This window comes from Cynocephalus volans, chromosome 10 (genome assembly GCF_027409185.1).
Source record: "Cynocephalus volans isolate mCynVol1 chromosome 10, mCynVol1.pri, whole genome shotgun sequence".
Lineage (NCBI taxonomy): Eukaryota > Metazoa > Chordata > Mammalia > Dermoptera > Cynocephalidae > Cynocephalus > Cynocephalus volans.
In genome coordinates this window covers 111,588,665-111,656,934 of record NC_084469.1, presented here as the reverse complement: position 1 = coordinate 111,656,934, position 68,270 = coordinate 111,588,665, and the positions used below count along the sequence as shown (strand labels likewise).

General features: G+C 56.4%; 3 protein-coding genes across 7 annotated transcripts; all 3 read left to right on the top strand.

The window, feature by feature from the left end:
- The first annotated feature begins 4,998 nt into the window (after window positions 1–4,998).
- Window positions 4,999–13,175, top strand: CCDC124 (coiled-coil domain containing 124). Of its 2 annotated transcripts, none has more exons than XM_063112343.1 (5): window positions 4,999–5,044; window positions 7,601–7,770; window positions 11,810–11,999; window positions 12,503–12,617; window positions 12,720–13,175. In XM_063112343.1, exons 2-5 carry the CDS (start codon window positions 7,612–7,614, stop codon window positions 12,922–12,924), a joined length of 669 nt encoding a protein of 222 aa, XP_062968413.1. In that variant the 5' UTR covers window positions 4,999–5,044; window positions 7,601–7,611; the 3' UTR covers window positions 12,925–13,175. The 2 variants fall into 2 exon arrangements, with proteins under 2 accessions (XP_062968413.1, XP_062968411.1); XM_063112341.1 differs by lacking the exon at window positions 4,999–5,044 and adding an exon at window positions 5,232–5,319.
- Window positions 13,176–32,018: 18,843 nt separating this feature from the next.
- Window positions 32,019–52,415, top strand: KCNN1 (potassium calcium-activated channel subfamily N member 1). Of its 3 annotated transcripts, XM_063112412.1 has the most exons (10): window positions 32,061–32,459; window positions 33,208–33,303; window positions 37,506–37,924; window positions 38,369–38,377; window positions 40,817–40,958; window positions 44,113–44,223; window positions 44,639–44,766; window positions 49,223–49,231; window positions 49,530–49,599; window positions 52,161–52,415. In XM_063112412.1, exons 1-10 carry the CDS (start codon window positions 32,061–32,063, stop codon window positions 52,413–52,415), a joined length of 1,638 nt encoding a protein of 545 aa, XP_062968482.1. The 3 variants fall into 3 exon arrangements, with proteins under 3 accessions (XP_062968485.1, XP_062968482.1, XP_062968483.1); XM_063112415.1 differs by lacking the exon at window positions 38,369–38,377 and having other exon boundaries at window positions 32,019–32,459; XM_063112413.1 differs by lacking the exons at window positions 38,369–38,377; window positions 49,223–49,231.
- Window positions 52,416–54,736: 2,321 nt separating this feature from the next.
- ARRDC2 (arrestin domain containing 2) lies at window positions 54,737–61,746 on the top strand. 2 transcript variants are annotated; one of them, XM_063111030.1, is made up of 8 exons: window positions 54,737–54,995; window positions 58,045–58,111; window positions 58,318–58,465; window positions 58,933–59,035; window positions 59,123–59,379; window positions 59,584–59,746; window positions 59,999–60,156; window positions 60,561–61,746. In XM_063111030.1, exons 1-8 carry the CDS (start codon window positions 54,737–54,739, stop codon window positions 60,612–60,614), a joined length of 1,209 nt encoding a protein of 402 aa, XP_062967100.1. In that variant the 3' UTR covers window positions 60,615–61,746. The 2 variants fall into 2 exon arrangements, with proteins under 2 accessions (XP_062967100.1, XP_062967099.1); XM_063111029.1 differs by lacking the exon at window positions 54,737–54,995 and adding an exon at window positions 57,529–57,923.
- The last annotated feature ends 6,524 nt before the right edge of the window (window positions 61,747–68,270 follow it).

Here is a 68,270-nt window from a genome sequence, read left to right as displayed (position 1 = left end):
TTTTTTTTTTTTTTTTTTGATAATAAGGACATTGTTGGGGAGCGGCTGGCTGGTCAGTGCAGGAATCCAAACCCTTGACCTTGGAGTTACAACACTGCGCTCTAAACAACTGCCCTAACTGGCCAGCCCCTCATTCCTATTTTACAGCTAAATATTATTCCCCTGTATGGATGGAAGCAGTTTGTTTACCCAGTGGATGAACACTGGTTGTTTTCACTTTGGGGCCATTGCAACAATGTTGCTATAAACGTGTATAAGCTTTTGTGTCATTTAGTCGTTTTTGGCTGGTTAGATGGAGTAGCTACTCCTAGAACATGCACCAAATGACAATAATTTTCCCTTTAACTCATCTTTAAAGTTTCCCAAGTGAGGAGAAAAGAGAGGGAAAGGGACAGAAAAAAAGAAGTGAGGGCTGGCCAGTTAGCTCAGTTGGTTAGAGCACAATGTTGATAACACCAAGGTCAAGAGTTCGAATCCCCATACCAGCTAGCCACGGAAAAAGAAAAAAAAGAAAGAAGTGAGAGGGAGTGGGCCGCAGACAAAGATGATCTGTGCACTGTCGAACAATCACTATATTCCTTCTACAAGGAGAAGAGACAAAGTGTAGGTGCAGGAAAACCCTCTGGCACACCTGTAAACACACACAAAAGAGAGACCATCATTACACCTGCTTCAAACATTAACTTGGACCCTCAACCAACTCATCAAGCCATAAGTTTGCAAAGTCAGCACTTACCCCAAAATCTGAAACAAAGGAGGGGGTGTCTCCAGCACTAGGCAAAATGGTCTCTCTAGGAGGACACGACAAAAATAAAAATAATAGTAACAAACAAAAAAAAGGACATGACAGATAATCACCTCATGAAGGCCCCTCTCCATGAAATGCCCCACAGTGGCCACTCCAGTTCCAAATTGTCTCCAGTGGAAGGAGCCAGTGGAGACAGACCTGCTTCAGTTAAACCCATGGAGAAGAAACATGAAGGATGCAGGTGAGAGGCCCACAGGAGGTGTAGTATTGGATCGAGAAGACTCTGAGGATAGTAGTGGTCCTTTAGTAGGGTGCCTGTGCCACTTCAGGTCTACAGGACACACCAAAGGCCAGTCGATTCCAACAGAAGTCAGACACACCCCTGGTTCCAAGGAGACGGAGCTAAACAAAGTACTTCTGACAAGTACGAAGTTACAGTTAGATAGAAATAGGTTCTGGTGCTCTATTGCAAAGGAGGGTAGCTATGGCTAACAATACTATATTGCATATTTCATTTATGCAAATTTTTTAAAAAATTTTTTGCAGCTGGCCTGTACAGGGATCCAAACCTCTGACCTCAGCGTTATAATGCCACACTCTAACCAACCAAGCTAACCAGCCAGCTCTACTGTACATTTCAAAGCAGCTAGAAGAGAGGATTTTGAATGCTGCCACCACAAAGAAAGGATAAATATAGGTGGTGATGGTTATGCTAAATACCCTGATTTGATTTTTACACAATGTGTACATGTATCAAAACATCATGCTATACCCCATAGATATGTACAACTATTATGTGTCAAGTAAAAACAAAACAAAACAAAAAAACAGTTCTCAGAGACACAAAGATAGGGCCAGAGAAAATACTTGTGGGGTTTTATCTTTTTTCTTTTCCAAACATTTGGAAATGGTGAAAAGTTTATCCAAAGGGCATGGGTCTGAGGAGACCTTCAGAACACCTCAGTCACCAGCACCAACTCAAGGGTGATTTACTGGGTCTAGGGCTGTCCTCTCTATGGATGTTCCCTTTTATGGACACACAATGCTCAAGGCATTTGTAGTGGGGTGAATGATGTTCCCAAAAAGGGGTGTCCACATCCTCATCCCCAAGGCTGTGAATGTGAGCTTATTTGGAAATAGCATCTTTGCTGATATAATTAAGGTAAGGATCTCAAGATGAGAACATCCTGGATTTAGGAGGGGCCCTAAATCAAATGACAAATGTCCTAAGAGATAGAAAAGGGGATGACACAAAAGAGAAGGCCATTTGAAGACAGAGGCAGAGACTGGAGTGATGCGGCCACAAGCCAAGGAACACCTGGAGCCTCCAGAAGCTGAAGGAGGCCAGGAAGGATCCTCCCTGAGCTTTCAGGGGGAGCACAGCCCTGCCAACACCTTGATTCTGGACTTTTGGCCCCCAGAGCTATGTAAGAATCCATTTCTGTTGTTCTGAGCCACAAAGTTTGCAGTCATTGTTACTGCAGCCACAGGAAACTGAAATAGCTCTGTACAAGAGATAGACTGTGGAGGAAGGTGTTACAACAAAAAGCAACTTCACCAAGGAACAGCATGGCTGTTCAGGACACCAAAAAGCCCCTTATTCTAGAAAAGTAAACAAAATAAACCCAACGTTGAAGGGCCTCTGGGAAATAATCACTGGAGCTTCATTCAGTCCAGACTTACCTCATAGTCACAGCAGGGTGACCTTAACCTGATAGAGACACAGAGTCTCAAATGTGCACACTTTCACTGAGTCAAGGGTCCCAGTTGATGGCAGAGAGGGTCTCAGGCAAATCTCAGAGGGACATCCATTACTGTTGATGTCCTCCTGCCAAATTCCACGAGGAACATATCTGTCGTCCAACAAAGGTGGGTCTATGGGCTCATCACAACGAGAAAGAAATGGGTCACACAGAAGAGCATCACAGGAAGAGGGTGTTAGAGACTTGGGACTCTTGTTTCTGTCTGTGGTAAGACATGATTACAGAGGGGTCGTGTTTCCATCTGGCTCCATCCCGGTTCGGGCAGCCTTGTCTGATGCTGATGTTCCGTGAAACTGTTGATGTTCGACCAGAGAACTCCACGGCTTGGCTGTGACTACCAGGCCAACTCCGAGCTGACCACAGTCAGAGGCTGCTTTTTTCTTTCCCCCTTTGCACTCACCACCAGCCTTGGCCCGTGCTGTTCCCTCTGCCCAGAACACACCCCTTTTCATCACCCAGCACTCTCCTCCTCAAGCTTCAGAACTCAGTTTAAATGCCACCTCCTCTGAGAAGCCCTCTTTGATCACCCAGGCTGCCGGTCTCCATAACCCACTCTGAACCTGGGGCATATCCTCTGGTCACGGTTAGGATCATAATTATTATTATATACATATTTTTTGGTGGCTGGCCAATAGGGGAAACTGGACCCTTTGATCTTGGTGTTACAACACTGTGCTCTAACCAATGAGAAAACCAGCCAGCCTAGGATCGTAATCTTTTGTGTGACTTTCTGATTTTGAGCCCTGTGAGAGCAGGGACCATGTCTGTCTCACACCTCTGTATGACCAACTGCGGTGCACAGGAGATGCTCAATATTTATTTGAGAAGGCGAGCATGTAAGAGCTACAGAATGGTAGAAGGAGAGTAGCCAATAGTCCTCAAGACCGGGAGCAGCTCTCTAGCGGGGGTGCCTGGAAGGACACTTAAGTGTTCTTGCAGGACACTTAGCTTGTTCTGTATGATTCACCTGACCTAAGTTATGTCAATACGAAGTTAAGAGGCTCGCTGCCCCTGGGAAGATGACGAGGCTGGCTTTTTTTTTTTGTGAGGGGGGCCGGGAGTTGGGGGGGGGAGCTGGTCATTAAGGGGATCCAAACCCTTGACCTTGGTGTTAGAACACCGTGCTCTAACCAACTAAGCTAACCGGCCAGCCCAAGAATGGCTCTTTACCAGTTGATGGTTAACAAGGTGGTGTCTTCCAAACACCATTCCAGGCGCACGGGCCCCACCTTCTGGACATCACAGCCACGGGGGGAGACCAATAATGAATAGGAAAAAGAGCATGCTAGGAAGGAAATAAAAAGGGCTGGAGATGAAGGCATCAACTTTGCCTGGGGAGGTCCGGGAGGGTCCCTCTGAGAAATCTGGGCTGAGGCCTGAAGGAAGGGAAGAGCTGGTCACAGGAAAAGCTGGAGGCAGAACACTGCTGGACGAACTACGTGAGGCAGGACCGTGTCTGGCAATTTGGAGAAAGGTGTGTGTGTGTGTGTGTGTGTGTGTGTGTGTGTGTGTGTGTGTGTGTGTGTGTGTGTGTGTGTGTGTGTGTGTGTGTGTGTGTGTGTGTGTGTGTGTGTGTGTGTGTGTGTGTGTGTGTGTGTGTGTGTGGTGTGTGTGTGTGTGTGTGTGTGTGTGTGTGTGTGTGTGTGTGTGTGTCTGGGCGAATGGGGAAGATGAGGGAGATAAGGTGGGTAGGTAGGACACTTGCAGGGCAATAGGGAGTCACGGGAGGCATTAGAGCAGGGGAAGTACACGGTCTCACGTAGGTCCCAACAGTGTCTCTGGAGTGCCTTTGGAGAATGGATTCGGTGTTCCTGCCTGAAATGTCCCAAATCCATACGCTGCTTCTCTTCCCACAGCCAGGCCCAGTGTTATCATCCTCAGACCCTTAATACTACCATTTTACAGATGAGGACGCTGAGGCTTAGTAAATGCAGAAAATCTAAACTACAGCTGCCTAAGACAAATTGGCACCCCAAACCCAATTGATGAGTAAAATAATAATGTAAAAATAATATCGCAAAGCAGCGGAGGAGTTGCCAGCAATCCAGGAGGTACTGGCAGGAGCAAGGGGTGAGGAATTTGAGCCTCTCGCGGTTTCATCTTGGCCAAATTCATTTCCCCACACGGATACCAGGTTCTCTTCCTCCCCTGGCCCACCGGCGCACCCTAGCGGCCGGGCAACTCCTTGTTGACGCCGCTGGACCACGTGTATGAAGTCCCGGCCGCCATCTTTCACCCGGGCAGCGCGGCCATCTTAGTAAAGGCGCTGTTCTAGATTTTAGCCGTACCCGCTCCTCCTGGTTCGTCGATATATGAAGCGAGAGCAGAAGATGAGGATTTATGAAATATTCGCTTTTTGAAGGAAAAAGAAACGGCCTTTGGTCTTGGCTTGGGTACGAGATGAAGCCAGCATTTCCTTTACCAAGATGGCGACGGCGCGGAGACGTAATGAGCGCGCGCCGCCGGGAACTCAGCGCGCAAGCCCCGCGGTGACGTCATGAAGACGGGACCGGGTCAGCTCTGGGGGAAGGAGGTAGGAGATGCTGCGGCGCAGGCGGAGCCCGGGTGCTGGGGGCGGGCGGGCCCGGCGGGGGCTGCTCGGCCTGGGACCACCCCCCGGGAAGGCCGAGGGTGGGGTGCTCGGAGACAGAAGCACTTCCGGCGCCTAGTCTCCGCGGCTCCGCTGGGGGGGCTGTGCCCGTTTCCCGGACAAGGCGACTGAACCCCATGGGGACAGCGTCGGGGTTGAGGCCGCGCAGCCGGGCACGGCCTCCGAGCAGCTGCCGATCTGCAGGGCGACAGAGCTGGGTGCGTCCGCAAGAAGCAGGGGAATCAAGGCCGGGGGAGCCCAGCAGGGACAGCCCAGCAGGGACAGCCCAGAGGGTCCCTTCCCGCACATCCTGTCCATCACTTGGGTCTGGGCTCCCCCTGCGCAGCCTGAGCCGCTCCCTGGACTCCAGCTGGGCTCCCAGCTTCCCACTCCCCCTCCTCAGCAAGCCATTACCCAAATCCCCTTTTTTCCCAGCCTGCCTCCCGCACAGCCCTGCAGGCTCGGGTCTCCCCACACCTTTAGGCCTTTTCTTAGATGTCTCCTCCAAGAAGCCCTTTGACTCCCCCCAGCACACACACCACTGAGTCAGAAGCCCCCTCCGACCTTCCCCTCCACCCTGCATGTCCCCATCGCAGCTCTGGTTTTGTGTTGTAACTCCTATTACTGGTCTCTCTCCCAATCTGTCTGGGAGTGCCATGCAGGCAGGAAGCTCGTTTGTGCCACCTCTTCCCATCGCGTTCCACACGCACTAGGTGATCAGTACGTGTTTGTTGAATGACAATGGGTGTGTGACTGAGTGTTTACCACGCAGAGAAGAAAGGACGTCTGTGTTAGTCAGCTGTGCCTGCCATGACAAAATACCACAGACCAAGAGGCTTAAGCAACAAAAATGTATTTTCTCACAGTTCTGGAAATTGGGAAGTCCAAAATCAAGGTGCCAGATGATTTGTTTCCTTGTGAGGGCTCTCTTCCTGCCTTGCAGACAGCCACCTTCTCTCTCCCAGCCTAGTGGGGAAGATGGCCAAGTAATTACATAAATAAACCTAAAATAACAACCCAGACAGGTGTCTCAGAGAGAAGTTTGTGATCTGAGATAGTGTCAGGGAAGGCTTCCTGGAGGCAGTGACACTTGAGCTGGGCCCTGAAGTTTAAGTAGGAGTTGATGAGGTAAAAAGAGGAGTAAAGAGTGTCCAGGTGGTGAGCACAGTAAGTGCAAAGGCCTTGAGGTGGGAACCTGCTTGGTTGCTGCTGGGTGAGTGAGGGGAGGATGGAAGGAAAGGAGGACAGGAAAGACGGCAAACAGGAGTTTTGTCAGGGAGAACCTCATCTGCAACCTGGACAGTGACCCCGCTTTTTAGTGCTCTCTTGGGGAATCCAGTAGGGGTTTTCTGTTGGGTAGATGTGGGCAGTCAGTAATGAGCACTTGATTCAGAGGAGCTGGGAGAAGTGTGGGATCAAACTGGTGTATCCATCGCCCCATAGTGGCTCTTGCACCCTGCAGGTAAGAGGGCAGAGGGACTGGAATCAACTCCATGTCTCAGATGAGGAAACTGAGGCTCAAGAGATCACCTCAGCCACAATCACAGAGCCAGGACTTGAACCCGAGTCTCCTAGGTCCGAACTGATCTCCCCCACGTTGCCCTGCTCTGTCCCAGTCTCAGCCTGGACTGCTGGGCCAAAGGACCACCCCTTGTGTCAGCTGAGGGGCCCCAATAGGTTTAAGGTTAGGGGGGCATTTGGTTGGCTTGGTGCATGTAAAGCACTTTGCAAAGGGCCAGACAGGGGAGGGCGGCACCTCCCATTTATATGTATTGTCATTCCCTGGCATCCAGCTGTGCAGGCCTGGGCTGTTGGGAACAGATCACTGCAGTTTCTTACCCAGGGTGAAGGGGACTTGGCTTCAGGTCTGTGCAACCTGGGGACAGAGGCCTCTCAGATGGCAGAATGGGAGGGGCCACACAGGGGTCCACAGCACCATGACTTGTAAGAGCCCACAAGTAGAGACAACACAGATGTCCAGCAAGGGATGAGTGGATAAATACAATGTGGTATATCCACACAGTGGAATATTACTCAGCCGTAAACAGAAATGAAGTCCTGTTCCATGCTCCAATGAGGATGAGCCTCAAAACCATCATGCTGAGTGAGAGAAGCCAGACACCAAAGGCTACACAGTGTGTGATCACATTTACATGAAATGTCCAGAACAGGCACATCCATAGAGACGGACAGCAGATTGGTGGTTGTGAGGGGCTGGGGGAGGGGGATGGGGAGTGACTGCTAATGGAGACAGCATTTCCCTTTGGGGTGATGAGAATGTTCTGGAACTATATAGAGGTGATGGCTGCACAGCATTGTGAATATACTAAAAAACACTGAATTGTATACTTTAAAAAAGAGAGAGAGAGAACACTGAGTCCTCGTTTTACAGACAGAGCCACTGAGGCCCCAGGAGGATCTTGGCAGCACAGGTGTGAGTCTGGGATTGCTGAGGGTCCCAGCGGCCCCCACTCACTAGTCCCTGTCCTCTTCCCACAGCCTGCTGAGGGATGCCCAAGAAGTTCCAGGGTGAGAACACCAAGTCGGCAGCAGCCCGGGCACGGAGGGCTGAGGCCAAGGCGGCAGCTGATGCCAGGAAGCAGAAGGAGCTGGAGGATGCCTACTGGAAGGACGAGGACAAACATGTCATGAGGAAGGAGCAGCGCAAGGTGGGTGGACCCGGCCTAAGGATTGACACATAAATGTGGCAGATCGTGGGAGGCCCCTGGAGCTTTGACCTGAAAGGCCAGGAGGCACTGGACATGCAGAAGGCAGGCAGAGGAGACGGCATGTGCAAAGGCCCTGGGGTGGCAAGGGCTTGGCTTGTCTGGAAAACAGTGAGGCAGCCGCTGCCGTCTGTGGGTTCCTTCCTCTCCTTCCAGTAATGCCAGGGTTGGGCTAGAGTGGTAGTTCTTGTCCTGGAGCAGTCCTGCCCCGGGTGACACTTGGCAACATCTGGAGACATGTTTGGTTGTCACAGGTGGGTAGAGGCCAGTGATGCTATTTGACACCCTACAATGCACAAGATGCCCACACAACAAGAATGAGCCAGCCTCAGATGTCACACTGCTGAGACTGAATGCTAAGTCCCTCGTTTCCGACCTGCTGACCTGGAGCGCACAGGCTCTTCCAGGTGTTCATAAAAACACGGAAGCCCCAATGAGCCCCAGGACAAGCATACAGTGGGTGCTTAATTGGTGTCTGGGGAGTGGTTCAGGGCTGATGCTGACTTGCTTCAGCCTGTAGGTGGCGCCAGTGACCCATCGCAGCCACAGCTTCTGGTTCCCCTGTCCCAGCCCACAGGCGGCTATCCTGACGCATGCCCAGTTTGTGGGGCGCTTGGGTGCTTCTGCCTGTTTTTCCGTCATCTTTCTGTGCAGGGCTGGATCCTGCCTTGTTTTCAGTGAACATTGAATGTCACTGGTTTCCACACCCATGCCCCCATGCTGCATCAGGTCCATTGAGATCTTTAAAATTTTTTGATCATCACAATGTTGACAATACAGGAAAGTTGAAAATCCCAAAGAGGGCTAGCTGGTTAGCTTAGTTGGTTAGAGCAGGGCGTTATGACACCACGGTCAAGGGTGCGGATCCCCATACTGGCCAGCCGCCAAAAAAAAAACACCCAAAAGGAGAAATGATGTCTGCCAAAAAGCCAGTATCCAGACAGAAGAACCAGACACCTTCCTCTCAATAGTCTTGGGAGCATCGGCCCAGTCCACAGTCCTCAGGAGCTCTCCCCGTGGCCTGCGTTCTGGGCATTGGGGTTGTCCCCATCCTCCGGGTGAGGAGACTGAGGCACAGAGAAGGCAGCAAGCTCAGATCACAAGGCTGGGAGGAGGGGCTGGAGCCGAGCTGGAGCCAGGCTGGAGCCTTCGTATTTGTTGAGAGGTTTGACTAACAGACAGCAAAGTGTACCTGTCCTAGGTGTATAGATTACCTGTCTGCACACCTGTGTAGCACACACTTGGAAGAACATACACAGCAGGGGTCAGATAGGCAATAGGGGCCAGATGGTGAGTAGCTCAGGCTTTATTTAGGGACCAGGAGGCTCTTGAAGCCACACAAAGGCGGCCAACAATAGGGTTGTAAATGGGTGTGATTGTCCCCATAACACTCTACCAAAACAGGCCAGGGCCTGTAGTTTGCCAGTCCCTGCTCTCTAGAACATTCTCAGCCCCCAGGGGCTCCCTCATGCCCCTCTCAGGCAGTTCTCTGCAGCTGCACCTCTCATGACTTCAAACACCACGGCCTGACATTGCTCTTGAACTTGAAGTGAATGGACTCCTCCGCCTGTGGGCTCTTTCTGTCTGGCATCTCTCAGCCGGACTCGCCGTGTTGTGTGTGGAGCTGCTGCTAGACCTTCTTCACTAATGTGTCATCTTCTGGAGTCTGTCTCTCCCTCCTCCTGCTGACCAGTGTGTACCAGGCCTCCCTGAAGCTCACCTGGTCCCACTTTATTTTCTTATATGAGATCTGCTTTTAAAATACATTGTTTCTGTGAAAAAATGAAAAAAAGAAACCCATGCTTGCTCCAAACCACTAAAAACTATATCCCCCCCATGTGACATCAAAGGCTTTTGTCACCCCACGTTATACCTGGAAGCCCGTGCCCTTGGTAAGATGTGGTCCCACAGCCACAGTGCTTCTGGTTGTGCCTTGGCCACCACAGGCTGGGCCACCATTCATCACCTGTCCCGAGTTTTCGGCATTTTGTCTCCACTTGTTCCATATTAAGCAACTCAGCCAGGAGCACCTGATCTGTGACTCTGTGGATTCCATCTCAGTTATTTATAAGGCTCATTTTTGCTGGCTCTGGAATGTTCTACCAAGTGGACTCATCCTTTACCCATCACCAGATGCTCCCAGTTGCTAATTGCCATTTTTAAAAACTGCGAGTGACTTTTTAAAAAAAATTGGGGGCTCACTAGTTAGCTTAGGTCAAGGGTTCAGATCCCCAAACTGGCCACCTGCCAAAAAAAAAAGTTTTGATGAGTATCAAAATAGAAATGCTCACGCTCTCTCCTCTGTTCCCTTGTACCAGTGGTGCATGCTGTGTATCCTTCCTGAGTTACTGGAGCCTTCTGGTGTCCATTCATTCATTCTGCACACTCTTACCAAGCACCTTCTGGACACCAGGCACTGGCAGGGCTGGGGGGACGTAGGGCAGTGCAGTGCAACAGGTCCCTTCCCTCTCTGGGCTCCCTGTCTTGGGGGGAGGACAGCCAGCACAGGAGGAAACCAGTGGAGGAGGAGGGCCACCATGGAGGGGTTTGGTCCTCACCTGCATGCATTCATCTCACTGTGTGCTGGGTGTGCCCCAGAAAGCAGCCATTCATACCTCAGGCCAGCACCTCTGCCCAGAGATGACGGGAAGACTGGAAAACAGGTTTCAGAGCACAGGAAAGATCTGTGTGGTGGAGGGGCAGATCAGCAGTGGGGAGCTCAGGATGAGCTGGAGTTAACCAGGGAAAGAGGCCAGTGAGGGCACTCTAGGTGGAAGAAACAGCCAGTGCAAAGGCCTTGAGGCAGGGCAGTGTTGGGGCCATAATGAGTATGGAATGTGTATGTGCCACACGTGGGATAGGAGCCTCGGGGGCCATTGCCTCTTCACGAGGGGGAAACTGGGGCCCAGAGTACGATGGCCCTGCTGGAGGTTCCCGAGCATAGAAGTGGAAGCCCAGTGGCTGCACTTGACCACCCTTGACTTCAGCATATGCTCCGTTTCCTGCTGTGCAGGTGGTGGTGGGGGTTAGAGGCCCAGTGGGTGTCCTCGGGCATCTCCTGGGACACTTAGTTCCTCCAAGTCTGTCTGGAGACCCACAGGTAGTCCCGGGGGGCACTGCAGGTGTGGGGACCATCCCTGGGGAGCCCTCAGGAGTAGGCAGCAGATGGCAGAGTCGCAGGCAGCAAGGGGCAGGGCCCTGTGGGGGTGCTGGGCAGGAGGCAGGGGAATATTGTCAGCCTACAGCTGCACTATCAATAACCCAGAACCTCTCCCTGCCCCTGGGTGGGGTGGGGGCAGTGGCCAAGGATGAGTCCCATACGCCAGATGTCCCCTCATCTAGCCAGCATCAGGGCCTGCCTGGGCGCTGAGGTGGGATAAACCCCAGCTTCAGTGACACGCAGCAGGGGACACTTGGACAGTGCCTCCCCCTTGGCTTCCTGACCCATTAGGGCAGAGCCCCTGCCCTCACCAGCAAATAGGTCCAGTCCTCCTGAAGCTCCCATCGCTCTTGTAATCCAGTGAGAGCCCCTCCTGAAGTCCTCCAGGCTCCACAGCCCAGCCCTCTGCTGTCTTCTTCCTCCACATTCCCCTTCACTCCATACTCCAGCCTCCAATCTGTTCCTCTGTGATGCCAAGTGGTTGCTATGTCGGGGCTTTTGCACCTGTTACAGCCACCACTAAGGACTCCTGTCCCCCAGCTTTCCCCCTGGCCGGCCCTCCTCTGGCCCAGGCTTTACTCCTCCTTCAAAAGCCACTTGCCTGCCCTGACCAAGGTTCCTCTGTTGTTCCTGTACTCATGTAGGATGGGAGTCCCAGGTAGGACAGGACCTGGGTCCATCTTGCTTCGGGCTGTGTCCCCTGCACCCAGCACAAGGTCTAGCATACAGCAGAGCCTCAGTTTCTGTCAGCTGAGATGAAATCCCTGGTGGACCCTGTGCGAGGGGGATGGGGCCCTCCGCCTGACCAGCCTGTCCCCGCAGGAGGAGAAGGAGAAGCGGCGCCTGGAGCAGCTGGAGCGCAAGAAGGAGACGCAGCGCCTGCTGGAGGAGGAGGACTCTAAGCTCAAGGGTGGCAAGGCCCCCCGGGTAGTGGCCCCCGGCAAGGTTACCCGCGCCCAGATTGAAGACACGCTGCGCCGTGACCAGCAGCACAGGGAGGCCCCGGACCCAGGTGGGGCCGCGTCCTACTCCGGAACCGCCCTTTCAGCCACTACAGGATGGGCAGCAGGACTCATCCCTGGGGCAGAGTCGGCAAACCCTTCCTGGCCCCCAGAGAGGCCCCTAGGGTCCTGCATGGTGACGTGTGGGTGGCGTCCTGAAGGGCCTGGCTCTGAGCACAGACAACGCCCAGGGCAGTGCTCCCAGGGTTCCCCAGGGCGTTAATGGGGTGCCCCAGCAGGCGGCAGGGAGGTTCAGCAAGGGGCTGGGCGCTGGGAGGGCAGGACCCGCCGGAAGCGCCAACCCCACAGGTAGGCAGGTCCTGGGAGGACTTTCTGTCGTCCCCCCCCCCCCCCCCCCCCCCCCCGTCCCATCATTCTCTCCCACCTCCCTCCCGCACTTGTTTGCTTTGTCCACCACTCTGTCTCTGTCATATCCCTGGAACTCTGCATCCCTGCTTATCTGTCTCTGTGTGTATGTCTGTCACCCACCCATCCGGCCATCCCCTTGCCCCAGCCGAAAAACCCAGGAGCCATCTGGAGGTGCCACTGGAGGAGAACGTGAACCGCCGCGTGCTGGAGGAGGGCAGCGTGGAGGCGCGCACCGTCGAGGACGCCATCGCAGTGCTCAGGTACCGGGGCGGGGCAGGTGCATTCAGGGTGGGGCTCAGGGGTGGGGCTCAGGGGCGGGGCCGAGCCTTGATGGGCCCTGAGGGTGTGTTCAACACCCCCAGTGTGGCTGAGGAGGCCGACCGGCACCCGGAGCGACGCATGCGGGCAGCCTTCACCGCCTTTGAGGAGGCCCAGCTGCCACGGCTCAAGCAGGAGAACCCCAACATGCGGCTGTCGCAGCTGAAGCAGCTGCTCAAGAAGGAGTGGCTGCGCTCTCCTGACAACCCCATGAACCAGCGAGCGGTGCCCTTCAACACACCCAAGTGAGCCTGGAACTGGGAGGGCTTCCCCGCAACGGTCCAGGTCGCGACCCCACGTGCTCTCCTGCTGGATCAGCTCTGAGGGGGGATCACAGAGAGGCCCAGGGGCCCAAGCGCCTCTTCTAGGGGCTACGTGCCATCAACGGCCACCCCTCCTCCTGCCACCGGGTCCCTGCTCTGAGTGACACCCCCACCCCCACGCGCGTGCGTGTAGAGCCCCAGGCTGCGCGCCCAATAAAAGCGATTGGCAAGGCTGCAGTGCGGCCCCGTGTACACTTGACACCAGAGTGGGTGGGTGGAGAGAGTGGGGCCAGATGCTGGGAAGGACGTATTGCCACAACCCTCGCTGGGTACCTGCTGTGAACTGCACTGAGACCACAGCTGGAAAAGACGGGAGCCCCCAACAGCAGTGTTGCTGCAAACTGAGAGCTGTGTCTGAATCCCCGACCGGCTACTGGGGCGCCTGCTTCTTGGCCGTGCCAGTTGTCCAGTGAGAGACCTACACGACTGTCCCCTGCAGATAACACTTCAGATTCCAGTTCATGTCACACACCGTGCTTGGGGTCAGGAAATGCTGGCCACTCTGCTGTTTTTCCTCCAGGGCGGTGTCTGGGCTGGATTCCGGGCAGCCTTCCCGACCTTCGTGGGGGATGAGTCAGATTCCAACTCAGAGGGAGGAGGAAGGGGGCGTTGGGTAGGCAGAGGCCTGGAGACTACAGCGGGCAGGTGGATCGGGGATGGGAAAGAGCGTTCCATGGGAGACTGTGTGCCTGGGAAGGGCGAGTGGGATTTGAACCCAGTTTTGGCTTCTTAGAGCTTAGCCCTGCCCTGGTGTGCCTGGGAAGGGCAGGTGGGATTTGAACCCAGTTTTGGCTTCTTAGAGCTTAGCCCTGAAGAATAGAGAGGGTGGGCAGCTGGGAGTTGGGCCCTGAAGCTGCGCGGCTGGAGCAATTGCTTGGGCTGCAATGCTTGGAAAGCTGCTTCCATCCAGGCCACGCTCCTGGCCCCCGAGGGCTGGCAAGGGAAGGAGATACCCAGGAGGTGCAGTGGTCAGATCTTCTGCATCACTTGCCCAGTGGGCTGAGGGCAGAGTAGCAGCTCACACCAGTAATGGCCATCCAGGCAAGGGAACAGTGTGTGTTGAACGCCTACTGTGTGCCAGGCTTTAGAAAGCCCTGCAAGGAACCGAGATCATCCATGACAGAAGGGGCAACTGAGGCACAGGGGTGGAGTTGGAGGATTTACCGGGTCACAGCTATGCCTCCCACATAGGTGACACCCTCCCTGTTCCCACAGAGCTGTCCCAGCAGTCTCTTGCCCCCATCCCCCATCCCCCTCTCACTCCAGCCCCACCTGGCCTGTCTCCCTGCTGTCCGCTTCTCCAACACAGCAGGCCTGTCCACCTCAGGTCCACCACCCTGTTGGCTGCTCCCGCCAAGAATGCCACTCTTCTAGATCTCAAGTCTCAGATGCAGGTCCCCACAGATGTCCCCAGCTCCACAGGTTTGGGGCTGGGTGAGAGGAGCTAGGCTCTGCCTAGAGGTGGAGAGTAGAAGGCCTCGTGGAGGAGGGGCCTTGAAGGATACATAGGAGTTCTCCACACAGGCAAGGGACAGAAAAGACAAAAGGAAACACGTGCAAAGGCCTGGAAGTCGCAATTCTTCCTGTTCAAGGGAGAGGTGCCATTAATAATTGGGTACAGCCGAAACGTAGTATGGAGCATGCCTGAAACAATGCTAGCTGGCATAAAAACTAGCCAACGTATACTGAGCACTGGCTTAGTCTGGAGGTTTCCCAGGAGCCAACCCTGAGACAAGCACTAGAGGGTATGAGGGTATCCAAGAGAGACCCCAGGGAGCCTTGGTGAGGGTTAGAGATGAGATCAAGGTAAGGAGCCCTACAGGGGGCGCCAACGAGCAGGAGGCCGGGACTGGACCAGCTGTGAGAAGCACTCACTAGGTGCCAGGCCCTGGCCAAGCACGTGGCAGCAGCATCTCACTGAACCCTGGGGACAGTCCCCGTGAGATACTTATCTTCTGTCCAAATGGGAACACCTACCTGCGTCACAGAGCCGAGAAGCACCCAGAGCTGCTGTGAAGGCAGCAGCGGTGGTGTAGGACCCCTGGCCAGCAAATGGGCGGAGGAGCCCACGTAGCTCCCAGTAATCGAGGTCTATGTTGAAATCCCGCCTCTGCCTCTTCTGCGATCTTAGCCCAAGGCCTTCACGGTGTGTCAGTTTCCTTCTCTATAAAATGGGATTAAAAAGTGCCCAACTCTAGGCTATCTGGAGAATCAACAAGTGGTGCCTGGGAAGGGTATGTCCTGAAGAAGGGTTTAGCAAGGAGCCTCCCACGTGACCACGTTGGGGGTCTTTGTGCCGGGGACGAGAGAAGGTCGGGGACAAACGGTGATTAGCCGGAGGGAAGCAGCCAGGCAAGAGGGCCAGCCACGGCCGGGCGTGCAGGGCCCTGGATGCCCGGCTGGGGAGGTGAGGGGGCTCACGTCAGGACAACAGGGAGCCGTGGGGGTGGGCATGGCAAGCTGCGCCGGGAACCTGTACGGGGACGACCTGTGGGCCCCAGTGGCGACAGCACTCAGGGCAAGGGCCGAGCCGACTGCCTTCAGCTCTCAGACGCATACTGCGCTGACCACGTCTGCTCCCTTTTGCAGAAAAGCCCCTCCCCACTTCGGCCCCTCCCCGCGGGATCCTGGGCCCGCGCATGCGCGCTTGGGCAGGGAATCCCCGGCTCCGCCGCAGCCAGCGGGCGGGGGCGTGAGAGGGAGTTCCGAGCGCTCCCGGCCCGCCCCGCGCGTGTCGCCAGGACGACCGGGCGGGGCCGCGGGGGACGCCGAGTGCGCACTGCGCCTGCGCGGGGGAGCCCGCCTCACGCGCCGGGGCTTTCCCCTCGCGCGCCGGCCGGCCGGGGAGGGGAGCCTCTCCCAGCGCGCATGCGCCGACCCCACCCGGCAGGCGCCCTGGGGGCCGGGGAATCCTCACCCGCCGCAGTGCGCACGGGGGCGGGGCGGGGGGGCGGGTGTGAGCCGGAGCGGGGCTTGCCGAGGAGGTGGCGGGGGAGGGAGCGACAGCAGGGTCTCCCCGAGGTTCCCGCCCCCGCCGTCGCCCTGGCAACCAGGCTCGCGGGCCGCAGTGCGGGGGCGGCGGCAGCCTCGGGGAAGCCGCGGGGCTGTGCGCCTGCGCGGGGCTCCGCGCCTGCGGCGGCCGGGGTTCCCGCTCTCGCGCCCGGGGGACCGGGGAGGAGGGGAGAGGTTGGACGCTGGGGGAGGGGGTGCTGGGGGAAGGGTTGACGCCCGGGGCTCGGATGGAGTGGTTGGTGAGGAGGGAAGGGTGCCGGAGAAGCGCGGGGGGAGGACGGCGGTGGTGGGGAGTCTGGGGGTGGGCGCGCCGGGGGAGGGGGGAGGAGGGAGCGCCTAGAGGGAGGGGACACAAAGGAGGAGGGGGAGGGGCCCTTGGGGGGGAGGGAAGGAATACGGGTGACGGGAGGAGGACAAAGAGATGCTGGGGCTGTCGGGGTGATGCGAGCAGAGACGGGGGCAGGTTGGCACCTTCAGCCCCCCGCCCCACTCCCAGTAGCTCGGCCAGCAGGGGTGGGGGTTGCTGTGACCGGAAAGTCAAGAGCCTTGGGCACGGCCTTAAGGTTTCCAGATTTGGAAAAGAAAAATACAGGACGCCCAGTTACAGTTGAGTTTTAGATAAAGGAGCAATATTTTATTTATTATGAGTATGTTCCATGGCATATCCTGTACTTTATCTGGTACCCCCACCCCAAGTTGCCGACCGCCTGTCCCTGGACGCTTTCCCAAAGCCGTGGGGACCCTCGCTGAAGATGCCTTTGTCTCCCGTCCCCTTGGGGTCCCACCCCTCGTCCCCCAAGCTATCTCCCATCCTCTTGGCCTGGAACACCAGCCTGAGGTCGAGTCCCGGCCGGGCGGGGCAGTGCGCAAAGGCGCGGCACGCACCCACGCACCCGCGGCACCCACACGCACCCTCGGGGACCCTCTAATCTGTCTCGCACCCCGCACCGACCCCCAAACCCTCCCCTGTATCCCTGCTTCTGCTGAGGCGACATGTCCTTGCCTGTCTCAGACGCCAGCACCTCCTTCTCCCGGACCTCCAGGGCTCTCTGCTCTCGGCCGGGTCCTCTCATTCTCTGGGCACGTGAGCACTTAGACACATAGTAGTTGCTCGAAAAAACATTTGAGGGCTATTTTATGGAGGCAAGTACAGGGGAGAGGGTGTTTCACTTCTCATCGAGGACGGCTGCGTCCTCGGTCCCATGGAGGCACGTACTCTCTCTGGGCCTTTGTCTCTCCCAACGAAGCAATTTTCTTTTTATCCTTCTCTTTAGTTTGTAAAAGTGGAAGATAATAAAACATTATAAAAAGCTAATAAAAGGGGAAAAGTCAGTCCCCAGGACTCCTGGCCCTGGGCTGTCCCCACCGCCTCTCCTCCTCCTTATCAACTTTCCTCTTCATATTTATTTGCCGTCGCAACAGTGGAACAGTTACGCCTCCCGCCTGGCTTTATTTTTCCCAGTGGCATGTTATTCTTGAAACGGGCTAAGAGGTCCCAGTGGGGAACGTGTGGGCACCTGTGTTTAGTTTGGTTTTCCTACGCGGATGCCCTTGCAAAAGCCAGCCGTGGAGGTTCTGTGTCAAGTCTTAGACGCACTGTCCAGGGTGATGGCTGGTCACAGGGTGCTGCCATCCCTTCATCTGAAGCTGCGTGGACCTGGGATGGTACCGGGCCCCTCCTCCCATCAGCCAGAGCCAAGTTGCACCTGGCCCTTCATTCACCTAGGGAGGAGTGAACAGGATGAGTAAGCCAGGGCGACGTGCCCAGAGAAGGGTTTAGGTGACCTTGGACTGAGCTCTGAAAGATGATAGGTGTGGGGAGAGCCTCGCCAAAGGAATAGTAGAAGTAAAGGCTCCGAGGCTGGACTGTTTCGGGGAGACGCTGGGCGTGGCCAGAGTGTGGTGGGTGGTCCAGGGAGAAAGCAGAGAGATTGGGGACAAAGGGCGGTGGGGACCGGGCCAAGGGGACCTGCCGGGAGGCAGGGGAAGTCAGGGTCTTCCTCTTGGTTCAAGGAGGGGGTGGGGTTGATTATGCGGGACCGAGACGTGACCTGTCACATGAGTGAGGATGGAAATCTGTAGAAGAGACAAGGGACTGCGGGGAGACACCGGGGACTGCAAGAGATGGGGGAGGGGGTGTCGGTGGCTCCACAGGGTGATTATGGGACTCCCCTCCCATGATGCACGCCCTTGTCACCTCTCCCCCATACTCCCTCCTGCGTCCGACCAAAGTACCGGCCGCAACCACCTGCCATGGGGCGAGGAGTCACCCCCACGGAGGTGCTGGCGTCCCTCGTGCTCAGCTTCCGCAGCCCTCCCGCTCTCTGCCTCCACCGTGCAGACCCCGGAGGCCCCCCCGCCCCTTTGTTCTTTCCCTCCACACACGGTCACGGTCACACTGGCAGCTCCCTCTGAGCGTGTCTCTCACACACAACGGGAGGGAGGGGAGTGCTCCCCCAGCCTCCCTCCTCCATCCCCGCGGTCCGGGTCCCCCAGCCCCGCCCGTGCGCGGAATCCTGGGCACCGGGCCCCTCCCGGAGAGCGCTTTACCTTTCAAGAGATGCTCGGGGACGGGGGGGGGGGGGGGGGGGGGGGGAGGGAGGTTGGGGAGGGGGGAGGGATGTTGGGGAGGGGAGAGGACTATTTTTAGAAGGAACGGAAGAAAAGAGGAGAAAAAATAACAAAACAGAAAAAGGATGGAGGCTCGTAGAAGCCTCCCGGCTCCCAAAAGGAAACCCCCCAGCCCCAGGCCAAGGCGGAAGGTGGGTGGGGGTTCAGAGGCCGGGCGGCGGGCCAGGGCACTGCGAGGAAGAGCACGGTGGTCTAGCTTTGGGGGAAGGGGGCTGGAACAGCAAGACGCGGCCAGCGGCCCCACGCACTCGGCGGGCTGGCGGGACCCCGGAGATGTGCGCTGTCCCTTGGCTGGAGGGAGACAGAATGCAGATCAGAAGGGGCCTGGGCAAGGCCGAGGTCACTGAGGAGGCTTCCCCCTGGGATATGGGATTCCCGCACTGTGACCCAGACCCTGGCACCGCGTTGTTCTAATTTAGCAGAGTGACCTTCACAATTCCGCTGCCCGGGCCTCTGCCATTCAGCCTGAGCAGAGTCTCCAATCGCTCGGGTTTGGGGGCGGGGAGGGGTGCGTCACCAGGCCAAGGCTGAGATAGAGAAGTTTTCTGTGATTTGTGTTCTGGCCATCCAAGGTCCCCCTTTCTTGCTGGGAACTTCCAGCGGGGACAATGTCACCAGCTGCCTGAAACCTCTAGTGTCCCCCCAACCCCCAGCCCTCCCCAGTCTCCAGAGCCAGAGTCCGGTGGGAAGACTATTAAGCCTGCCTCCCTCACTCTCCGAGGCTGGGCTCTTTGCCCGGGACCGGACAGCGGCCCCCAGAGAGAGGGGACAGCTGTGTTCTGTGCTGCGGGGACGCTGGGCCCCGGTCAGGGGCTTCCCCTCTCTGGGCCTCAGTTTCCACCTCTGAAAAATGGGCGCCTTGGGACAGCGGCGGCAGAAGGTCCTCCATCTCTTTGAACGTCCTCTGAGATTTGCTGTCACACCCCCGGGGGTCGCGCCAGACCCGGCGGGGGATTCCCTTCCCCCTCCCCTTTCTGGAGGAGCGTTGCGGGGGAGGGGACCGGGCTGGGGCGGCCGCGGCGGCCTCCCTCCCTCTGCCGGGTGGGCGCCCCCTCCGCGGGCGGCGGGGCGGGGCCCGGGCGGCGGGGCGGGGGTCGGCTCTGCGGCGGCGCGCGCACACCCTCCCGGCTCGCACGCCCTTGCCCGGCCGTGCACTTGTCTCGGTGCCGGGCGCAGGGACTCCGGCTGCTGCGGCCGTCTCTGGCCGGTGAGTGGGCAGGAGGGGGGATTCCAGGGACGGGGTCCCAGCGGTATTTCCCTTCTCCTTGTTGGGAGGATCGGTCGGGGCTTGCCCGACTCTGGCAATTCAAAGGGGAGCTGCGGGAGGAAGGGAGCATCTCTCCCCTAACACCGAGCTCCGGAGTCGGCTCAAGACCCCACCCCCCAGGCCCCTGTGAGCAGCGGGCTCCTGCTCCCGGGTCTCGGGTGCCGAGACATCCCCCCAGGGGGCGAGGGTGGGGAGATGGGGACCCACCGGGCCGGCGCCATCCTTGGTGGAGGGGGGAAGGAGGGCTGGCCCTCATTGCTCTCTTCTCCCTGACTGTCCCCCCAGGCTTCTACCTTTCCCGGTGTATGGCGGGGATTCCCAGGGCTGGCCCCGCTGCAGAGTGGGAGGACGCCCCCCGCCTGCCAGCCTACTGTGCGTTGAGCTCCCGGCTCCAATTCTTTCCCCTAAGCGTTTTCCCTTCTTCCCTGTCCCCACATTGACGGGAGAAGGGGCCCAGGCCCAGAGAGGGTTACAGCTGGCCCAAGGTCACCCAGCTGGGCAGGGGCAGAGCAGGTTTCCGGTCAGATCCACTAACCCCAGAACCCAGCTGGTGTTTCTCTTTCAGCTCCATTCTGGGGTCTCACCTTGGCCCCACCATGGGGCTGCCCACCTAGATCTACCAGTGATGAAGGAATGGGGGGACATGGAGGGACAGGAACAGCATGGGGAAGGGCAGACAGAGCATTCACTGTCCGGTGTCCAGTGCCTGGTGGAAGAAGGAGGGGCCTCCGGGAAGAGGGCCTGGGATGGGAGGGGGCGGACATCAGCAGGGGCTCACCCAGAGGCCCCATTGGACAGACAAGGTCACTGATCTTAAGTTTCCTTAAAATTTACAAGGTGACCCAGCTTGTCAGTGCCTACTCAGACCACAGATCTGCTCTAATAAAGACTACTGTGGTCTGGCTGTCCGCACTGCACCCTCCTGGGGCCCTGCCTCCACCCCACACCCCATATCTGGTCCTTACAGGTCTCAAGGGGGAAAGAGAGGCAGGTGCAGCCCCCACCGGCAGAGGAATTGAAGGAGACAAGCCCTTCAGCAGTGGCTCGGTGAGGAGACCCCTGCACCCCAGGGTGAGTGAATCCCAGGCTTGGGTCACCTTTGGGGATGGGGGTAGTCCAGAGGTTGGATAGAAAAACTGGTGACTTAAGGAAAAAGTGCCAGCCTTTGAAATAATAATAATAATGACAACGGTGATGCTGATGGCAATAACTATGCTTTTTAGAGTTACTACCCACTTTTTCCAATCATGGATAGTGGGGAACCTTCTGGAATAGCCAGAAGAGTGGAATTAAACCGGGTTGGAAGGGCTCTGACCCCCACAGCATCTTCCTCCTGGCTCCATGGCCTCACTCCCTGGAGACAGCAGCCCAGGTTGGGGCAGCTTGGTTAAAGGCAGCTCCTTTGATCCTTCTTTCCCTTGTAAACATTGACACCTGGGATTGGCAGGGAGCTGCCCATGGGGGTGTGCAAAGGAGAGAGATGGTGGTCACTTAGTCAATCAACAAACACTGCACAGTTACTACTGTGTGCTAGGCCCTAGCCTGGACTCTGGGGACACAGCAGGCCCGTGGAATTTCACGTTCATGGAACATCAATTAAGAAAAGGATATGTACCAAGAGAAAGATAGAAATGGTGATGTATTAGGGAATGACCAGAGTGGGGTGAGTCTCTTATAGGTGAGCAGAGGGGCCTCTCCAGAAGGAGCAGGAAGTCTCCAGGTAGGTGACTATGAGCTGAGACCTGAAAGGAGTGGAGGAACTGGCCATGTCAAAGCTGGAGGGACAGCATATCCAACAGAGGAAACAGCATGTGCAAAGGTCCTGAGGTGGGAATGAGTGTTGCACATTTGAGCACAGTGAGGAAGCTGGTGTGGCTGGAGCAGAAGGAACTAGAGGAAGAGAGGAGGAAGACAAAGGCGGGGAGGTCAGCAGGCAGGGTACTCAAGCAGCCAAGGAACTCAGGGGCAAGGCGAGAGGGTGGACTGCAGAGCAATGGGGAGTCATGGAAGGTGTGTAAGCAGGGAGAAGAATGCTCTGATTTGTGATTTTCAGAAGTCCCTGTGTCTGCCGTGGAGAGAGGGACCATCGGGACAGAAGTGGAGTGAAAGAGGCCAGAGTGGAGGCCGGGGAGGCATCCAGTGGAGTCAGCTGGACTGGAACCAGGGTGGGGTCTCAGGGATGGAGAGAAGCAGGAAGATTCTGGGACTGGGCAGGGAATGGAGAATGAACTATGGCCAGGTTTCTGCCTAATGCCAAGGAACCACAGGAACAAAGGAGGGAACAGTTGTGCCTGGGGAAAGCTGGGAAGACATCGTAAAGGAGGTGCTCTTTGAGCTGAGTCTGGAAGGGCATGTAGGAGGTTGCAGGCAGTCAAGGCTAGAGCCATGCTAGGGTCTTGTTCAAATGCCACAGGGGCCACGGGGAGTCACTGGGCACTCCGAATGAGGGGCAACCTGATCAAATTTGTAACCAAGAAAGATCCCTCTGGGGGCCTCGTGGAGGCTAGAACTGAGACAGAGAGGCCAAGAGATGCTTTTGAAATGGCCGATTCAGGTCATGATTAGGCCAGTAGCAGCTGTAAGCATCCATTGAGCACTTGTTGCCTGCCTGAGACATTTGATGGGGACAGCTCATTAACCCCTTGCCACTGTCCTCCAAGGGGCCTCATTGCTTTGCAGAGGAAACTGAGGCTCAGAGGTATTGACACCTTGTTCATAACCACTGTATTCATTTCTTGTGGTTGCCATGAGCTGGGTGGCCTCAATTACCGTAGGCTGGGTGGCTTAAAACAACAGAAAATTACTCTCTCACAGTTCTGGAGGCTAGAAATCCAAAATCAAGGTGTTGGTGGGGTCACATTCCCTCTGGAGGCTCTTGGGGAGGATTCTGCCATGACTTCCAGCCTCTGGTGGCTCCAGGTGTTTTTTGGCATGTGGCTGCATCACTCCAGTCTTTGCCTCTGTCTTCACCTGACTTTCTCCCTATGTGTCTGTCTGTGTCTTCACATGGCATCCTTATAAGGACCCCAGGCATTAGATTAGGACCCACCCTAATCCAGTATGACCTCATTTTAATTTAACTTCATCTGCAAAGACCCTATTTCTAAATAAGGTCACATTCTGAGGTTCCGGGGGAACTCAAATCTGGGGGGATATTATTCAAACCAGTATAACCATGCAGCAGGACACTGGGCTTCAGAATCAAACCTTTGCCCCCAGGGCCTGCACCAAGGCAGGGATAGGGAGGAAGGAAGAGGTGGCCTGGAACAAATTTAAGGAAGTGGGTGGACAGCCCTGGGGACCCACTGATGTGGGGGTTGCCAGGGAGAAAAAGTTGGCCTGGAGCCTTCCAGCTTGAGCATGAGGAAGGAGGGCAGTAATTCCACTGTCATCTGATGGACAGGACATGACAGTCCCCTGGTGGACATGATAGAGGTTACCTGATGGCCTGGGAGTTCCCTGAAGGCCTTGGATGCTTTGCGGGGTGTATTAGTCCATTTTCTATCACTTATAACAGAGTGCCTGAAGATAGGTAACTTAAAAGAAAACAAAATTTACTTCTTGGAGGCTAGGAAGTCCAAGGTCCAGGGAACACATCTGGTGAGGGCCTTCTTCTCAGAGAAGAGAACTACAGAGCCTTGTGGTGATGCAGGGTGTCACATAACGAGGGCTGGGTGAGAGTACTTTTTATGTGCTCACTCGCTCTCCTTATAACGTCCCAAGTAGGGCCAGCCCGTGGCTCACTTGGGAGAGTTTGGTGCTGATAACACCAAGGCCACTGGTTCGGATCCCATATAGGGATGGCTGGTTGGCTCACTGGGTGAGCATGGTGCTGACAACACCAAGTCAAGGGTTAAGATCCCCTCGCTGGTCATTTTTTTAAAAAATTATTTTTTAAAAAAAAAGTCCCCACTATAACCCATTAAATCATTAACCCATTAATACATGAATGGATTAATCTATTCATGAGAGCACAGTCCTCATGATCCAGTCACCTCTTAAAGGTGCCATCTTTGAGTTAACAAATTCAGGATTAAACTCCAACATGAGCTTGAGGGGACATTCAGACCACAGCACAGGGACTCCTTGCTTCTGATGAACTCACCTCCCTGCCTGCCTGTCACCCCAGGCTCCCACCTCCTCCTCCAGGGCAGCTGTAGGCACAGCAGGCAATCCATGGGGAGGACCAGGCACAGCCCCTCCCCACCCCTCCCTGGCCTCCATAGACCATCTGCAGGGGCTTCGTGTATTTATTTCTCAGCTCAAGGTCTTGCTCGCCTGCTGGCCTGAAACCATGAGATTGGGGGATTTTATATATCTTCATCACTACAGTGTTCCTTGCTCAGGGTAAAACCCTGTTTACAGGAGGTGCTCAATAAATGCTGATGGCATGGAGAGCACATGGTTCCTCCCAGAGGAACAAGGCCTCTGAGACAGCTGCCCTTGCTCCCTCCCATGCCCTGCCTTCCTGACTTGCCCACCCTGTTTGCACCTTCATTTCAGCCCCACTGGTCTCCCTTCTCTGCTGCAATCACACACTCTTCCATCCTTCCTCAGGGCCCTTGCCCTTGCACGTCCCTCCACCAAGTGCAACTCTCCCCCAGCGCCTCCAGGGCCACCTCCCTTGGCCCCTTTGGAATGTTCCCCCTTCTAAGAGGGCTTTCCTGACCTCCCAGTTAAAGTCTCCTCCTCCCCGTTCCTATTTCTCCCAACTTTGTTGGATGGTCTTCTGAATACTTTTGTGTGTCTGGAATTCTTACTGTTTTATTTTCTTATTTGAAGAGGGTTGTCCCCCTCCTCTAGAAAGTCAGCTTCAGGAGGGGTAGGATTTGTATCTGTCTCCAACGCTGTGTCCCCAGCACCAGGCTCAGGGAAGGGGCTAGGTGGAAATATGAGTGAATGAATGAGTGAATGAATGAATGGGTGAATGAGAGAATACCTTTCCTGCCCCTGCCATGCCCACACTCACTAAGGCCCAGGTTCCAGCCTCCATCAGGCCAGCTCTGGATGGGTCCAAGTTTTGGTGGGTGAACAGCTGGCAGGGGTGTGGGGGATGGGGAGGTGGGGGGATGGTTGCATGACCAGGCCACCCTCTGCTTAGGTTGCTGCTCTGGGTCCCTCAGCTTTTGTGAGGGTCTCCCAGGTCTACTGCACCCAGTCCCTCAGCCACTGCCCCAGGACTGGCGGCCCAGACCTCAGGCCCCCTTGAGAGGGGCTTCCTGTCCAGCCTCCTCCACCACCCGCAGGTTCTACAGAGGACACTCAGCCACCGTGCAAGGTGATTTCCTGGGGTGTGAGTCCCAGGGGAACCTGGCCAGCTGACAAGCTTATTTGCAGGATCCTTGAGTCCCTTCCAGCCAACCATGGGCTGATGGGAGGCTCTGCCTGCAATGGAGACCCAGGCGGCCCCCCCACCATGAGCCCCACCTCCATCCACCCCTTGAATCCCATCTTCTACTGCCAGACTTGTCTCTGAGGGGTGGGATTCGAGCAGGCAGCGGAGCTAACTCAGATGGGAGGCAATCAGTTAACTGTCCTAAATTCAGCCCCTTGATGTGGGTACCTGATCGCTCAGGGCAGGTGGGCCCAAAGAGGAAAAAGGGGCTTTTCCAGAGGGAAAAGGTGGGTACAGAGGCTGAGGAGCCCAGGCAGGGCAGGAGGGCTGAAGAGGCCTCCAGGGGGGCTGTGGCTGATGCTGTTGTGAATTTCTGGATGTTTACAAGTTGGACTCGAATTCAAAATGCATCAAATGCTGCAGCCTGCGCAGGCAGGCCAGGGTCAGCCCATTGGCATGGTGTGAAAGCTTCTCAGGGAGCAGGGACCTGTCCAAGGGCTGGCTCAGGCCAGCAGGGGCCAGGGGCCTTGTATGTGGGGCAGGGATGTGGGCCTGATCCCCAGGGAGCCATGGGCGGCTCCATCAATGCTGTGCTTCAGAAAGAGCCCGGAGACGGGAACGAGGGACCACCAAGTGCTAAGACCTGGAGGTGGGAACAGGGCAGGGCATGTGGAGACTGGAGAGGTGTGGGGAGGGCTGGCGAGTGAGGAGCAGGGCAATGCAGGAGGCGTGGTGAGAATCCGCCCCTTCAGTGTCCCCATGGCCTCTCTTGTTCTGCAGTATCTCCCTGAAGCTGCTTGTGTCTGGTGAGGTCTCGTAACAGTCCCCTGGTGCCAGCTCATCCAGCCCTTCCTGGCACCCCTGTGCACATGCCAGGGACCACCCAGGCTTCCATTTCCCAACCACAGCCCTGGACACTGTCACCATGGCCTTCCTCAGGGTGACCCCAACAAGCTGGGGTAAGAAACAGGCTCTCAAGGGGAGGGGACAGCGGTCTGGTCTGCTGACCCTGAGCCATCTCCTGGGCTTTCTCAGTCTTACTACCATCACCAGCCCACGGGACCACACCCTGCCCCAGGAGCTATCCCTCATTCATTCATTCATTACTTCCAATGATTTTCTGAGCACCCAGAGGAAGCAAAACAGATGAGCTGCCCTCAGGCAGTGACAAGTGATCAGATGTTCCTGACTTGGTCCAAAGCTCAGGGCCAGGAAGAAAACAGATGGGGGAGCCAGGAGAGAGCTGGGGAGAGGGGGAACTGCTGCCCTCAGGGTGCCCCCAGGCTGGAGGGACAGAGCCAGTCATAGTCACCACCCAACCCGGTGGGGACAGGGTGAGGCCAAAGCAGTGAGGTGCCCAAGAGAGAAAAAGGAAAGAGCATGCTACCTCCCGGTCCCCCAGGCTCCTCTGGAGCCGCCATTAATGTTGAATGAATAGGTCTCCCAAGGCTGCCTTTCCTGCTGGCAGAAGGAACACAGTTTTCGGGACCGCCCCCCCAGCCCTGGTGATCCTGGCTCCTGATCTGCTGCCTGCCTCCTTGAACATAGTTGTTGAGGGTTAGGTCTGGGGGGATGATGTGGGTGGGCGTCTCTCCTCCCAAAGAAGGTGACATCCAACCGGTCACCCTGGTAGGCACCCCGTCTGCCCCTGGAAGCCCCCACAACCAGCTCCCAGGCACCCACCATTTGCCAACATCCTCCCCTCCCCCAAAGCTCCTCTATGTAGAGCAGACAGCTGAGGAGGTCATTTGGAGTGGGGGGAAGGTATCGAGTCTCTTTGCAAAGTTGTCCCCTCAGCTGGTGCTTGTGGGCGGACAGCCCCCAGGTGCGCAAAGGTTGAGGGGCGGCTGAAGTTTGGGGACCCAATTAGAGGAGGGGGTAGCTAGGAGGTCCCGAGGGCTGTCGGGGGCGGGAGTTGTCGCTTCGCCAAGGTCCCTTCCCGGGCGCGTGGCAAGAGGGCGACTTGGAGGACCAGCCGCGCTGCGGAGGTGAAGGGGGCGCCTGGGAATGTGGATCTTTAAATGTGGGCGGGGCTTGCGGGGTCGTCGGGGGCGTTGCCAACCTGAGCTCGGCCAATCGGCGGCGCCGCCCGCGTCGCACCGCCCCCTCCTCTCCCGGCCCGGCGCGGGCGCTCGCCCCCCTCGCCCGGCCCGGCCCGTGCACTGGGCGGCGGGGGATGCGCCGGCCACCGCCGCCGCCCCCGGCCCCGCCGCCCCCGGGCCCCGCGCCCGCCCGCTGCTGTCCGCCTCGGCCGCGACCCCAGCCCCGGCCCCTGCCCGGGGGTCCGCAGTCGCGCGGGACCCTCTGCCTCCCAGCTTCGTCCACCCGCCCGAGTCCAGCTCTGCAGGTACCGGAGGGGATGGGCGGGAGGATTCAGGGTCTGCAGCCTGGAGCGCCCGGGGAGGGAGGCACGTCCCGGAGGTGATGCGGTTTGGGGCAGGGGCCAGGAGGGAGGGTCTCCGTGGGGTCCGGAGCCCAGGGGAGAAGAGGAGGGGGGACGGGTGTATGCACACTGCCCGAGTGAGTATAGACTCACGGACCCCCATCCTGGAGAGAAAGGGTACTGGGATCACTTGGGGGGGGGGGCAGGACAGCGAGTCTCCAAACTCCATAGATGCGGTTGGAGGTGGGAGAGCTCTCAGGGGTGGGCAGTAAGCCGGGATGACTTGGGAATGGGAGGGAGGAGACCCTCACCACTGTCCCCTTGATCCAGAAATACAGGATCTGGTCCTGGATCCTGGTTCTGGATCCAGCACTCTGGAAGGGTCAGGCAGCCGGGTCTCCCAGCTCTCTCTGGACAAAGGTCCCGATCCCCACCTGCTGTCCTGGAGGGTGGGGCAGCAGATGTGAGTGCCCGAGGCTAGGGTGAGCCCGAGATGCTCATGGAGATGGAGCAGAGTGTCGGGGGCTGCGCGTTCCTGGCAGTGGTGACGGGGGATCAGGTGGGCAGCCAGCACCTTGTTGCACCTGCTCCCATGGAGAGCACCTGGCCTTGGGGCAGGAAGACAAGCATAGTATGCCCATCCTGCAAAGTGAGGGCCTAAAGAGTGCTGGGAGTGGGGATACTTGGGGACCTTCCTAACCCTCCACAGGGATACATGACCTCTGGGCTGTCCAAACTGAAGCGCACACATCCTGGAAGTTTCTGCCATGTGCTGCTCTGGCCATAGTTCCTGGGAGCCTCACAAAGGGTGGGGCTGTCTGCTTAGGGACTGAAGGACAGAGGGCACCTTCTCCTGGTCAAGTTCTGAAGGATGGAAGGAGGCGTTGGGCAGCACTGAACTCTTGTAACCTGCTAAGAGTTTTCCATGTGACACCTCACTCTGTTCTGGCCACCAACCCTGTTGGGTGGGCACCACGAGGATCCTTTACAGATGAGGCATCCCAGGAGCGGGCAGGGACTTCGCTCCCTGGTAGTGGCACCTGAGCATCTTTCCTAGGCAGCTGCTTTAACCAACCCGTCATTTGTAAAAGGGCTCACTGGAGGGTCTTTGGGGTCCTGGCTGGGTTTCTCTTCCTATGTCCTGTTGGCCAGGGAAGCTGGGAGGAGCTAGCCGCACCCCTTCCTGCCCACCTTCCTTCTCACCTCAAGGTCCCTCCTGGCCTGCCAGGTTCCCGTAGGATTGTGTGTCTCCTGAAATGGCATGGAAGCAGGTGTCCGCTCATCCCCCCACCCCAGCCTACAGGGAACAGAGATCTTGTGCCCAGACAGGTTAGATAATTATGGCAATTCCAGAGATTCTCAAAGCCAAATGCAGTCCACGGAGTGTTGGTCCTAACCTTATGGAGGAACTCATTGGCACACCCGGGCCTTCACCCAGAAAAACACACGCTTTTCTTGAACGTGCAAACCTTAACTGGGGTTTCAGAGGGACTCCTGGACCTCTGGGAATCCCTGAGGGTCTCAGGGACTCCACCTTTAGGCTCAGGTTGCAGTGGGAGAGAAGAAAGTGTACCTCGGAATGGGAAGGGTTCTCCTGTCCCCAAAGCCGTCTGGTCCCACCCAGGTTTTAGAAACAGGCTGTCCCCTTCTGTGGGGCAATCTCAGGCAGGCCACTCTGTCTTTCCTCTGAGGTCAGGGGAGGAGGGGTCAGGTATTCACCCCATGCTTCAAGCTTGGGGCCCTTCAAGGGCGGGGCCAGGTTTGTTCCCCCTCCAGATGACAGGTCCTGCCATCTACAGCCTCTGGATGGCACTAATTTAGTCCTTGCCCTTCCTGGCTGTGTGGCCTTAGGCAAGGTGCTGAACCTCTCTGATCATCATCTCTTGTCTGTAAAAATGGGAACAGAAATGCCACCGGCCTCACTAGGTGGCAATAGGTAGTGAATATGATCATTCTAACCGAGGACTTGAAACACAGTAAGAGCCCGGTGTGTGTTAACACGGTGGGCACTAGGGAAGCCCTCCACCCCTCTGCCCTCTCGGAAGCCACCTGCTGTCTGTCCCCTCCCTCCCACCCCCTCCCTGCCCAGGGCACCTTAGGACGCGGCTGCCAGGCGAGAAGGAACATGGCAGACACACGGCTGAATTTGGCCCATGCATCGGGTGGCTGAGTCACATCCCCAAATTGCATCTTCATCGGTGCGTTTCAGAAGGTCGTTTGCTTCGGGCCCTTTGCCAGCCCCCACCCGCTCCGGGTCCCGTCTGCTAAGCCACCCACCTCTCCTGCCTGTGCCCCCAGCCCCGGGTGGCAACCTTCTGTGCCTTCAGGGGAGATGGAGGAAGGGGCGTCTGGGGTTTCTTCGTCCCCCCTGGGTGAGGGCAGGGTCTGGGGCCTCCCTGTGCATCCTGGTGCCAGCTCCCAGCCCCACCTGGCAGCCAATGGTCCTTCAGGTGGCAGGCAGGGGTTTGAGCCTGGGAGAGAGATCAGGGTCAAGGTCAGCCTTATAGACTGTGAAGTGCTGGGCCCACAGTAGGCCAAGCCTTGTAAAACATGAATCCACTCACGGGAGGCCAGGTCTTATAAACTGTGAAGTGCCTGGTTGCAGGAGGCTACAGCCTGATTGATGTGGTAGGAGGGGTTGAGGGTGTAGGGGACAGGTTCCAAGACTCATGAAAGCACCTGGCCATGGCAGGAGTGATTCTTATGCTCCTGTGTCCTGGCACCAGTGTCTGGAGACACGTGGCGGGGGGGACAGACACAGTGTGGGAGGTGCTGGACAAGGACACAGGTCTCAATGTGTGCAGTGGCCAAGGTCACCCACGTCCCACCCATGCACAGCGTGGCTCATCTTAGCATGTCCTGAGATGACAGTCCTGGAGTCTGTTGCCCCTGGTGGAGGTGGGGAGTGTCCTGAGTGCACAGAGCCGCCGCCGCCCACCCCCCTCCCAGGACTGGTGTATAGGTGACCCCCCAGCGCATGCCAGCCTGGCCTTATCAAAGCAGACACCTGGCTCACCATCCCCCCGCCCGGGTTGTTGGAAGAATCTGAGAGGCTGTAAAGAGATGGTGTGACCTTGGGCAGGCCTTCACAGCACTGTGCCTCAGTTTCCTCATCTGTAAAATTGGCCAAATCCCAGGATCCCCTTCTTGGGGGTACTCTGAGGATTAAGGGGACCTTTGGGTGAACAGTGGAGCCTGACACACAGTAGATGTGCAATAATCATGAGCTGGGGCGGCAGCAGGGGTGCATGTTGAGAGTGTGACATAGTAGATGAGCTGGGCAGGGCAGGGTCTGGCAAGTCAGAACCAGGAGACAGCAGACAGCCTCATCAGTGCCCTGCTGAGCATGTCCATGTCACCATCATTGCAGTCTCTGCTGTCGCATATGACACCACCAAACACTGCCCTGTGATGAGGCAGTCTGCTCCCCGGTAGCCTAGCAGGGAAACTGAGGCTGGCCTGAGGCCATAAGGCCAGGCTAAGCATGTCTTACAAGGCCCTGCAGAATCAGTTCTGGGATCTTCAAGTTCAATCCTGGATTGCCACATCTGCCCTGAAATGGTCATAGAATCTGTTTGGAGATCACAAATCCTACCCAGGCGGCAGGGAGCCTCAGGGTCTCTGTAGCCACAGCCACGGTCCCTAATGTCCCCTAGGCTACACCCTGAGCCTGCAGAAGTGTGTTCAGGCCTTTGGACAACTCTAGGGGAGGAACCAGAGGCTCAGGGGGATGAAATGAACTCATCCAATGGCCTGAAGGTCTGAAGGGGATGAGCCTGGATTGGAACCAACTCCTCACCATACGCTTAGACACTCTCTAATCCTCCCAGGCAAACCTGCTGGTAGATTCCATCTCACAGCATTTAGCAAATGTTTCCTGAGTGTCACTTGTATGCTAAGCATTGTTCTGGGTACTTGGAAACATAGGAAGTCAGCAGGCAAAGGTCTGATAGGAGGTTGTTCCGGGCACAGGGCAGATCCCGCACAAAGGCCCAAAGGCAGGACTAAGCTTGTGGGGATCTGGTAATGCAAGGCTGGAAGGGAGTGAATCTGGGAGATGAGAAGAATGAGGCGTGTGGGAGCCGGACCACAGAGGGCCTCTTGGCCATTGTGTGGAGTTTGATTTATTATGGGGTGGCACTGGGGAGCCATGGGAGGGTTTTGAGCAGGGGAGGGACATAGGCAGACTTGGATATTTCTGGGATATTAAGTGCATGTGTCAGCACTCTGTGTCTACCATCTCCTGAGGTGGCTCCTGAGCCTTACAATATTCCGGGATGGGAGCAATGGTTCCTGCCCCTGTGGTCAGTTGGAGAAGACTTCCTGTGACCAAGTCGCTCTGTGCCCCTGCAGGTCAGCGTGAGAGCCCAGCCGCTGAGCCATGCCGGGCCCCAGGTGGCCTGCACAGAGCCCAACCCCTGCACCCAGGTAGCCATGAACAGCCACGGCCACAATGGCAGCATGGGGCGGCCGCTGGGCAGCGTGCCGGGTGCCCTGGGCCGCGACCCTCCAGACCCCGAGGCCGGTCACCCCCCGCAGCCCCCACACAGCCCGGGCCTCCAGGTGGTGGCCAAGAGTGAGCCAACCCAGCCGTCGTCCGGCAGCCCCCAGGGGCAGCCCCAGGACCAGGAGGACGACGACGATGAGGAGGAGGATGAGGCGGGTGGGCAGAGGGGCTTGGGGAAGCCCTTGAACGTGGGCCACCGCCTGGGCCACCGGCGGGTGCTCTTCGAGAAGCGGAAGCGCCTCAGCGACTATGCGCTCATTTTCGGCATGTTCGGCATCGTTGTCATGGTGACGGAGACGGAGCTGTCCTGGGGAGTGTACACCAAGGTAGGCGCGGCCCTCCCCCTGACACTCCTGGGCCCTCCTGGCTCCCTCGGGCATGGGCTTGGGGGCTGCATTATCCCCCTAGGAGTAGCAGGCAGGGAATGCTGGGGCATCCTGGAGGTGGGGGGTCCCAGGCCTCCTGGGGGTAACAGGGGTGCTGCACATGGGGGAGAGAAGGTTCCAGCCCATTCCCTCTGCCCTGCATCTAGGGGCTGCACCCTGGCTTAGAGTGGGAAGGGGGTTGCCCCCCAGGACGGGGAGCAGAAAAGGGGCTTTCTTCCCTTCCGAGCCTGGCTGTGGGTCCCCTAGTGCTACTGAGTGTGAGGACAGAGAGAGATAAGGCCACATCACCCTATAGCCTGTGAAGTGCTGTGCCCATGTGAGGCCAGGCCTTAGAAGCAGTGACATGCTATACCTGTGTGAGGCCTCATAATCTGTAAAGTGCCATTCCCACCTTGCTGTCAGCCAGGCCCAAGGAGTAAGGACAGGAGCATCACTCTTGAGCGCAGTGCCTGCCATGCACCCAGCCTGGCAAAGCTCTTGAACACACAGGGATCCAGGACTGGGGAACTAGCAGGAAGGTGGGGCTCAGTGGGGAGAAGCCACAGGGAGGAGCCCCATCTGGCTGAACCCCATGCCCAGTCCTTGATGGCCTCGCTTAACGGGTGGCGCTGCCCAGGAGCCCAGCAGGGGGACAGGAGGGCCACCCACCTCCTCCAGCATCGTCCCCATCTCCTTTCTCTTTGCCTAGGAGTCTCTGTACTCGTTTGCTCTCAAATGCCTCATCAGCCTCTCCACTGTCATCCTGCTGGGCCTTGTCGTCTTGTACCATGCCCGGGAGATCCAGGTCAGTGCCCAGCTTGACAGTGGGGACGTGGCTCTTCTCCCCACACCCCAGAGCCCCCAATACCAGCCCACCCAGGACCCCACCCCCTAAAACATAAAAGGACGAATAGGCTCCTTATAGGAAAAAAAAAACCTCTATGAAGACACACTGTTTCGATCACTGAAAATCTCCTTGTAATGAGCATCTATGTTTTCATTTTCATTGCTTATTTAATAAAGAAAACAGGTAGTGAGAAAGTGAGAGGCTGATCTGGGGTTGTGGGACACACCCATTGTTTTCATGACGCTGGGGTCTTCCAAGGTTTTGCAGCCCAGGAAACCAGTAGCACCAGGCTCCTTTTCCCATTGGACTGGACCCCAATTTTTTAAAGATTTGCTGTGTGCCAGGGAGTTTGTTTTTCTGTTTCAGGAGTTAATCAAAATCAGGTCGAGCCATGGGAGAGCCCAGCTTAGGGCGTTTCGGGCAGATGTCACCTAGGGCTAGTACCAGGGCCCAGAATGCCAAAGGGCATCATATCTGGCTCCTGACCCCTGGCCCCTGACCCCTAACAACAAGGAGCCACAGCTTGGTAGGAGATGGTATAGGAAGATCCCACCTGAGTTGGGCCATGTGCAGATGTCTTCAGGGCACAGCTGCTGGGGACAGGAGTCTGGCATTTCCTCAAGTGGTTAAACATAGAGTTACCCTATGACCCAGCAATTCTGCTCCTGAGTGTAGACCCGAGAGAAATGAAAACCTACATCCACATACAAAACTTGCACATGCATGTTTATAGCAACAGTATTCACAATAAAAAAAAGTAGAAACAACGTCCAAATATCCATCAATGGATGAATGGATAAATGAAATGTGGTACGTCCATACAGTGGAATACTATTCAGCCATAACAAGAGAATGAAGTTCTGTATGTGTTTGCTTTGGCTGCCATTACAAAGTTCCACAACTGAGTGTCTTAAAGAACAGAAGTGTATTGTCTTACAGTTCCGGAGTCTAGAAGTTTGAGATCACGGTGTCAGCAGGGGTTAGTTCCTTCTGAGGGCCATGAGGAAGGAACTCATCTGTTCCAGGCCACTCTCCTAGTGTTTGGTGGCTGCCAGCAATCTGTAGTGTTCCTTGACTTGTAGACACATCACTCCAATCTCTGCCTTGAGATTCATGTGGCATTCTCCCTGTGTGGGTGTCTATATCCAAATTTCTTCTTTTTATAAGGACACCAGTCATATTGGATTAGAGCCCACCCATAATGACCTCATCGTAACCTGGTTAACTCTGCAAAGAGCCTATTTCCAAATAAGGTCACATTCTGAGGTACTGGGGGTTAGAATGCCAAGATATTTTTTTGTGGGGGACACAGTTCAACCCATAACAAGTTCTGATGCATGCTACAACATGCATGAATACTGAAAATATGGTAAATGAAAGAAGCCAGACATAAAAGGCCACATATTGTGAGTCCACTTGTACGAAATGTTTAGAATATGCAAATCCATAGAGACAGAAAGCAGATTCATGGTTGCCAGGGGCTGGGGGAGGAGGGATTGGGGAGTGACTGCTGATAGGGACAGGGTCTCCTTTTGGGGTGATAGAGGTGTTTTGGAATAAGGTAGAGATGATGGTTGCACAACATCATAATGTTCTAGATGCCACTAGTTGTTCGCTTTGAATGAGAATTGTAGGCTATATGAATTATATATATTTTTTAAAGCCCAGTGGTCCTGTTTCAGAGGGTGCCCAGCAGCCTTTGTCAGGCAAACACGTGAGATCCTCAGGCCATGTGAACGATGGACTGGGACCTGCTCAGGGCCAGAGGGACCTGGGTGTAAGATACAAGGGGGTGATGAAAAACTCAGTCATCAAGATAAATACTGTTTTAATGTGGTATTTACAGAAAATCTAAATAAATGGCAAAAAACTCCATGATGAGCAAGATCAATATTTAAATGAAAACACTCTTCCTGATGTTGACTTTTGCCTCTGGCTCCAAAGTCCTGGGCTCAGCACTATCACTGACAAATATTATGTGTCCTGGTGCCCTGCTCACCTCTCCCTAAGCCCGGCTCTGGACATGGCAGAGGTCCCCCATCAAGGCGAAAGAGAGCAGTGTCACCAGCAGGGTGTCCTTTATGGCCACTCTCTGCAGACATGCCAGCAGAGGAGGCCCCTAGGACCAGTGGCCACCATGACATTTTAGTGAAGTGTTTTTTGTTTTTTGTTTTTTCTTATTTTAGAAGGACTTTATTGCTTTCTGTTTAAAAATGACACATGAAAAAGAAAAAATTGGGGCCGGCCCGTGGCTCACTTGGGAGAGCATGGTGCTGATAACACCAAGGCCACGGGTTTGGATCCCTATATAGGGACAGCTGGTTAGCTCACTTGGGAGAGCGTGGTGCTGACAACACCAAGTCAAGGGTTAAGATCCTCTTACCAGTCATCTTTAAAAAAAGAAAAAGAAAGAAAGAAAGAAAAGAAAAAATTGAAACTTGTGAAATATTCGGGCAGAATAGAAGGCAGGGGACATTGTCTCAGGCGTCTGCCAGGGTGTGGATTATCAAGGTCACACCCTGGTTCCAGTTTACTCTACCTGGATTTTTTTTGGAATTGAGGTAAAACTCATATAACATAAAATTAGCCATTTTCAAATGTATAATTCAGTGGCATTTAGCACATTCAGAATGTTGAGTACCCACCACCTCTATCCAGTTGCAGAAAATTTTCATTCCCACAAAAAAAACCCATCCCCATCAGCAGTCCCACCCCACTCCCTCTCTCCCAGCCCCTGACAACCACCAATCTGCTTCCTGTCTATATGGATTTACCTGTGCTAGACATTTCATACAAATGGAATCATATGATAATAATAACAGTAAAACAATGAAATCTGCATTAGTTTGCTAGGGCTACCATTAAGAAAATACCACAGACTGGGTGGCTTGAACAATAAAAATTTATTTTCTCACAGTCCTGGAGGCTGGAAGCCCACAATCAAGGTACCTGCAGGGTTGGTTTCTCCTGAGGCCTCTCGCCTGCCATCTTCTCTCTGTGACCTCATGTGGCCTCTTCTCTGTGTGCACACATCCCTGATGTCTCTCTCTCTTCTTATAAACACACCAATCCCATAGGGCCTACCCTTATGACCTTAACCTTAATTAGTCCTTTAAAGGTCCTATCTCCAAATACAGTCACATGGTGGGGGAGGGAGGTCAGGGCTTCAAAATAGGAATTTAGGATGGAGGATACAATTTAATCCATAACACTCTACCCTCTGCCCCCCCAAATTCATGTCCTTCTCACATGCAAAATACATTCACTCCTCTCCCAACAGCCCCCAAAGTCTTAACCTGCTCCAGCATCTATACCAAGTCCAAAGTCTCACCTGGCTATCACATAAATCAGCTATGAGTGAGACTCAGGGTGTGATTCATCCTGGGACAAAATTCCTCTCCACCTGTAAACCTGTGACATTTTTGTGCTTCTAAAATACAGCAATGAGACAGACCCAGGATAGACATTCCCATTCCAAAAGGGGAGATTCAGAAAGAAGAAAGAGATGACTGATCCCAAACAAGTCCAAATTCCACGAGATCTTAAGGCTCATGAGTGATCCTTTTGGCTCCCTATTCTGCCTTCTGGGCACACAGGGGCGACAGGGTTGCCCTCTCTGCCCTGGGTGGTGGCCTTCTGTGTCCATCTTCTTTCACTCAGCATAATGTTTCTGAGATTCACCCATGTTGTAGTGTGGATCGGGTCTTCCTTCCTCTTTATGGCTGAATAATATCCCATTTGGAATGGAATATGTATCCAATGGAAACATATTCCATTGTGTGGACATTCTGCACCTGGTTTATCCACCCATCCATTGATGGACATGAGTGTTTCCACTTTTGTTGACTGTGGATGGTGCTGCTGTGAATGTGCTCCTGCAAGGATTTGTTTAAACACCTGCTTTCATTTCTCTTGGGTCTGTACTCGGGAGTGGGATTGCTGGGTCCTTGACACTCTGTTTAACTTTTTGGGCATCCCATCTGATGTTTAGTTTGCATTGTGGCCGACGCTGAGAGCTAGGGAGTTCCCATGGGAGGCCACGTTTCTGACTTCTCTTGGAAAAATCTGAGCCGGTGAGGTCTCAGGCCATGGTTGCTCCAGGGGAAGGGGACCCAGGCACGCCCAAGACCCACCGCCCACCCCCTGGCCACCCTCCGCAGCTGTTCATGGTGGACAACGGGGCGGATGACTGGCGCATCGCCATGACCCGCGAGCGTGTCCTGCTCATCTCGCTGGAGCTGGCCGTGTGTGCCATCCACCCGGTGCCGGGCCACCACCGCTTCACGTGGACCGCACGCCTGGCCTTCACCTATGCGCCGTCGGTGGCCGAGGCCGACGTGGACGTGCTGCTGTCCATCCCCATGTTCCTGCGCCTCTACCTGCTGGGCCGCGTCACGCTGCTGCATAGCAAGGTCTTCACGGACGCCTCGAGCCGCAGCATCGGAGCCCTCAACAAGATCACCTTCAACACGCGCTTTGTCATGAAGACGCTCATGACCATCTGCCCGGGCACCGTGCTGCTCGTCTTCAGCATCTCCTCCTGGATCATCGCCGCCTGGACCGTGCGCGTCTGTGAGAGGTGCGCCCACCCCCCCGAGACCCCCACCCGGGCCGCGCTGGGGGCGGGGCTCGGGGACCCATAACTCCCAAGCCCATCGGTGACCTCATCAACCTTGGGTTCCCCTCCCTGGTCATCGCTTCCGTCTCCCTGACCCCCTGTGGTACCTCAGCCCCCGGTTTATGGTCTCCACTACCATCCCTGAGGACCGTCATCCTTGGGGACCCCAGGCCTGTGTCCTCAGCCACCTTGGCCCCTCTCTCGACCACAGAGGGCCCCCAGCTCTCTCTCCCCACTCTCCCCAGGGGTCTCATGCTCCTCCTGCACTCTAGGGAGGCTGACCTCTGACCTTTGGCCAGGTGGCGGAGACAGTGGGAAAAGGGACGCCCCTCATTCTTCTGTCCCCCACCTCCCCATGTTTAACGGCCTTTCCTTCTCCCCTCTCCCTGCTCTGCCGGACTTTAGGGAAAACATGTGAGTCCCACCCTCGGCCCAGCTGTGTGCAAGAGCTGCCGCGGTCCCCCCCCTGCCAGGAATTTAAGATTAGCTGCCTCGAGGGGAGGCACGCGGGCAGGTCAGGCCGGGGTGACCAGGATGCGGGGTTGGAGTCAGGTCCCAGGTGGAGGACAGCGGGCCACTCTCGGGCTGTGGCCCCCTGGGCATCTTCTCTGAGTCCCCGGGGGTCCTTATCTCCAAAGTCTGGGACAGGAAGGAGTCGGCGTTTGAGGAAGGGCTTAGCTCTGGAGTTCTGTTTGGGCTGCGGAGCCCTGGAGGCCGGATGTCTCCCTCCTGAGAGTTAAGCAGGTCTGGGGTGAAGGAAAATTGGCCCAGCCCCAAGACCAACACAGGGAGTTTGTTCTGAACAGCTCTGGAAGGTGGTGGGTGGTCAACCCAACTTACAGCTGAGGAAACTGAGGCTCTGAGGGCTGAAGGGACTTACCCGGGGGCCCGATTCCTGGTTGTCTCCAGAAACGGAAGGGGCCCAGCTGGGCCTGGTAGGGCATGAGGGGTGCCTTGTCGGGGAGAGGGTCTCCCTGCCTGGTACCTAGCTGGGGAAGGCCCTGGAGGGATCCTGGGAGGGAGGCCATCCCTGGCTGGACCAGCCCTCAGCACCCACAGCCTCACCCCTCCAACCTGCCCCCCCATGGTCACTGCCTGGGCCTGGTGTCCAACTCACAGCAGTCGAGGCTTACCATCTGGGGTTCACTCGGGTCTCCTCAGACCCCTGATATGCCCGCATGCCAGTTCCCATAGCCCATTCCCACCAATCAGGGCAGGGTTGGGATTGGGGTCTGGGGGACGGGCGCCCCTCGTTAGGCTTTCCTGAGGTCCAAGCTGGGTCATTGCAGGGCCTGTTCCAGGCAGGGGTGGGAAATGCGGCAGTGTCAGCGGGCAGCCAATCCTAAATTCTGAGCCCGGGGACACCGCTTGAAGCCCCCTCGCGTGCCTCGCTCCGCCCCACAGCCCCCTGCCTCCCGCATGCCTCCCCACCACTGCTGCTGGGTGGTCCTGCAGCACCTGCACAGCTCCAGCCAGGCCTGCCTGGGCTCACCTGCCCGCCTGCTAGAGGGCCCCCTGCCTCTCCTGCCTCCTGGGGGTGGAGCAGATGAGGCTCAAATGCCTCAGTGTAAGGTAGGGTTTGGCCCCTGGTCCCCCACCCAGCAAGCAACCTAGAAGCCCAGGCTGGGGGGCCTGAAATAGCATCCAACCTCTTGAGTGGGCGGGGACCCCGAAATAGCTGATCTATGGGGTGGGGCTCCATGTCCTCCCCGTCTCAAGCGCCCGATCCCAGGCCCATTCCCAGGCTGTCACCTGCTCCTCCTGGCACCGCCATCCCCCACAGCTTCTGCCCTGCCCCAGCCAGGGGTCCACCTCCTCTACCACTCCAGTTGGCCCCTGAACTTGACCCCCCCAGGGGTGTTCTCCCTGGGCTGGCCTGGGGTCCAGATGACTTGAGACCTTGGAAGGAATGGGTCACTGGAAAGGGATCCCTGGACTCCCTGGGCTGGAAGCCAGGCCAGATGGAGCTTTGCACCCAGAATGGTGCCAAGGGGGTTTTCAGGGTGGGGGCTGGGCTGAGATCCAAGAGCCACCCCGAGACCCAGGGAACTGACTCCTCAGCCCTTAGCCTGGGCCACAGGTCGAACCTCTCTGTAGCCCTGTGGCTGGGATCCCAGGCCAAGCTGTGACTGGGACAAAGTGTCCTTTCCATGACAGCCTTGGGGACTGTCCTCCTGGATACCAAACTATAGCCCCAGGCCCCTCCCCAGTGCTGAGAGAGCTGCGCTCTCCCTCCCCACCCCCGATGAAGCCCAGGCCCAGGCTTGGGGGGCTCGTTCTCCCGCCATGTATTGCCACCCCTTCTTCTCCCAAGTCCCGGGGCACGATCCTCCAGCCTCCCGTCTCCCTCCTCAGGGCCTCGCTGGCTGGGGAAGTTCTTCCTAATGTCTGACCTGAAGCCTTACCTCCACTCCCTGCCGCTTCTGGTGCCATGGCCACCCGTGTCCCTGGCTGGGCTGTCTGTGTGTCTGTCTTTGGGAGGGGGGTCGTGTGCTCAGGTGAGGTGCGCCCTCACCTGAGCCCCTCTCTGCCCCATCCCTGGCAGCAGCTTGGGGGTCCAGCAAAGGGAGAAGTTTGGAAGGGAAGGAGGGGAGGAGGGCATGCGTGTCCCTTGCCCTGTGCCCCCAGGAGGACCGGGTGGCACTAACCACCCGCCCCCCATGCTGCAGTGGTACCTTTATCACTTTGAGTCCGCCCCCACCTGACAGATGCACTCCCTGTCATCAAGGTCCCCATGCAGCCAGGTGGACTGGGGGCCCTGTAGCCCTGGCCCCACCCCCGGGGGTGTGATGAGGGCAGAGGGACCAGTATGGACTGACCAAGTCCTCCAAACCCCCACCTGGCTCCCTCCAGGTACCATGACAAGCAGGAAGTGACCAGCAACTTCCTGGGGGCCATGTGGCTCATCTCCATCACCTTCCTCTCCATCGGCTACGGCGACATGGTGCCCCACACCTACTGCGGGAAGGGCGTGTGCCTGCTCACCGGCATCATGGTAAGGGCGAGGGCCAGTGCACACAGCCCTGGGAGGTCCAGCCAGCCTCTTGCTCCACCAGACCTTGCATCCTCCCTGCTGATGGGGAGCTCACCCCATCACAAGCTGGGCTGGGTCAGTGTTCCTCTTGTGTCAGCTGCTTCCCTCTGATGCGACATGGAATCCACACCCACAGGCTTCCTGGGACGTCTCCTGTTCTAGCCCTAGCAATGCAGCTCCCGCTGTGCCCGCCCAGCCAGAAGCAGTGGTCCACTCTGAGCAGAGTGTTATCGTCGCCTCTTTCTTCTCCACAGCCTAGTTTATTCCCAGCCTTTGGATCCAGGGCAAGGGGCATGATGTTTCCATACCTCAGTTTCCCCAGCTATAACCAGAGCAACTTCTTCTGCATGTTGCAAGGACTAAGTCAGCTCATTTATGTGAAACGCCCAGAACCATGAGTGCCACAGACACCCCATCAATATCTGCTGGGCTGTACCCTCTGATGTTCAATTCCCTGTCATTGGCCAACTTTTGGGGTGTCTCCAGCACCCCCTTGAGCCCCTATGGTGTAGTTTGTCTTCTATGACATGGGCCCAGGCAGCACCCTGTCTCTCCTGAGACTCCTCAAGCCTGTATTTGATGTGTGTGGGCATCTGTGGACGTCTGGGGTCTTCTCTTTTCTCTCCCCATCTGCTCCTTCCAGAACCTTCTTTCTCTCCAAGCTTTTTTCATCTTCCCCACAAATGTTTCGTATTATGAGTTGTCTAATGCATGGGTTGGGAACTCCTCATCCCATCTGGCCTCTCTTAGTTCCCTCCCTGCCTGCCACGCTGCATTAATAACACATTCATGGCTGGCCCGTTAGCTGAGTGGTTAGAGCACAGCCCTATAACACCAAGGTCACAGGTTCAGATCCTCGTACCGGCCAGCCACAAAAAATAAAAATTAAAAAATAATACCATATTCATTCATGAAAAATCAGTAAACATCGACAGGCCAAAAGAAAGACAACCTGGTCCCACTCCCAGGGACCATCCCAGGCCACCCCATGGAGCGTGATCTTTTCTAAGCATAGAAAGACTTGCTAGTTCTTGCAAAAACATGACAGATGCCATCCCCACCATCATTTCCTGCAGCGAGGGAGGCCATCTTTGGTGGCTCAGCCCAGCCCCCTTTGCTGCTGCATACAGACTGTCCCTGGTTGTCACCATGTCCCAAGGCCACTCTCCTGGAAGGGGCAGCTGTCCAAACAGGCAGGTCCCGACCTCCCTCTCCCTCCATGCCTTGACCCACATGGCTCTGTCCCCTCATCTTTCCTCCTTGCTCCTCTCGTCCCCTCCTGTTTGGACACGAGCTGGGGATCTGCGTCCTTCTCCAGCCCCTCTCAAGCTTCCCTTCTCCAGGCAGAGCTGAAATGGCCCCTTTTTTAGTTAAACAACATCTCGGCATTCTTGCTTATGTTGCTCCATCCAAGAGCCAAAGGAGAAAAAACTAAAGATCGGCCACAAGCCACCCTCCCCAAGCAACTGGGGTGGCTGTTACAAACGAACCACTCATCACTCAACTGCAATGAGAACTTCAAGCCCAGAGAGCCCGGGACAAAACAGAAGCCATGTCCTCTTCTCTAGGACGCAGCTGTTAGGCGATGGTTCCTTCTAGAAAGTTCTTCTGTGTGTAGCCAGAAGCTCACTGTCTGGCCTGGCCCCTGACACATGGTTGGGTCTGTGCCTCGAAGTTTGCTGTCACCCCACATCACTGGTTAAAGCCACACCTTGGACTTTTTAGCCATGCTCCTTTTTTTTTTTTTTGGATGCTGGCCGATGCAGGGATCTGAACCCTTGACCTTGGTGTTAGAACACAGCCACGGTCCTTTTCTAGCTCATCTGTCCACCTTCTCCTCTTCCATTCTTACCCAAGCATGTCCCCTCCCAGTCACTGCCCAATGGACTGACCTCACTCTCATTTCCATCCCCACCCAGGCCTTTGCCCGTTCTTGAACCCCAAGGCATCCCAGCGTGGCCTCTGAGCCCATGTCTCGCTGGACACCACATCTGTGCGGTGCATCCGTGCTGTCGTGTGGAGTCCCTGGCTGATCTTTTTCCTTGCTGCGTAGTTTTCCAGGTGGAGGTTTCCAGAAAGTTGCTTTGTCCTGGTCCACAGGGCTTTTCCTGAGAACAAGCTGCTGGATCCACTGAAGACCCTTATCCTGGCCAGAAACCCAAGATGGGGTTTCCTGGGGGAGCACCCACTCACTTTTATCTTGGCCAGGATCACATGTTGGCATCCAGACCCACCCAGAACCCTCCAGTGGTGTTGCTGGCTCTTTCCTACCCCTCCCCAAGGCTAAGCTACCCTCCACGTCCCCTGGGGGCTGAGCTGGACTGTTCCCCTCTTTATGAGGACCCAGCAGTGGCAGGAGGAAACAGCTGGGGGTGAGACGCTGGCAACTTCCAATCCCCCTCACCTGCCCCTGCCGCCTGCCTCCCCAGCCACTCCTGGGGCTAATGACCTCCCTCCCACCTCCTACGTCACTTTTCTCTGCCCCCTGCCCTCCCTTTAGTCTCATTCCTGCCCCCTGCTGCCCCCGAGCGAGTGAGCGCATCCTCTCTGGCCTCTTTCCCTAGCTGGAAGGACTGCCTGCCATTTAGGGCATCCCAGGGAGGACATTTGCAGCAATCAGGGACTCTGCTGCGCTGGAGGTGTTCTCCATCGGTTCTCCACTCCTAGGGCTCACCCTCTGCCTTTGCCTCCTGCAAACACCCTGCTGCACTCAGCCCTGAGCAACCAGCCTGACCCTTCTGATCCTGCCGACTGGTCCCCCATTACTGCTCAATGGCACATCAGCCCCTGTCCCTGGCCCCAGCTACCAAGACCCCAAAGCCTTGATGGGAATGTTTGCAAATCCTTCCACCTCTGTGGGTGTCAGCATCTGCAGATCCTGCCTGTTTCTTGACCCTCCTACATCGCCAAGCCTCACTTTCCCCTCTGCCCAGTGGGGGTGAAATGGGGTCATGCCCCTCCAATGTTTGATGGATATGAAGCAAATAGGGTTGGGAGTCAGATGGGATCCACCAACACCGTGGTTCTGGAGTGGAAGGGAGAGGGGGGAATCAGGGCAGGCTTCCTGGAAGAGGTGGGATGCTGATGTACCCCTCCACCCTGACCTCACCTACAGGGAGCTGGCTGCACGGCACTCGTGGTGGCCGTGGTGGCCCGGAAGCTAGAGCTCACCAAGGCTGAGAAGCATGTGCACAACTTCATGATGGACACTCAGCTCACCAAGCGGGTAGGGATCCCAGTCCCCACTGCAGCCACCTCCTCCCCTCGTCAGTGAGGGCAGACCCTTCCTGCCTTCCCTCTGCACACACTGGGCATACTCGTGTGCCCACAAGTCACTGCACTGCCCCATGTCAAAAGTGTGCTGGGCTCTGCCACCCAGGTGCCCAGCTGTATGCCGTGCACCAAGAGATGTAGTGATGGCCACAGGATCCACCTGGTTGCCTAGTTACAGCCAGCCATGGGCCACACAGCAAGAGACACCAATTCTGGGGCCAGGCCACCAGATGCAACTTAGGAGTTGTCTGACCTTGGCCTTACAGTCCAAGGGACCCCAGAAAGGCAATCTGGAGGTTTCCAGAAGTTTCTGGAGTCTTCCATAGTTCTACACGTATCCCAAGCAATTTATTCTTTTTCTGGCCTAGGTAAAAAACGCCGCTGCCAACGTTCTCAGGGAGACATGGCTCATCTACAAACACACCAGGCTGGTGAAGAAGCCAGACCAGGCCCGGGTTCGGAAACACCAGCGTAAGTTCCTCCAAGCCATCCATCAGTAAGTCCAGCACCTTTCCAGCTCACCTTTCTGTGTCCGCCTGGCGCGGAGGCAGTCATGGCCCCTGGGAGCAGGCCTTGGGCCAGGCCTGGCAGCCCAGTGTGGCCTTGTCACGACTCCCCACCCCAGGATGGGTGGTCAGTTGGTTGAGGCCTGCAGCTTCTGTCCTGGGTGGGTTGGGAAGATGGTCAGAGGGAGATAGCTGATGGCCCAAGCCCTCAACCAGGACAGTTGCCTCTTATAAATCAGGAAAGCCACCCAACATAAGTGGCAGGAAGCATATTTTATTCTTTGAAATAGCCAAAATGACTTTACCATTTAGACTAAAGCAACTTTCCCTTTTTGGTTTGGCTACCAGGAAGCTCAGTATTAAATTTGTGGCCTGATTAATGGGATTATGAGGAGTAATTAAAAATTACTTAATTTTCTCTGTTGTCCTTTTGTTCTGAGAATAGTCAAATGGGTCTCATCTTTGGTTGCTTATTGGAGTCACCTGGGGGGCTTTTAAAAATCCCATGGGCCACACTATGCCAGTTACAGTTGAGTCTAGGATGCAACCTATGCTTAAATTCACGTTCCTCAGGTGAGTTCAATGTGCAGCCAGTGTCAGCAAACTTTTTGTGTAAAGGCCAGGTGGTAAATACTTCAGGCTCTATGAGCTAGACAGTCTCTGTCCCAACTATTCAGCTCTCTGCAGTGAAAATGAATGGGCATGACTGTGTTTCAATAAAACTTTATTTTCCAAAACAGGCAGCTGGCTGGATTTGAGCCAAAGGCTACCATAGGCCAATCACTGTGCTATTCACTAGAATATCATGTGAGCAACATATAGAATTTAAGTTTTTAGGGCTGGCTGATTTGCTCAGTTGGTTAAAGTGTGATGCTAATAACACCAATGTGCAGGCTGGGCCTGTACTGGCCAGCTACCACAAAAAAAAAAAAAAAAAAAGATGTAAAAATTTCTAGAAGCCACATTTTTAAAAAGTAAAAAAAGAAAGTGATGTAAATTTTAATATATTTGTTTAATCTAATATACTGAAAATATTATTTTAACATGAGATTAATAAAAACATGATTTTTTTAATGTTGGTACTAAACCTTCAAAGTCTAGTGTATACTTTACACTTATAGCACATTGTTATTCGGACCAGCCATGTGCAGTGTTCAGTAGCCACATGTGGGCAAATGGGACAGTACCCTGTCTAGAATTTAAACAGTTCCAAATCCTGTGAGGTAGGGCATTCAAATATACATTACAAAACTAAAATAATAAAAGAAGAAAAAATACAAATATACATTACAGTTGAGTCATGTGGTACCTGATTTAAAATAGTAAAAAACGTGTTTTTAGGCACTTTTTGGAGTATGTCTGTGGGTCCTCATTGCTCACACCATGAGAAACTCCATTCACAACTTGCTGGACAAATACTAGTCCCTCTGTGTCCTCTGCTGGGGCCCCCTGGATGGATCAGATGGGTCCCTGCCCTGAGAACTCCCAGGTGAGACTCAGAGGCTGATGAGTCAGAGGATGAGGTGAAGGTGTTAGGGTCTGCACTAGTACAGTGAGAAAACAACTGAGCCAGCCATAGGGACTAGAGATGGGAGACAGCACAGAGAACCCCAGTGGAAGCAATGGAAGTGGGAGGCCAGGTTGGGGAGAGTCTAGGGTGCAGCAGGAGCAGCCTGGCCTCTGAGGTATACCAAGCAGAGGAGAACAGGCCATGGGAGAAGAAGCTCAGCCAGCTGAATTTTTTTAATCCCATTTAACCATTTTTGTTTCTCTTTAAAAATAAAAATAAAAACAGCTTTATGGAAGTATAATTGACATACACGTATTTAAAGTGAACACTTGATTGGTTTTAACATATGTATAAACCCATGAAACTATCAGCACAGTGAAGATGATGAACAGACTCATTCAGGTTCCCTTTACATCCTTGACTTTTAACTAGAGAGTTTAGTGCATTTACATTTATTGTGTTAACTGTTATAATTGGAATAATTTCTAATGATAACAATCCCTACTTCACATGACTGTGGGGAGGTTTTAAATGGGATAATGTATAGAAATGTTGGGCAAAACAAAGATTTTTTTTAAATGCTGGGCATAGTACCTGACACAGAGCAAGCACTCAGTAACTCATGCACCCCCAGCCCCTACTACCTGCCTGTGCTTCCACAGTCACCTTAAAAGCAGAGAGAGGGGCTGGTATTCCAGTTCCCTGACATTACTGTACCCAGGTATTAGTCCTGTCTCCTCATAAGACCCTGAGGCCCTTGAGGGCAGGGAACCTCCTTGTTGACCCTCCCACAGTTGTTTACTGACCACTCGGTCCTAATCTGATCTCTGCCACCTCTAACTATGGTACCTAGGCAAGTGACCACACTGCTCCAAACTTCATTTTCTCATCTGTAAAATGGAGATGATGGTAACGCCCCTCTTCTCTAGGTGTGGGGTATGGACTGAACATGGTTGGGGTGACCATGTCCCTCACCTGTGCCTGCCACACAGTATTCTCTAAAAATGAGAACTGGTGTTATTGTTCTGACCAACTTCATATGTTCATGTGGTTATTCCACAAGCATTTCCTGCACCAGCCAGTGTGCCAGGCATGGGGACACAGCCATGACCCTGACCTGGATGTTGCCCCAGGGGATGTTCCAGAAAGTTCTTCGGGGGAAGTGAGAGGGTGGGAATTGAGAAAGCACCCACTCTGTGAGTTTTCTGTGTCCCTTGTCCTGGGGCAGGACTGTCACACTCACCCTTAGGTCCCCCTGCACCCCCACCTAAAAAAAGTGGCTCTGTAAAAACAGGTAATGAAATCAAGCAAGTTTGAAGTAGGACCTGAAGGTGGTGGGATTTGGGTAGACAACCTAGGGGCAGGCCTCCCAAGGAGTAGCCACAGCCTGGTCAAAGGCAGTGAGGTGAGAATGGGCACAGTACCAGGGAGAATGGAGGCCCGGTCGGAGGGAGCCATGGCATGTTCTTGAGCTGGAGAGTCCCCATGATAGGAGCACTCTATCAGCAGCCAGTAAAAAGGGAGAAATACTCCTGGAGAAGATGGATTGAGGAGTGAAGCATGGGTTTGGAGAGTGTGTGAATTTCCTAGTGCTGCCATAACAGAGTACCACAGACTGGGTGGTTTCAAACAAGAGAATTTATTGTCTCATAGCTCCAGAGGACAGAATCCAAAATCAAGGTGTCAGCAGGGGCGTGCTCCCTCTGGAGTCACTGGGGAAGGCTCTGTTCTAGTCTCTCTCCTGACTCCTGGCAGCCACAGGCATTCCTTGGCTCGTGGATGCAGTATTCCAATCCTCCCCTTCACACAGCATTCTCTGTGTGGGGGTATCTGCATCCAAATTCCCCTTTCTTATAAGGACACCAGTCATACTGGATTAGGGCCCACCCTAATGACCTCATCTTAACCTGGTTAAATCTGCAAAGACCCTATTTCCAAATAAGGTCACATTCTGAGGTATTTGGGATTAGCATGCCAACATATCTTTTTGGGGAATACCATTCACCCCAAACAGGGAGGTTCCAGAGAAGCCAAGAATGACTTCCCCAGGGAGAGGCATGTCTGGGCTTCTCAGCAGCACCCCTCCCCTTTCTCTCCAGAGTACCCCAGCACCCGGCCCTGACCTCTGGGCCTGGGGGTGTCTGTATCCACCCTCGTTTTTCCAGACTGGTGGCTGGCCAGATGGAGGGCTGGATCCTTGCAGTGACACCGAGGGGCCTCCTTAGGCAACTGTGACATGTGGGCTAAGCTTGGATGTGCTGGGACTGGGTTTTGAGGGCCTGCAAGGATGCAAGTCCTGCCTGAGATGGTCCCCTGGGCTGGTTTAGCTACAGAAGGGATGGCGGGGAGAGGCAGGACACACACTAGTCAACTCCCCCATGGGCAGCTGTCCTGGGGCTCGAGGTGCTGAGGCCAAGTGGAAGGTGTCAGTTCAGATCCTGCCCGATAGTTCACTCAGGAGAGCATGGTGCTGATAACTCCAGGGTCACAGGTTCAGATCTCCATACTGGCCAGCCACCAAAAACCAAAAACAAATCCTGCCTGTGTGCCAATGGGCAGTGGCTTTGCCCTCTGAGCCTCAGTCTCCTCCTGGGGAGATGGTATGGCCATGATTTTCTGGACAAAATGCCACCCCCTAGACCAGGTGCCCTACACAGGCCACAAGGCTGAGGGCAGCTGCATTTGGGCTGGCCAGGACTGTGTGGACAGTGCTGGGGGAAGGAGCAGAGGACAGACACATCCCCAGGGGGCTGCCACCGAACCCTCAGAGGTTGAGCCCCTCCCCAGAGCAAGGGCAGCCTCTCAGCTGCCCAGGACCCCAGCTCGGCCCTGGAATGTTGCACGTGGGAGGTGGGCAGGGATGGGCACATGCCGCCCAGCTGTGCTGAGATTAAAATTGCCTTGTGCTTTCTTTCTGCTCTGCCGGGTCCTGCCAGGGCTCAGAAGTAAGTCTCCTCCGGGAGTGGGGGTGCATGGTGGTCTTGGGGAAGGGGGGTCCAAGTTCTTGGGATGGTCCTGAGTCAGGCCCATCCACGTGACCAACAGTGTGGGTGGTGGCTAAGCTACCCACAGCCCTGCAGCCCCCCGTGTGGTGGGATAGAATGGGCCACCGGGAGCCCAACCCCCAAATCCCACCTTATCTCCCAGTGCATGTCCCACCAGGCCACCCTGGGTGGGTGCATGAAGGGCCCCACCCCCCCGTGGCCCCCACCTGACTCTTCCCACCCACCTGCATGTCCCCAGGCTCCGGAGTGCGAAGACCGAACGAGAGAGGCTGAACGACCAGGTTAACACACTTGCAGACCTGGCCAAGGTGAGCAGGGTGGGCAGACAGGGCAGGTGGGCCCCCAGCGGGGGACGGCCCCAAATGTGAGAGAGACACTAGAAATCTACACATCTATGTATAAAATCTTAACACTCTCACACTGTCACCTGCTTTTTATTAAAGAAATTAATGTCTAATTGATAGTTTTAATAAGAACATATAATGCGGTGATTAAACGGTGAAGTGGTACTTTTGGATTTAGAGATACCATTTACATTGAAGTCTGACACTGATAAACAAAACAACATTCTTTCACTATGGATATAAATTCAAATGATTGCCTCAGCAGAGAGCTTATTTGTATAGCAATTAAACATCTTTCAGGAAATTAAAGTTGATTGCAAGAGCTCGGGAAGATGGGTTTGCGCTCTAGATGGATCCGTTTGTTGGTTCTAACATCAACTCATTTCTTGCTTTTATAATCGATCTGTGGGAAGATGTGTCCACGGACCTGCTGTAGTTAGGCAGGCTCCTAGAAGGTCTGTCCCACTATCCGCAACTCCCTTCTGACTAATGACATTTGTTTCATAAAGAGCTCGTGTGACATTTGCTTATTGACGGCATCTTTAATAGATCAATCAGTCTGAGACTAATTTAATATTATCTTTAGAAAATATTAAGTCCTGATCTGTTTCATTTCTCATACCCAATGCATTTTGGATTCACCTTTTCCATCATATCAAGAGAATGCAATATAACTTAATATTAACCTACAATAAATGTAATTTGGAAGGGAATCTTACAGAGGAAAAAACGTATTCTAGCACCCTGAAGAAATAATTCAATTCATAGTAGAAAGAGCACAAGCCTAAGAGCATGTAGAAATCCTTGGCCAAGTAATTTTATGTCACATGAGATAAAAGATAAAATGCTTTTGAAAAACTAATTATGAGGCAAAAGTAAAGTATTGTACGTCACACTTCTGTTAGCATAGATGATTGAAATTTTAATTTTAAAAAATTAGACTTTTGGGCCGGCCCGTGGCTCACTCGGGAGAGTGCGGTGCTGATAACACCAAGGCCACGGGTTCGGATCCCATATGGGGATGGCCGGTTCGCTCACTGGCTGAGCGTGGTGCTGACAACACCAAGTCAAGGGTTAAGATCCCCTTACCGGTCATCTTTTAAAAAAATTAAAAAAAAATAAAAAAATAAAAAATTAGACTTTTTCATCACGGTAGTATCATTCTTCGAAAGATACGTTTTAAAAAGCCCTCTTTGAAGCGAGTAATTGCATTGGATAATGTGGGTTTCTAGTTTTGTTAATTTAGCAAGGTTAAAATGTCTTCCAAGGCTGGCTGGTTGCTCAGTTAGTTAGAGCGCAGCCTTATAACACCAAGGTCACAGGTTCGGGTCCCCGTACGTCTAGCTGCCAGTTTTTAAAAAGTCTTCCAATATTAAGTTTTATCACTTTCCAAAGTTGCTGATTTAACATTTCTCTGTCAAAAATAGAATGTATGCTCAAAGTTTAAAATAAAAATTTAAACCTCAGAGGACCAAAAAAGAACCATCCGAAGCCTAGATGCTGCTGTGGGACCTCCCAATGTCACCCTCTGGCCCTGGGGCCACGTGAGGCAGGCTGGGTGAGGTCAGTGGTCTTAAGAGGGTCCCCGAGGCTTTTGCTCTCCCAGGGTGGCAGTGATGGAGGGGACAGGGTGGGCAAAGGCACAGAGGCTGGAAGGGAGAAGCTGGAGCAGAGTGAGGCAAGGGGGGAGCTGGGGGGCGTCTCCCGTTTCCCACCCTCCAAGCGAGGTGTTGGGTGTGGGTGTAACTTCAGCCCCGCACCGACCCTCAATCCTCCCATCCAGTCCGAGGCCTGAGAGGGTGGGCGGCCCACTCAGCGGTCAGCCCGGAGCAGGGGCAGAGACGCGAGGCGATGTTCTAGCGCCACCTGGAGGCGAGAGCGTCGTGTGCGCCAGGCTGTTCCTGCGGAGCCGGCTGCCCTGGCTCGTCTGGACAGTGCCAGGCCTGGCCCGGCTTGCTGGGTTCTGGGAAGCAGTGGAAGTGGTGGGGACACCCCACTGGATGCTGTAACGGCAATTGTGGCTGTTGTGACCCCACTCTGTGATTGGGTCAGATCCTCCAGATGGTTGTGTCTCCCTTCAGGCTGCTGTCCCTTCCTCAAACTAATGTGGGGTGGGGGGGGCAGTTCACATCTAAGCCAGGGTCCCCCCTCTTTCTCTTCTTCAACCATGTCCCCAAGTCCCCACTGGCCCCAGCCTGGAACAACAGGAATCCCGAATCTCCCTCAGGTCTATGGTCACCACCTGAGATCCCCCCAGCACAGTTCTGGCCACACCCACTGGCCCCAGGACCTTCCTCGGCCTTCCCCATACCTGCTGGCCCCAAGCCTGGCATGTAGGACCTGTCTGTGTCCTCACCCATTCTCCCATCATTCGCTGGGCTCCAGACCCCTGGGGCTGAGGGTGTCCTCCCAGTCACCCCTCTCTTGGGTCCCCTTAGTGGGACCCCACCCAACTGGGTCTCATCAGCTGTCTCTCTCTGTCTCTCTGTCTCTCTCTCTCTCTGCCTCTCATCTGTCTCCGGCAGACCCAGAGCATCATGTACGACGTGGTGTCTGAGCTGCACGCCCAGCACGAGGAGCTTGAGGCCCGCCTCGCTGCCCTCGAGAGCCGCCTGGATGCGCTGGGCACCTCCCTGCAGGCCCTGCCCGGTCTCATTGCCCAAGCCATACGCCCACCCCCACCACCCCTGCCACCCCGGCCCAGCCCCGGCCCCCCGGACCAGGCAACTCGGAGCCCCCCGTGCCGGTGGCCACCCGTGGCCCCCTCGGACTGCGGGTGACGGTCTCGCCCGCCACCAGACCCCTAAATCTTGGCCATCGTGTGGCCGCCACCTCCACACTGTCGGGGAAGCCCTGTACAGTGGTGCCTCTTGGAGTTCAAGAAACCGAAGCTGAGTTGGGCTGAGTGGACCGGGGCCTGCCCCACCCAGACTGCCCGGGAAGAGGGCAGGGCTGAACCACAGGTGAGGGCAGGGGAGCCCGGAGCTTCCTCTAGTCACCTGGCCCCTCCGACTCTCCCCAGGCCCCTGGTGGGCACAGAGCAGCTGGTGGAGGGGTCCTTGCTAGTTCTTAATAAAGCAGGACCCACCTTTGTGCCTGTTGAGTGTATCCAGGGGACACTGGTAATCAATCACACCAGGGGAGGCGGACACCCAGCCAGGGTCCAATAATGGATGTGTGGGTCAAGGAAAGCCTGTCCCCGTCACCATCCTAGTTTAGTAGCCCTCCCCAAGGGATGAAGCTTGGTTGGGAAAAGCTCCCTAGGGAGGTCTGTGCCAGCCCCGCTTGGCATTGATAGAGGGATCCCTTCCACCCTCTGGCTTTGATGGGGTCCCACTGCGTGCCGGGCTCCAGCAGGGCCCATGGGTCTCAGTCTAGTGGGGGAAGTGACATGGGTGAGGAGGGTCATTCCGTTTTTATTGGACATGTATTGGGCACCTGCTGTATACAGGGAGTATGGTGAAAATTACCATACTGACTCCACCAGAACCTGACTGGGATAGGATGGGAGGAAACTGAGGCTCAGGGAGGTGAAGCCACCTGCCTGGGACCACACAGTAAGGAGTGATGGAGCCAGGATTCAAATGGGGGAGGGGGTCAATAGGCCAAAGTGAAGACCCCAGGTTTGGTGGAGGGCACTCCATGGGGGAGTGGTTAGGGTTAGGGTTAGGGGAGGGGTACGGGCAAGGTCCCATCCTCTGAGGTGGGTTTGGGGGTGGGCTGGAGGGAAGGGTTCCGGATACAAGCAGAATCAGAAAGGTCCCTCCAGGCCTTGGACTCACGGTGCTGGGGTCAAGTGGGGGTGGTGGGCACGTAGCAGATGCTGGGCCTGGGTGTGGGGTGGGGAGGAGGCCTCGCCCCTGGAGAGCCTCATCTAGGCCCAGTTGAGGAGTCCCGGGCCTTGGCAGCCTCTGATAAGGCCATTGGTCGCCTGGCTCAGAGAGATAGCCAGGCCATGGCTGGGTGCTTGGAGGACTAGCTTGGACCCAAGAACAAGAAGGTCTGGGGAGGCGCAGGTGGGCACTGGTCAGACCTGGGTTCAAATCCTGAATCTGCCACCACTGGGTCCCTCTGGGCAGCAGTGGCTGTCCCTCTGGGGGCCTCAGTGGCCTCATGTGTAAGATAGGGGTGACAGTAGATTTAACCAGAACTCTCTAAAAAGGGTCAGGCACCTGGTAGGTGCTCAATAAATGCTCCTTCCCTCCTGAGGGCTTACATAGGAGTAGGAGAGGCAACGAAGCAGTTGACAGGCCTCACCTAAGCTTTATACCAGCCGTGTGTGTGGTCTGGCTGGGGAAACTGAGGCCAGAGAGGAAAGGGGCTGTCTGGTAGGATGCAGGTGTACCTTTCAGTTAAGGAGCATTCTGCGGCTGTCCCTTCAGTGGCTGGAGGTAACTCCTGGGCGTGGGGGAGAATAGGGCACAGCGCCCACCTTTGGTGAGCAGCCAGTCCGATGGAAGAGGCACAGTAAACACGTAGCAGTCAAAAACACAGCGACCAGTGAAATAATCAAGGCCAGAGGTGAAGGGGGGCGGACTCTGAGGAGGTGACATCTGGGCGAGGGTGGGTGGGAGAGAGGATCTGGCAGCGGAACACCCAGTGCAAAGGCCAAGAGGCAAGATCGGAGGTTGGTGTGTTTGGAGGACAGTCAGGAAGTGACAGGGAGACTAGGGAAGAGGCTGGGGCGGCGCTCAGGCCACAGGTGCTGGGTGGGGGACGAAAGAGACTACAAGACGGAGCCCAGTGGCAGCCTCCGTACCGCGCCAGCCACATCCGCCCCGCCTGCCTGTGACTCAACAGCGGCGACCCTAGGAAAACAGGGCCCCGCCCCGCGCTGGGGGGTGCCGGGAGGGGGGGAATCAGCAGCGCGGGCAGGCGGGCGGCACGTCCCCGGCGGCCCGGGCGCGTCACGGGGACGGATGCGGAGGACCAGGAAGTTCGCTGACGACGCGCCCTCCCAGGGCCCGCAGCGCCACACGACTTAACGGCGGCAGGAGAGAGCTCCGGGGGCGCCCGGGAGATCCGCAGACGCGCCCCCGCCGTGCGGCCGCGCGCTGTGTCCCCGCCGTGCGCCGTGTCCCCGCCGCGCCCCGCCCGCGCCATGCGCCCGGGGGCCGTGCGCAGCTTCGCGCTGGAGCTGGCGCGGGGCCCCGGCGGCGCGTACCGCGGCGGAGAGCGGCTGAGCGGCCGCGTGCTGCTGGAGGCGGCGGCGCCGCTGCGGGTGCGAGCGCTCGAAGTGGCGGTGCGCGGCGGCGCCGCCACGCACTGGCTGGAGGGCCGCAGCGTGGGCGTCCACGCCCTGTCCAGCGACTACGCGGCTGCCGAGACGTACCTGCGGCGGCGGCAGCTGCTGCTCCGAGGTGAGACATCCGCTGCCCCTGCCCCCATCCCGGCCAGGTCCCCTTGACCAGGACCCTCTCTCCAGGTCGGAGCGCCCCTCTCCAGGGCCGGGAGACTGACTTAGAGACTCTGCTGTCGGGTGACCCTTCTCAAGGAGTAGGGACCCCTCCTTAGGATCTGGACCCTCCCACCCGGACACTCACCTAACCCGGGCCGGGACCCCCACTGTCGGGAACCCCTGTCTAGGATCTGAGCCCCCCACCCCAGCTCCAGGGCAGGGACGCCCTCGGCTATGCGGTGGGGAGACCCTCTTCAAAGCATGGGACCCCCCCATCTGGGGTCTGGGGATCCACTGGGGGTGGAGTGGGAGATCCCACCTGTGGGTCCCCCTTTACTCCCAGGGCTACGTCTGTGATTCCCAAAGAAGGCCCCCATCTCACGTACTACCCAGTGTCGCCTCCTCAATTTACCCCACAGTGTCTGCGGCTATGGGTTCTTCCCTGGGGTGGGGGAGTCTGGTGGTGTTTGCGGGTGATGGGGGTGGGAAAGCGTCCCAGAGGAGGAAGAGACAGGTGGGGTCAGCCTGGGAGTCTTGGGTCTTGAGCACGGCCCTAACCTGCTCTGAACCTCAGTCCCCCTCCCTCAACCTCAGGCCACACCGCCCGTCAGGAGCGGGCCAGGGGCCACAGAAGCAACGAGTGTGCGCCCCAGCGCTGTGCTGTATGGCCGCGGGGGACGTCGACAGCCCTGGGCCGCCCCAGCAATTGCCTCCGCTAAGCCAGACCTCGCCACACCCGTCTGCAGAATGGGCCAGGCGGGTGGCAGCTCAGACTCCCGGTAGCCCCCTTTTTCCAGCGCAGCGCGCAATAGACTCTGTGCCCACAGCCTCGCAGGTCTGTCCCAACAACCCCAGGCGCGGGGACCCTCCCCTCCCCAACAGCAGAAAGGAGAAGCCGAGCGGATCGCCGTAGCGCGGTGGGGCGGGGCAGGAAGGGGCCCTGAGGCACTTCCCTTCCCCAACGGCCCAAGAGACATATTGGGGCCGTCTTCGCCCCACAGTCACTCCAGACACTCACGGACGGTTTCCTTAAAACACCAGAGGGGCCAAGCTCTCAAAGTTACTGCGTGATTTCAGCCAAGGCCCTGTCCTTCTCTGTACCTCTGAGGACCCATCTGCGAAATGGGTTGATGGAGGCGCTGGCTCAGTGGGATCCTCCCCGTCCCGTCCTCTCAGGGTCACCTCATCCCGCGCCTCCTCCTCGGCTTACGGCCTCCTGTCCTTCCTCTAGTCCCCACTTGGACCTGGGAGAAGGTCCCAGTCCCTCATTTCAACCCCAAATCCCCTTCCTCCAGACAGCCAACCAGGCTGATTACTGCTCCTCCAGCCCCTTCGTTCCTGCTCTGACCCCCATCATGGGGTGTGGGTGACCTTGTCTGTTTATGACTGGCCCCCACCAGCGGTGCCTAGGCCTCGAGGGTCCCGGCGTCGCCCCAGGTTCAGAGGGGAGGGCCAAGGTGAGAGAGTGGGTTCGAGCGGCAGCGCTTCCTGCTGCCACCAGAGGGCGCCAGCGTCCCGCAGATGGCACGGAGACACAGCCGCCAGAGAAACACTTGCGGCTTTTCTCTGGGGAAACTGAGGCGCGGAGAGCGGTCCTGAGGCCCCGAGGGCACACCTCAGCCTTGGACCCGGGAGTGGCCGAGCGTCCTCTGCATTCGGCTCTGTCTGTGGGGAAATGTCTAGAGTGCGCATATGGGCTAGGGGGCGAGTAGGAGTTTGCAGAGGCTGAAAGTTGGGACAGGAACGTCAGCGGCAGGAACAGCTCGGGCAAAAAGCGCGTCGAGTGCAGGAGTATCGGGGCGGGTTGATGACCCGAGAGCGAGGCTCTCGGAGGGGTCGAGCTGGGGCCGCATGGTGACCTATGCACAACCCTCTCAGGTCGGGGGTGACTTTCTCCCGGCTCTACAGACATGCAAACAAGGCTGCAAGAGCTGGTCACTTTCCCAGGGTCATCCAGCTGAGCGGGGCTGGAATCAGAGCAGAGGGACAGCAGACGCCAGGGTGGAGGAGGCCACACCCACTTCCTCCTTCCTCCTCCTTTGCACAGCGAGGGAAACAGGCCCGGGGGTCGTCCTAGGCTCTCAGGGCTCGAACTTGGGCCAGAGCCTCCCCCCAACTCGGGACGGACGTGCCTCAAGTCACGTGTGCAAGTGGAGGCTGGTGGATGAATAAGCCGAGGGGCAGAATGCTTTAGGTGACCTCAGGCCCGGGTCCTGCCTCCGGGCCTCAGTTTCCCCTCTTCACTTCCGAGGTCTGCGAGAGACAGGCTGCAGGCGCCGTAGGGCCTCAGTCTCCCCCGGAGGTCTGCTGTAGCAAGGGGCAGCCAGGGGTGGGCGAGGGCATTGATGTTGCTCCACGGCTGGGCGGAGCCACGCACCTCCTCGCGCTATTGGTGGAGGCTTCTTCCGGGGGGCGGGGAGAGGCGCAAGCCCTGCCCCCTCGTGTTAAAGCGGCGCCTGCGCGCCGCGCTGGGAGTTTCTAGCTGGGCGGGCGAGTGCGCCTGCGCGAGCGGGGTAGGTTCGCGTGCTGAGGCTGCGGCGCCCGCAGCTGGCGCTGTTAGGTCGCGGGTTCGAGGCCCGGGTCCGCGCGTCGTAGGTCGGCGTGCCGGGACCCGCGATGTTGTTTGACAAAGTGAAGGCATTCGCCGTGCAGCTGGACGGCGCGACAGAGGGCGCTGAGCCCGTGTTCAGCGGCGGCCGGGTTGTGGCGGGCCGGGTCCTGCTGGAGCTGGCGGTCGCGGCTCGCGTCGGCGCCCTGCGGCTGCGCGCCCGGGGCCGCGCCCGCGTGCACTGGACCGAGTCCCGCAGCGCGGGCTCGAGCACTGCGTACACGCAGAGCTACAGCGAGCGCCTGGAGGTCGTGAGCCACCGCGCCACGCTCCTCGCGCCAGGTACGGGCCAGGTCTCTCAAGCGGCCACGGGCTGCGCCACCCCACCCCGACGGCGGAACACCCGCGACCTCCGTGGTACCCGCGCGGCCGCTGAGTCGACCCCTTTTGTTCCTACCTGCAGACACAGGCGAGACTACGACGCTGCCTGCTGGGCGACACGAGTTCCCGTTCAGTTTCCAGCTGCCCCCGTAAGTCCTCTGGGGCGCAGGGTTGCAGGGGAGCTCCTAAGCCTGCAGCCACTCCTGGGTTGTGACTCCAGTGCTGGCTGTCTGGGGATCTCTGCGTGTCAAGAGTGTCTCTGTATGTCTGTCGTCCCCTCTCCCTAAGTCTTTGGGACACCCCACCTGTGTGTCTCCGTATCTCGCCCCCTGAGTCCCCTTCCGTACACCCCCAGGACCCTGGTGACGTCTTTTGAGGGCAAACATGGCAGTGTCCGTTACTGCATTAAGGCCACGCTGCACCGGCCCTGGGTCCCAGCACGCCGGGCAAGGAAGGTGTTCACTGTCATCGAGCCCGTGGACATCAACACACCTGCCCTGCTGGTGAGTAGCTGCTTCCGGGGAAGTAGGACGGGAGTGCTGTAGGCTGCTGGGTGGTCTCGACTGGCTGCCCATTCTCTTACTCCCTTCTCAAGGTGGGGGTCACAGGTGGGCCGTGGCAGGGAGGGAGGCAGGTGTGGGAATGCATGCGTGGTCCATTGGAGCTGGGTGCAACAAATCCTAGCTGCACCAGTTTGCTGTGTGGCTCTGGGCGAGTGTCTCGCCCTCTTTGAGCCTGGTCTGCGAACTAAGGCATAGCCAGGTCTTCCAGTTATAATGGCTTACCAAGCACCGATTACACACTAAGTGCTTATTTCAATTTTGGCTTTATAATATGGGTCAGATCCCCAACTCCATTTTACAGGTAGTTCCTGGATTGTTAAAACAGAAATCAGGCCCTGCTCCAAGTCCACAGGGTTTGTGGTTTGCACAGAGTGACCCATTTATGACTTCTTCCTCCACCGTGGCAGGCACCTCAAGCCGGAGCTAGGGAAAAAGTCGCCCGATCCTGGTACTGTAACCGTGGCCTCGTCGCCCTCTCAGCCAAGATCGACCGAAAGGGCTACACACCAGGTAGTAGACGGGTGGGGCAGGATTGGGAAGAGAACCGGTGTGGGGCTGCAGGTGGGGAAACTGAGGCCGCCCTGCTCCCCACTGCAGGAGAAGTCATCCCTGTCTTTGCTGAAATTGACAACAGCTCCACGCGCCCTGTGCTGCCTCGGGCAGCTGTGGTCCAGACGCAGACTTTCATGGCAAGAGGTGCCCGGAAGCAGAAACAGGCGGTAGTGGCCAGTCTCGTGGGCGAGCCGGTGGACCCTGGGCGACGGACACTGTGGCAGGGTCGGGCACTGCGGATCCCACCCGTGGGTCCTTCCATCCTGCACTGCCGAGTACTACATGTAGACTACTCCCTCAAGGTACAGGGTCCTGCTGGTCCTAGGAGGCAGGGGGTCGCTACAAACCCTCTATTCCCCAGACTGGGGTTCCTTTCCTCTTCCCCAAGGCTGGAGCTGTGGCCTCAGTCTCCCTGGCACAGGAGGGTTGGGGAGTATTTCCTCTGTAGAAGGAGCGGCCGTGGCCAAGACCACCTGGGGACCCTCCATTACGGCTCATTCCTCCAGGTCTGTGTGGATATCCCAGGCACATCCAAGCTGCTCCTGGAGCTGCCACTCGTCATTGGCACCATCCCCCTGCACCCTTTCGGGAGCCGGTCATCCAGCATATGCAGCCATGCCAGCTTCCTGCTGGACTGGGGGCTGGGGGCCCTTCCAGAGCGGCCTGAAGGTCAGCTCCCTGTCCTGCTGTGGGGACTGGATGGGGGTGCAGGCAGAGAGGCAGATGCCAAATTGACTCTTCCTCTTCCAGTCTCAATGTCCTCATCTGTATAGGGCACAGTGATAATCATGTGGGTGGCCACAGGTCCCCCCAGAATCTCAGCCTCAGGCAGTCTGGCAGCCCCAGTCCTGACCCTTGTCCCCAGCTCCAGGGCTCCCCTCCTCCTCTGCCAGCCTGACCCACCCTCTCTCTCGTTTCCAGCCCCTCCTGAGTACTCAGAGGTGGTAGCAGACGAGGACATGGCAGCCATGGAGGAGAGTCCCTTCCCACTACTGCAAGAGCCCAACGTGAGCCTTGAAGGCCCCTTCTTCTCCTATATCCAAGAGTTCCGCTACCGCCCACCACCCTTGTACTCTGAGGTGAGCTCAAGGGTCCAGGAACTCCCCACACCTCTCTGGGCCTTGGGAGCCTCAGTGCAGGTGGGAGACACAGGAGATGAGTTTTAAATTTTTTTTTTTTTTTTGGCAGCTGACCAACATGGGGGAACTAAACCCTTGGCCTTGGTGTTGCTAAGGCTGCGCTCTAACCAACTGAGCTAACTAGCCAGTGCAGAGTTTCAAACGTTGATAGAACTATCCATATGCTCAGCACCCAGACCCTCCTTATACCCTGGTCTGTCACAGGGATCACAACCTGATTGCCTCTGCCCTGGCCAATTGTAGGGACTGGGAGACAGATGGGGTGGGGAGGGGCATTTCTGAGCCTCCAGTTCCCCGCATCCCACTCCACCCCCCCGGAGGCTTAATAGGACTATTTCTTGCAGGAGGATCCAAACCCACCTCCAGGGGCAATCAGGCCACGCTGCATGACCTGGTGAGTGACAAGTGGACACTTCAAGGGACGAGGGCGCATACATGCTTTTGGCCACTGTGACCACGGGGCTCACCAGCCTGACTGCATTGAAGTTGGAGAAACTAAGTCCCGGTGTTGGGCAAGGCTGCTCCAGCATCACACAGGATGGAGGAAGAGCCGGGCTGGCATCTGACTTACCTGGACTGGCTGTCCTCCTGAGGCACTGAATGCCCAGCATAGGATCCAAGAGACTATTTCATCTGTTCATGCCCAGCCTGTGGGCAGTGCTGGGGTCCCCCAGAGCCTCCCATCTGGGAGAAACAAAGCCAGATAAAGACACTTCTAATCCTGTGGAACCAGAAGAAGGGAACCAGGGCTGGGAGAGACCAGAGGGGGAACAGAGAAGGCTTCCTGGAGGAAAGGGCATTTTAGCTGAGGCATTGGTGTATGAATAGGAGCTCAGCAGCCAGACAAGTGCAGAAGAAAAGTTGGAGAAGGTCAGAGCTGGATGATGTTTGGAGCCAACCCCCTTCATCTCAGAATTGGGGACTCAGAGAGGGCGGTTACCTCAGTTGAGGCCACACAGTGAGGTCCGGAGGGTGAGAGGACTCAGGAATGAGGCATTCAGAGAAACAGGTCATTGGAGCTATGTGGGGCCTGTGGGTGGGAGGGTCAGCGGTTCCAGCCTTTGAAGACTTTGAAAGCAAGAGATTCCTGGCCCACGCTGGGACTACCTACGAGCTCCTCCAAGTACCCCAGGACGTAAGAGCTATCTGCCTGTCATATGGCCCAGGGAACCCAGGTTCAGGGCTGGACAGACGAGACCAGCTATATAACTTTCAACAGGAAAACACTGGGCCCCCAGTTCAAGGATTATTAAGAATTTCAAGACAGTGACAGCAAAGCATTAAACCAGACCCTGGGGACAGGTCAGCCTGGGTGACACCCAAGGGTGGGGGGGGAGTGCCCTTCTGAAGGCATCCCATGTCTTGGAGGAGAAAAGTGTCAGGGGGCAGCTGGACGAGCCCCCAACTGCAGAGTCCCAGCCCTGGCTGGGGCAGGTCCCCGCCTGGGACTCCATATTTCTGATAAGCCTTAAGAAATCATTCTCTTTTGTACAATTATTTTTTAAAAATAAAAGTGTAGAGGGAGGAAGAGACTGGCCTATTGGTTTTTATTTCCCCCCAAGTGCTGATAGAGCTGGGGTGACTTTGACCGCCAGTGCGGGTCACAATCTCAGGGACTGAGCTCCTGGCCAAAAAAGGTTGAAGGGCCCATTGTCCAGAAGGGGAAACAGGCCCGGGGCTAGGAGGTGGCTGGCTGGGACACACAGAGGGGGCTGAAGCTGGGCCCTGCACCCCGTGGTGCAGTCTCAGACACGGGGTGTGAAGGGGGGGGGACAAGGAGAGGACACATCTCAGAGAATGGAGAGGAGTGAGGTGGGACTGGGCAGGGAGTGCCTGCATGCAGGAAGATCTGCCTTCCTGATTCCAGGCTTTTTTTGTTTTTATTGAAGTGAGAGTCACATACCATAAAATTAACCATTTTAAAGTGTATGATTCCATAGCATTTAACACATAAACAATATTATGCAACCACCACCTCCATCTAGTTCCAGAACTTTTCCATCACTTAAAAGGAAACTCCATCCCCATTAGCAGCCACTCCCCATCCCCATCCCCCAGCCCCTGGCACCCACCACTCTGCTGTGTCTATGGCTGTGCCAGTGCTGGGCATTTCATATAAATGGAATCATACACCATGCGACCTTTAGCGTCTGGCTTCTCTCACTCGGTATAATGTTTTCAAGGTGCATCCACGTTGTAGCGGGGGTCAGAGCTTCGTTTCTCTTTATGGCTGAGTAATAGTCCATCCTGTGGATGCCCACATTTTGTTGACCTATTCATCCACCGATGGACACGTGAGTTGCTTCCAGTGCTGGCTACTATGAACAGTGCTGCTGTGAGCACAGGTGTACAAGGATTTCTTGGGATACTCACTGAGTACCCTAGTGGCATGGCGTTGTCATTTTTCTGGAGTTGCAGATGGGCAAAGCGAGCCCAGGAGAACAGGGTGACCCGCCCACAGCGTCTCACAGTGAGGGCTAAGGGAGCCGCCATTCCGATCTCCCCCTTGGCCGCCGGGGTCCACTCCCCGACAGGCCTCGTGAGACCCCGCCCCTCAAGCTCTCTCCGGCTCCGCCCCAGACCTCAAGGCCCCGCCCCTCCCGCATCCTCGTCCCCCCCATGGGGGCGGAGCCTAATTCAAACCTTGATCTGATATCCCAGGCAGCGTCCACCAGCCTGCCCAAGGCGGTGAAAATTAACTGGCAGCCTCGGGGTGGCCACTGGCAGGAGCGGGTGGGGGGGACCAAGGAAGAAGATATGGCGACCCAGGAGCTGGACGCCAGCATATCTGGATTAGGGCTTTGCTCTGCGTGTGAATGCAGGCAGGTCACTTGCCTCTGAGACTCAATTTCTCCATCTCAGACTCTGAGACACACCCGTACATTCACCCAATCACCTCCCCACCCTCTGGCCTGAAGTTGGGCCCTGATTTCCAGCAGCTCCTGCTGCCGGGGCCCACTCAGACCTCCCTGTCCAGCAGCATGTGCCCTGGGCAGCTGACCTGGCATCAGGAGCAGAGCATGCCAGACATAAGAGGTCCCTGAGGCCAGGCTGAGAGGAGGTGTTCCCACAGATCAGTCCCCCAGAACCCAAATTGGCACTCTCAGGGGAAAATGAGTTCCCCATCACACGGGGTGTACAAGACACACGACCCGTTTCCAGATCCATGTTCCCAAACTGAGACGCGTCTAAGGTGTCTATTCCCACAGCGGATGTGGTGCATTTCTACAAAAGGTTTCCCCTGGCGAGCTTGGGAGACAACACACCCTGAGTCCTCAGGACTCCTGAGTCTGCAGCTATGGAAACTTGATCCCTAAAGAAGGAGGACATTCTGGTTCAGATAAATGACAACCAGGGTGAAGCTGGCTTGGGTGGTCCCAATTCAGTGAACTTCCTGAACACAGGGCGGAGCCCAGGGGGTCCCCCAAGGAGGGTGGTCAATTTATATCAAATATATAATAAAACCCCACCCTTCCCCAGGCCACTAAGTCCCCCGCTCACCTCTCCCTCCAGGTCCCCCTCCCTCCTGTGGCTGCTACTCAAACACCCCAAGCTGGTTGCCACCTCAGGGCCTTTGCACATGCTGTTCCCTCTGCTGAAAGTCTCTTACCCCGTGGCTGGCTCCTCTTTATCCTCTGGACTCACCTTTTCAGGGACTCCCCAACCTCCTGGCTAAAGTTGCCACCCCCAATTACCTGCTTCCGCATCCCCCTGATCTATGGTCTTCATCACACTCTGAAATTTCTTTCTTTTTTTTTTTTTTTTTTTTGACTGGTAAGGGGATCCTAACCCCCGGCTCAGTGTCGTCCGCACCACACTCAGCCAGTGAGCACACCGGCCATCCCTATATAGGATCCAAACCCGCGGCCTCGGCCCTACCAGCGCCGCACTCTCCCGAGTGAGCCACAGGGCCGGCCCCACACTCTGAAATTTCTACAGATATTCACTTGTTTCTCCAAGCCTTTGAGGGAGGGGCTGAGTAAGGGCTGTGTCCCCAGCCCCAGCACACAGCAGGCATGAGGGGGGTTGTTGACTGACTGAGTGACTAGGGAAACTCCACCCTGCCTGCTCTGGTAGGATGAAGATTCTTATGGGGGTGGGGGTGTCACCCCCTTCTAATTGTTCCCAAGACCCCCTAGATTCAGACTTTTACCCATGTGGAGTCAAACACCAAGATGTGTCACACCATCTCTGTCTCCACAGTCTCTGCTTCTCTGTGTCAGTCTCTCACTGTCTCTGTCTCTCTCCACGTCTCTCTTGCTTACTGTCTCTCTCTATCTCATCTATTTATGTCTCCCTCTCTCATTGTCTCCCTGTCTCTCTGTCTCTTGCTCAGTCTATTTCTGTCTCTCGTTCACCATCTCTGTCACATACTGTCTTTCTGTCTCTGTCTTCTGCTCACTGTCTTTCTGTCCCTCTCAGTCTCTGACTCTCTTACCACCTCTGTCTCCCGCCCTGACCCAGCCAGCCCCAGGGCACGAGGTGACAGGCGGGCAGGGCGCCCACCACTTGTTTTCCTGCCACGCTGGCCAGCGGCCCAGCCAGGCGGCTGTTCAGGAATCCTCCAGCCACCCCGCTCCAGCCACCAGGCGTGGCCCCACTGCTTCTCCGCCCAGCACATTCTGTCCCGAGCAGGGAGCGCTGGGGGCGGGTGGGAGGGGGATGTTTTCCTGCTGGGCTCCAGTTACAGGATGGCCTGTCTTGGTGACCCCAGTCCCCTCCAACACAGTCTGCTGACCCCTCCCCTCTCTGCTCTGGGCTTAGACCTTCCTGAATGAGGCCTGAGCCCCTCTGCCAGCTCCTCAGCACCTCAGGGCCTTTGCACCTTCTGTGCCCTCTACCTGGCGGTCTCTCTCCTTAGATCTCCCCAGGACCTCCTTCCCCTGCGCATCTCAGATCACGAGTCGCCTCCCTCAGGCCCCTACCCTGCCCCATGAGTTTTGCTTCCTGGTCCTTCCCCTTCCTGGAGTTACATACTCACATGCTTGTTGATGTGGTGTCTGTTACACCAGGGCCCTGCTGTGTCCCCAGTGCCCCACACACCCATTAGGTGCTTGGTGAATATTTTTCCCATTGACGTCATTTCCTCCCAAAGCTCAGCTCTGCACATGCCCCCAGCCCCCGCCTCCTCCTGACCCGTCTCCCCTACAGTTCCCTGAGCCCCCATGTGCCGGTAGTCTCCTGATCCTCCTGCCTTTGCCCAAGAAGTTCCCCCCACCAGATGCACCTTTTCCAGCAAGGGGCTGGGTCTCTGTGTCATCAGGCTCCACCCATGGGGCAGCCATGATGTACACACACACGTGCAAACACACACGTGCACACAGGCGTGCACGCAAGCAGCCCAGGAACATAGACACAGGCCAGTGAACTTGGGCACAAGCAGCCAAGACCTCGAATCACACAGACCCACGTGCATGGGGTGTTCATGGGGTGCTCACGTGTGGAGTCCCCACCTCTGAGGGGGACCTAGTTATGGCCTCTGTCTTACAGGTGGAGGCCAGACACGGGAACTGAACCCACTCCAGGGAATGCACAAAGCTGTCCACACACACATCTGCACTCACTTCCCAACCTGGGAGTCAGATCCCCCATCCCCTACACCTTGTTTTTGACATTCAGGAAAGTCCCCAGAAAGCATAGGGCCGGGCAAGGAGCCCAGGAGGAAACAGTGACTCAGCCGGCGGCCATCAGTGCCTGCCACACCATGCAGACTGTTCTTGGGGGATTCATAGAGGATGACAATAAAGGACGGGGGTGGGAGCAGTCAGTGCAGGGCAAACGTGGCATGCACAAGCAGGAGGGGGATGGGCCTTCTGTGCTCTAACACCTCAGCCCCGCTGAGCTCGATTCATGGGTGGGGAAACTGAGGCATAGACACCAGGTGAGTAGCCCAAGGCCCCCCAACCAGAGTGGGGTGGGCAGGCAGGAGACCCCAAGTCCTCAGCACAAGGGTCTGTGGGGGTGTCTGCTCTCTCTGCCTGCTTTTTGGTGGCTCCAGATGTGACCAGGTCTGGCTAATTAGAACCTTTTGATATCACAGACACAGGGGTTGGTTCAGGGACAGGTGTGTGACTCTGGCCGGGCCAACCACTCTGGGAGTTTTGGGGCTCATTGGAGGAAGGTCTGGAAGTAATAAAAGCCATCTTTATCACCACTATGAGGACAGCAGAATGGAGAGTGTCCCAAGGGCACTGTGGCAAAGAACAGACCCAGACACATGCACCCCCAGCCCTGTGGAGTCAGGGGGGAGCCACAGGGAAAGATGGGGGCTGGAGAGTCCTGGGAGGCCTTCCAGGAAAAGAGGACATTGGAGTTGGGGCTTTGATGGTTGAAGAGGAGTTCACTGGGGAGCCAGGGAAGGGCATTCCAGGCACAGAGAAGAGCCCATGCAACCAACAGCAGGCAGGAGAGGGCCAGGAGTGCCCTTGGCCAGCCCGGTGGCTCCGTAGGGCTGGAGCTTAGAGGACGCAGCTGCAGACGTGTTTGTGTACTTGCTTGGTCCTCCCACCCCGCCAGCCCTCTGCGGGCGGGACCAGGTCTGCTTTGTTGGGGCCAGCAATCCACTTATATTTGTGATGCAGGTGGGCCCTGAACCCAGCTGAGGGCCAGGCCTTTCTTTTGAAGACAAGGACAGGCAGAATGGACTGGGGGTGGTGAATAGCAGGGCCTGCAGCCTGGGGCTTTGTGGGGGTGACCCCTGGAGCCTGCGAGCCAGGAGGGGCTGGGCCACGGTCCAGGCAGGAGGTGCTACCTTCCTGTCTCTGAACCCCCAACCCAGGGTGCAGTGCTTAGAAGGGACGCAGGTTAAGCTCGAAGTCTGGACTCTGGGTGCCGCCTCTTCCTCCCTGGGTGACCCTGGGCGACCCTGAGCAAGCAGCAGTACCTCCCTGAGCCTTGGTTTCCCCATCTGGATCCTGACCTCCCTGCAGGACAGGGTCAGAGGTGGGCACAGAAGGGGTGCAGGGTCTGCAGGGCTGCATGAGGAACACTGAGGCAGTGCGTGAGGGACCGGACTCATCCAGAAGCTCCCATCAGCAGTTCCGAGCCTCTGTGCAAACAGGAAGCCAGCTCTCCAGGGAGCCCCCAGCTGGGCTTCCTGAGCTCCGCGTGACACACGTGCTGGGGGTGCGACGTGTGTGTCTGAGGGTCTCCTGGGACACAGGGGGAGCCGCCTATGTGTGCATGCATGTGTGTGTGGGCGGGTGGGGGTTTCCATAGTTCAGCTGATATGGGGAGCAGACGCTGGGTAGGCTGGTGCGTATTCGAGTCTGGGTTTAGGTGCTGGGCACATGGCTGTTAGCAGTGGGTGCTGGTGTGTGCTGGCATAGAGCCTTGGAGCGGTCCCCGGGTCTCTGAAATCCAAGGCCAGCCTTGATTTAGCTGCTGATGACGGCTCTAGATTCCATCTCTTCCTTGCTCCAAGCCCCCTGTGGCTCCTCGTGGCCCCCAAGATCCCTGGAACCTTGCCGTCCTCCTTTCCTGCCCTCTGCCCTTCGCCCGCTGGCTCCAGCCTTCCTGCCTTCTTGCCGTTCCTGGAGGCTGCCGGGGGCCTTCCACCTGCTGCCTGCTCTGCCCTCCCCTCCTCTCCATGTCTCAGGCCTCAGGATAGTGGTCTTGGGCAAGTCCCTTCCTTCTGACTGCTCAACTGTCCCCTCCCCACCCCCAAGTCCTGACCACAAGCCCCAGCTCCCAATTTGACTACCTCCCTCTGTATCCTGGGGTGGGAGGTCTTCCTCTATAAGCCTCAGTTTACTCTCCTGTAAACTGGGGCCAATCTTGGTGTGGTTTCACTTGCAGGTTCACCCAGAAAGTGAAAAACTCTGGGTTGGAACTCAGGCTGATCTGATCCCAGAGCCTTTGCCCTTGCCCACATCAAGTGGGGAAATACCTGGAGGGTTGGGGCCAGCCTGGGGTCACTGCCACACAGGCCAGATGGGACCCAACTAGGGGCATCTCCATGCCATGTTCCTAGGATGTGTTTCTCTTGCTGGCAAACCTCTGCTCACCCTTCAAAACCCCACCTCCAATACCCATGTCTCCAGTCAGAGCCTGCC

What these genes read in the sequence shown, in the direction of transcription:
- CCDC124 (XM_063112343.1), top strand. Translation starts at nt 7,612, where the DNA reads ATGCCCAAGAAGTTCCAGGGTGAGAACACCAAGTCGGCAGCAGCCCGG. An exon ending in CAGGGAGGCCCCGGACCCAG is followed by an intron (nt 12,000 to 12,502) that starts GTGGGGCCGCGT and finishes CCCTTGCCCCAG; the next exon opens with CCGAAAAACCCAGGAGCCAT. An exon ending in GACGCCATCGCAGTGCTCAG is followed by an intron (nt 12,618 to 12,719) that starts GTACCGGGGCGG and finishes CAACACCCCCAG; the next exon opens with TGTGGCTGAGGAGGCCGACC.
- KCNN1 (XM_063112412.1), top strand. Translation starts at nt 32,061, where the DNA reads ATGAACAGCCACGGCCACAATGGCAGCATGGGGCGGCCGCTGGGCAGC. An exon ending in GCCTGCTCACCGGCATCATG is followed by an intron (nt 40,959 to 44,112) that starts GTAAGGGCGAGG and finishes CCTCACCTACAG; the next exon opens with GGAGCTGGCTGCACGGCACT. An exon ending in ACACTCAGCTCACCAAGCGG is followed by an intron (nt 44,224 to 44,638) that starts GTAGGGATCCCA and finishes TTTCTGGCCTAG; the next exon opens with GTAAAAAACGCCGCTGCCAA.
- ARRDC2 (XM_063111029.1), top strand. Translation starts at nt 57,650, where the DNA reads ATGTTGTTTGACAAAGTGAAGGCATTCGCCGTGCAGCTGGACGGCGCG. An exon ending in CCGAAAGGGCTACACACCAG is followed by an intron (nt 59,036 to 59,122) that starts GTAGTAGACGGG and finishes TCCCCACTGCAG; the next exon opens with GAGAAGTCATCCCTGTCTTT. An exon ending in CACCACCCTTGTACTCTGAG is followed by an intron (nt 60,157 to 60,560) that starts GTGAGCTCAAGG and finishes TATTTCTTGCAG; the next exon opens with GAGGATCCAAACCCACCTCC.